The 72,089-nt window shown below is 37.2% G+C and overlaps 3 protein-coding genes and 2 pseudogenes across 4 annotated transcripts; 3 read left to right on the forward strand and 2 right to left on the reverse strand.

The window, feature by feature from the left end:
- The first annotated feature begins 2,634 nt into the window (after window positions 1-2,634).
- Window positions 2,635-3,348, forward strand: LOC143565354 (secreted RxLR effector protein 161 pseudogene; annotated as a pseudogene).
- Window positions 3,349-15,803: 12,455 nt separating this feature from the next.
- Window positions 15,804-22,675, reverse strand: LOC143565345 (uncharacterized). The gene is made up of 11 exons (XM_077052336.1): window positions 22,145-22,675; window positions 21,461-21,687; window positions 21,007-21,074; window positions 20,491-20,565; window positions 19,890-20,224; window positions 19,464-19,532; window positions 19,293-19,381; window positions 17,576-19,174; window positions 16,683-16,760; window positions 16,485-16,596; window positions 15,804-15,912 (listed from the first exon to the last, which is right to left on the reverse strand). The coding sequence occupies exons 1-11, from the start codon at window positions 22,475-22,477 to the stop codon at window positions 15,817-15,819; spliced, it is 3,081 nt and encodes a 1,026-aa protein (XP_076908451.1). The 5' UTR covers window positions 22,478-22,675; the 3' UTR covers window positions 15,804-15,816.
- Window positions 22,676-26,831: 4,156 nt separating this feature from the next.
- On the forward strand, window positions 26,832-38,963 carry LOC143565347 (ubiquitin carboxyl-terminal hydrolase 7-like; annotated as a pseudogene). Its single transcript, XR_013141053.1, has 18 exons — window positions 26,832-26,942; window positions 27,987-28,132; window positions 28,211-28,246; window positions 28,329-28,436; window positions 28,516-28,616; window positions 28,836-28,965; window positions 29,813-29,872; window positions 29,958-30,025; window positions 30,183-30,233; window positions 30,525-30,633; window positions 31,136-31,224; window positions 31,317-31,386; window positions 32,318-32,398; window positions 32,967-33,065; window positions 33,161-33,209; window positions 33,433-33,552; window positions 33,624-33,698; window positions 38,772-38,963. The product of XR_013141053.1 is annotated as a ubiquitin carboxyl-terminal hydrolase 7-like (transcript).
- Window positions 38,964-40,149: 1,186 nt separating this feature from the next.
- LOC143565346 (ubiquitin carboxyl-terminal hydrolase 6-like) lies at window positions 40,150-46,503 on the forward strand. Its single transcript, XM_077052337.1, has 18 exons — window positions 40,150-40,372; window positions 41,086-41,231; window positions 41,356-41,391; window positions 41,482-41,589; window positions 41,682-41,782; window positions 42,011-42,140; window positions 42,249-42,308; window positions 42,397-42,464; window positions 42,722-42,772; window positions 43,340-43,448; window positions 43,603-43,691; window positions 43,793-43,862; window positions 44,833-44,913; window positions 45,171-45,269; window positions 45,365-45,413; window positions 45,557-45,676; window positions 45,752-45,826; window positions 46,336-46,503. Exons 1-18 carry the CDS (start codon window positions 40,363-40,365, stop codon window positions 46,389-46,391), a joined length of 1,458 nt encoding a protein of 485 aa, XP_076908452.1. The 5' UTR covers window positions 40,150-40,362; the 3' UTR covers window positions 46,392-46,503.
- Window positions 46,504-60,774: 14,271 nt separating this feature from the next.
- On the reverse strand, window positions 60,775-68,112 carry LOC143565355 (uncharacterized). The gene is made up of 7 exons (XM_077052345.1): window positions 67,887-68,112; window positions 66,138-66,194; window positions 65,916-66,044; window positions 65,699-65,827; window positions 63,275-63,406; window positions 61,789-62,279; window positions 60,775-61,500 (listed from the first exon to the last, which is right to left on the reverse strand). Exons 1-7 carry the CDS (start codon window positions 68,110-68,112, stop codon window positions 60,886-60,888), a joined length of 1,779 nt encoding a protein of 592 aa, XP_076908460.1. The 3' UTR covers window positions 60,775-60,885.
- Window positions 68,113-72,089: the final 3,977 nt, after the last annotated feature.

A 72,089-nucleotide genomic window follows, 5' to 3' on the forward strand; every position in this document is an offset into this window, starting at 1 on the left:
AAATCGAAAATCAACTATTCATGTATCACCATGACTTTTCGGATTTTCAATCCCAACAAACGAATATGTAAGTAAAATCAATAAAAATCGAAATTCACAAAAATCGAAATATCGCGGAATAAAACATAAAATCATATACTGCGCAAGTGCGAGCATATTCATAAATAACGAGTAATTAACAATAAACGCGCAAACATGAGATTTCTCTCATGCGCGAGAGGGGACTCTTAGGTATTCTAGGCCGTTACGTCTAACCACCTATCCTAAAGTCAACGAGCTCTGATACCAATCTGTAACACCCCGACCAAAGGCGGATTATACATCGGGGCGCCACATATTGTTTCATTACTCGTGACACTATTGGGTGTCAATATTTAATAAATACATTCATTCGCGCACGCGCAAAGCAAACACAAATATAAATCAACATAAATCAATATATTATAAATCATAATATCCGAACAGCAATAACTTGTCTTGATACATTTTAATCTAGGTCAAAAATAAAGAAAACTTCCTACGTGTCCACAAGCTCCAAAACAGCTACTGCAAACCTGAACATGTGTTAAAATAAACGTCAAACACTTGCGTGTTGGTGAGAAATCAAGTTTAATGCAATACATAGATAACAATAAATCTGCGCGCAACACGTGTATGTCTGGTGTTTAACAAGGGTGCAATCAGATTGTGATCAAGCCTAGATAGATCATAGCTCATAGTTCATAGTTCAATCCGTGCTCCCAATTGAGCACAAAAACGAGAAAACATCTGTGCAAGTGTAAACAAAGAAAACCGTAAACGATAGGTCTCCCGTGTTCATCTAATGGATCCATGAAAACTGCGGAATAGGCCGAACAAAGCGGTTAATGATACACACATACAAATAAACAGCCAAGTAAACGTCCTCAACACATGGGATACTGCGCGACTAAAGCTCATAAACAAGTTTAAGACTCTAAGTTTGTATGAACACATGAACATCCCAAAACATTAAAAGCAAAAAGGGATTAGGTACGAGATTACTCACTTGATAAACGATGCGGTGTAAGATAAAGCAAGAACCAACTTTAAACAAGCACAAGTTAACCTATAATTAAAGATTATTGTTTTAATGATTGGGTTAAGTCTTGATTATAAGTTAGCATAATTAATAAGTAAGTTATTATATATAATATATTACCGGAAAACAGGGCAGAACAGGGAGGAAGACGGAGGCAGAGAGGGAGGCGGCAGAGAGAGCAAGGGGCAAGAGAACAGGAGAGATTAAGTGTTTTGTGTGTGTAGTGTTATGAAAATATTATTATTATTTATAGAGAAACCCTAGGAGACATAATCCCTAGAAAAGGGGAAAAAAGATCTCAAAAAGCAAAAGATTCCAAAAGCAAAAGATATGGAAAGATATGGCAGCTGCAGGGGGCAAGATAAAGCTGTCAGGGAACAGTAAAAAGGCATGGGCAGGTCAGATAAAGGTACATGTCAGGCATGGAAAAAGCAGATCTCAAAAGATTATGTCAGTCACTTTATCTGCCAACCAATGGGGTTGGCGCGCATGCTGCGCCGAAAGTAACTTTTCAGACATAAAGCAGATTAGGTCAACGGCTCAAAAGATAAGACAACACAAAAGCAACGGCTAGATTAAACAGAAGAAAACTCAAAAGGGGTTTAGCGCGAGAAGGCTCGAGCGCGAAGGCAAAAGTGCGCGAGCGCGAAGGCAGACAGAACCAACCTTAACGCGTCGCGGGAAGAATCACATTTCTTAGCGCGCCGCGGGAGGAACTAAAAATCCTAGCGCGCCGCGGGAAGAACTATAATTCTTCGCGCGTCGAGGGATGAACTACGATTCTTAGCGCGCTGCGAGAAGAACTACCAATCCTTAGCGCGTCGCGGGAAGAACTACCGTTCTTAGCGCGCTGCGAGAAGAATTACAATTCTTAGCGCGCTGCGAGAAGAGTTCGTCTCGCGAATCGCTGTACAGGTGGTCTTCACGCAGGATTCCTTGTAAGGGAGTCTGGCGCGTGGAGCTGCGCAGACAACCTTAGGCGGGAAGGAACAAAGGACAAGCAAATAGTTAGAAGAAAAAGAGGGAAACAAGGCTTAAGGGCGGGACGGCGACAAAAGGGAAAAGAAGGCGGAAAGAGAGAAGGAGAGGGACGGGACGGCGGAAAGAAAGAGAGAGAAAGAGGCGGGAAGGAAAAGTATGTTATTATTATTAAAAGTAAAATATAAGTATAAATATTAAATAATAAAAGAAAGAGATCGGGTCAGAGAAACGGGTACCTGGGTCGGGTCGGATCGGGGCAGATGTCACACCACTTAGACGTGAAGACGGCGTTTCTACATGGTGACTTAAAAGAAACCGTTTATGTTTACCAACCGGAGGGGTTCGAGAAACCGAAATAAACGCATAAGGTGTACAGGTTATCGAAAGCCGTATACGGTCTAAAACAAGCCCCAAGTGATTGGAATGTTAAACTCGATGGAATACTGAGGATGATGAATTTCCATCGGTGTATGAAAGAACAAGCTATTTATCGGAAAATAACCGGTAATTTTATTTTAATTGTCGCGGTTTATGTTGACGATATATTTGTAACATGTTTTTGCTTGAATATGATAAACGGGTTCAAGAAGAATATGGCATCAAAGTTCGATATGTTCGATTTAGGAAAACTTTCCTATTACCTCGGAATCGAAGTCTCGCAATGCAAAGATGGGATCAAAATTAAACAAGAGTCGCATGCTCGGAAAATTTTAAAAGAAGCTGGTATGGAAAACTGTAACCCAGCTTATGTACCCATGGATCCCAATTTGAAGCTGTCAAAAGCCGAAGACGAGATAGATGTTGAAGCCACCGGATACCGAAAAATAGTCGGATGCCTTCGGTATTTGCTACAAACCCGACTCGACCTCACTTATTCTGTCGGGGATGTTAGTCGATACATACAGCAACCGAAAGAGTCACACGAAAATGCTATAAAACATATACTTCGATACGTGAAAACGACACCGAGTTATGGTATCAAGTATAACCGAGGAGAAAGAACCATGTTAATCGGGTTCAGTGACAGTAGTCACAATATTGATGAAGATGATGGAAGGAGCACTACGGGCCATATATTTTACTATGGATCTTCACCGATCTCTTGGTGTTCTCAAAAGCAAGGGACCGTAGCTTTATCCTCGTGTGAAGCAGAGTACATTGCAGCTAGTTCGGTTGCGTCTCAAGCGGTTTGGCTTAGGGAGTTGCTAAGTGAGTTAACCGGGAAACCACCTCAGAAAGTGGTGTTATATATAAGTAACACATCTGCTATTTCTCTCGTGAAAAATCCAGTGGTTCATAGTCGGTAAACACATTAAATCCCGTTACCACTACATTCGGGAATGTGTTGAAGGAGAGGAGGTGGAAGTCGAACACATAAGTGGCAAAATACAATGGGCCGATATTTTAACCAAAGCTCTCACGCGAAAAAAGTTCAAGGAGATGCGGGACCTGCTGAAATTGGAAGACCTACCCTATACGACTAAGAAATTGGGGGGGGTGAATGTTGGCAATTTCTAATCAAAGCCTTGATGTGCAAGGCAAGTAACTTGGCGAGCAAGGCACAAGTTACATATGGATCATAATACTTCTTAATACATGTGGGTTTAGGTTGTTAGGTTTATTTTAATTAATTTACCTATTGTTTAGGAATCCTAGTTAGACTCAAACGTGTCTAGGTTTGGTCTATATAAACCGTGTAAGGTTTCATTATTGTAATTAAGTTTTGAGTGAGTTTCTTAATACAATAATCGTTTTGGGTGTTTGCCAATAATTCGTGTTTCCAATTCAGCTCTTGAGTGATTTCTTGGATTGATTTGTGAAAAATAAGGATTCACGTACCTATTATACGTTAAGATCTTAGATCTTTTGCCAATATATATATTAATAATACCAACACTATATAGCCATCTTTCAAAACCTTAGTGCTCAGTAGACTTTCAGAAGAAATTGTTTATATTTTATCTACAACCAAACTAAAAGACTTTATTTCATATTCAAAAAGAAAGAAAAATACATATAAATAAGATGTCAAGATACTACAGAAGCCCAAGAAATCAACCTTACTAAAACCGGCAAAAATCTAAACTTCAACATCAACCTCTATATCCACCCCATGGAGGATAACCATAAGGCGGCATCCCATCGCGGTACGGATAAAACTGCGGCGGTGGTGGTGGTGGAGGATAAAACGCATGTGGCGGCGGTCCCATGATCACCGGAGGACCCATAAACCTTTGTTGTTGGTGAAAAATAGGTGGTGGAAACAAAGGTGGACGTTGCAACTTGTCTACTGGAGTTCCCATGATGAGTGGTTTCTCATAATGAGACTTACAGAATATATCACGACATACGTTTTTATTAACTCCAGGCTTCACGTAAGCTTCGGCTGTATGATGGTCATGTTCATGACTCCGATGCTTGCAACAACATGACTTACACGACTTATGTTTCTTCTTTTTCTTAGCTTTTTCCGTAAATTATATTGGTTTTGATAATAATGAGAATGAAAGTGGTTGAAACATATAATACAAACCGGTTCAGATTCAGATTTAGATTTAGATTTAGACTTAGGTTTCGCTTCGGCTTCGGATTCAGAGTCGGATGACATGATACCGAGTGCTTGTAGATCTTCTTTCTCTTGTGTTTGATTTGAATAAAAACAAAGAGGGTGTGGAAACAAAGAGAATGTAAATAGTATTTATAATAAAAATGTTAAGCGTGGGAGGGAATATTTGCGGATCTTTTATTTTTATTTCAGATTGTGTAATAAAATTGAAAGATTTGACATAGAGTAATAAAAATCTCATGCATATCCTTTATCATATTAATATATATTTTCTTTGAGTTTATTTGGAATATATTCTATTGAAGAAACACCAACCGGACCCCGGGCAGATTACTGGTAACCTGGGGGTTGGAGAGATGTTTCCCACGAGGGGTTAGACCCTTGGAAGATGGTTCTTCTGATAACCTGCAAAACAGACACCATGAGCTCGTCACTGAGAAGGGGGGGTTCCTCCTTGTGACCACCCTCCGGCGTGAGAATCAGACTAGATTGCTCTTTAAATATAAAAGTATATTAAGAGATTGCTAGAGCAGATATCAGGTATAATATGATGATAATGTAGTAAGATATGATGTGTTCAGATGATCATACCATTTGGGGTATTTATAGCCGAAGGTAGGTTTCCAAGGAGGTATGGCCGGCTGCAACAGTGTTCCTGTTCATCAACAGTAGTCTACACACGTGCCCTGCTGGTAGTTGGTGGGTAGGCAGCGGCTGATAGCGACCAGGCCTGCTGTATACTATTCCCTTTCCACCAACTGCCGGCTACGCACGTGGTATGACAGTAGTTGGTGAGTAGGCAGCGGCTTAATAGTGATACAGTACAGGAGCATGCTGCTCGCCATACTGTATCAGTGAGCTGTCGTATCCCTGATCAGATCTTTCGCCCATACCTCGTCAGGTACAGTAAAAGGTCCTTCAGTATAGACTGGCTTATTTGGGCGGGAGTATTCCCCCTCCCGCCTCTGTGCGGGATTGCTCCCGGCTTTGCTCATTCCTTCAGGTGACACTGAATGATCGAGAGCTAAGTACCTAGTGCGTGTAGCCATGCTGCGCGGGTGGCCTTCCCTCATGGCTTGTATCCGAGGCTGCGGGAACAGGCGGAGTCCTTCACCATGGGAGGCATTTCCTGCGGGACCAGCTTGCATACTGCGCGTAAGGACGTCACGTCTCTGAGCATGGTTGGTCCTGCGGATCCAGTTGGTCTCTGCGCAGACGTCCCTGTTTAAGGTGAGTCTTGCGGGTCCAACTGGGCTCTGCTGGGACCTACCTCTTCAAGTCCCCCCAGTCCAATGTTCTTCTCATGCGTGTTTAATAAAGTGAGGTGAACTTTTGGACTTAAGCAAAGGGTTTTGAAAAGGGTTTTGTAAGGTTTTCCATGGGAAGTCCTTGTCACTTGCAGAAATGCCCGAGTTTCCTGCTTGGTCTTTGGGTATGATGCGGGTAGGTCTGTAACCTCCTCGCAAGTCAGGAGCATTGAGTCCCAGTTGTGTGGATTCTCCATGAGGTTTTGGTAGTTTTGAACATAGTGATCAATTATGTTAAAACCACCAATTCCATCCTGGAACTTCAAACAACGTAGTTCTCAACGTTCCCGCTATGCGGGGATGTTATTTCCGTTTCCGCAAGCATTGCCCAGAAGATCCTTCCTGGTTTCAATTCCCAGCGGAGCGCTAGGTATGTGAAGGGTTTTGCCTTAACACTGTACCAGCGCTCGTCTTACGGTTACTTTACTTCCAAGGTATTCCTAGCGTCAATTCCCTGCAGGTGCTAGGTATGTGAAGGGTTTTGCCTTTACACTGTACCCGCATCTGTCTTATAGTTACTTGGTTGCCGAGGAATATTTGGCTTCAATTCCCTGCGGGTGCTAGGTATGTGGAGTTTTGCCTTTACACTGTACCCGCATCCGTCTAACGGTTACTTGTTCGCCAAGGTTTACTTGGCTTCAATTCCCTGCGGGTGCTAGGTATGTGAAGGATTTTGCCTTTACACTGTACCCGCATCCGTCTAACGGTTACTTGTTCGCCAAGGTTTACTTGGCTTCAATTCCCTGCGGGTGCTAGGTATGTGAAGGGTTTTGCCTTTACACTGTACCCGCATCCGTCTAACGGTTACTTGTTTGCCAAGGGGTAAGGGGTATTTTCCCGCTTACTTTTTAATATTTTCGAATTTTGAATTTTGAAATTCGAAGAGTTGGTGGAAAGATAAGAACAGTCCAAACCTCTGAAACGTCGTGCGACGGTTTCTTCTGACTGTGTCAGGACGTGCAGGAAGTTATGGTGACGTGACAGAACATGGTCATTCCAGACGCTTTTCCTGGCGCGTGGGCACGATTTTTCGGGCGCGTGGCCGCGAAATTACTGGCACGCGTCCTGTCAACAGCTGTTGCCAGCCTGCTTTTTGCCACGTGTCATAGTTTCATTGCACCTTCGATTTCTCTCTCCTCCGCATTAAATTCACCGCATTAATTGCGATTAGTATATAAAGGGGGAGAGGCCCCTTTATAATCCACACTTTCACCTCTCTTCTTCTTCTTAGTGATTTCCGGCAAATACTCCCCTTTTTCAGGCAAGCATTTTCCCGAAATCACTCTTCTTTCTGCAAAAATGTCTTCTCATGATGCTGAAGCTGTAGCCGACGATAGGAGTACTGCTGGCGAGTGCCAGTGTGCTCTACCTCTCGATCAGTACTAGTACATAGTCAGGAAGTTCATGCTCGAGTCTCTCGAGCCTGAGTTTCCTGAATCCCACCAGACTGTGTACGATGCCCCCAGTGGCAAGATCGGGGTATATGCTGCATTCTTTGTTTATGGGAACCTTAGGTTTCCATTGACAAAGTTTATGTATCGTGTCCTGGAGAGGCACGATGTGCACCTGACCGAGGTGCATCCGATGGCGATTGCCAAGGTCCGGCACTTCGAGTGGGTGTGCCGGATTCTGGGTATTGAGCCCTACGTGGACCGCCTGATGACCTTCTATACTTGGAGGTGCGTCCAAGGGTGGTACACCCTGACAACCCGTATAAAGGGTTTAAAGATCTGCGTGACCGAGCGCAGTCTCCGATCGTGGAAGCGGGAGTTCTTCTACATCTCTGCCCGCGCCATCCCCATTGCTATGAAGTTCAAGAAGGGTCAAGCGCTTCCGAGCCTTCACGCTTCCAGCTACCAGGAGGCGGGATGGTTCGCGAAGATATCCCGGGTCCAATCTCCGGTTTACCGGTTTGCGGAGTCCGGGATGGTGCTGCTGGGGATGAGCCGGGTATGGAAGGATGCGTCCCGGTTTCCCATCCTTCTTGAATATGGTTTGAACTCTATTCCTTATGGTATGTCATGTCTTTCTTGCTGATATTAGTTAATTTTCTAACTGTTTCTTTTTCTTTCAGAGGGGAATAATTTGGAGTCGCTCCTGTTCCCGCGGGAAGCTGACAGTCCTGTGCGGGTGGGCACTCGTGCTCTGGATGACAATGAGTTGCCCATCCTGGCGCAAACGGCGGATAGGTTTGTGGAGGTCTATCCGCCGGGCCAAGAGATCCTGAGCCACCGGCGGCCAGGTAAGGAGATATTCTATCCTGAACCCCTCAATGCTGTACCCGTTGCTGAAAATCCTTACATCCTGTCTTCTGAGGAATCCGCAGATGGTCCTCCTCTTGTGCGGAAGAAGAAGACTGCTGCCGGCGTGAAGGGGAAGGAGAAGGCCACAGCTGATCCAGTGGTTCTATCTGACACGGAGTCAGATAGTGAAGAGGTGGCGGGGAAGCCCGGTGGTGAGAAGACCACTGCTCCGGAGGCTACGACCGTTACCTCCGGAGAACCAACGAAGACGGTGACCGGTACCAAGAGGCCGGCTCCATCGGGTTCCTCCCCGCCCGTCCGTACGTTCAGGGTCAAGAAAACCCGTAAGTATAATCATAATGCCTTTGTAGATTTGTCACTTCATAATTTTCTTTTAACACTTTCTTCTTTGTGCAGGCGTGGATGTTGATGCAATCCTGGGTGAAACGCAGGGGAGTACCTCCTCGCCAATGACGGTAGGCTCGGTCAGCCTTCCTGAGGCGTCGACCCAGTCGCCTGCGCCTGCATCCGCTGGTCCAGTTGCCCGTTCCGTCGAGCCAACTGTTCCGGCCGAGATGACGTCACCGCCGGCCGTGAGTGCGATTTTTACAGCATCCTTCACGGAACCGGCGGTTACTGCTGCTTTTAAGGAGGCGGCGACCGCGGCGGAGACCACGACGGCGACCACGGCGGCTGCCACCATGCCCGCGCCACCGGCACCGATGGCCGGACCATCAGGTACGCGCAGGGCTTTACGCCGATCTTTGCCACCTTCCCGTCTGCCTGACCTGTTGGATGGATTTCCTTTAGGTTCAGGTGATGGGTTTGGCGGCTATCGGCCTGTCATTGACCCTACAGGTGCGTAGGGTTCCTTTCTTTTTCCCTTTTTGTTTTTCATCATCTTTTCCTTACTGCTTTTGTTTCTTTTGCAGTGTCGGATTCCAATGAAGTGTATGTTCCTCGATGGAACATACGCCGAGGAACAACCCTTCGCACACCCGTGGAGTGCGTGGACTGGGCTCGCCACGCTGCTCCTCCGGGCGCGTTGGGGGAAGCCATGGTTAGCTACCAGGAGGGTAGGCTAACTAATGAGCTTCGGGTTCTCCAGGCCCGAATGCAGCCGCGCGTCGAGCTGCTTTGTCGTGAAAACGACAAGTTGAAAGCAGCTCACGCCAAGGACATATCTGAGGCGCGTGCTCTTCGGGAGGAGAACCAACAGCTGGCGGCAGCTGCCGCCGACAAGGAGAAGGCCTTCAAGGCCCTCGAGGTTGAAGTTCAGGCGCGACTCGAGGCCCGCTCCAAGGCTGCCCAAGCTGTGAATGAACAGCTTCGGCTGGCCAGGGAGACTGCGCGAAACGCAACCGAGAGGGCTGCCAAGGCTGAAGCCGTTGCTGAGCCTTTGCGTGTGGAGAATGAGGAGCTCAAGGCCAAATTAGAGGCTCTCCAACGCGCTCATGATGCCTTGGCAATGGAAGATGCCAAGAAACTCCAGGAAATCCTGGACCAAAGGGGGGTGCTTGACCAGACCCAGCGGAAGCTTAAGGGCGTCGAAGAGGCTGCCGCTAAGGAAGTTTTACTTGCCAACCTTAACAAGAGCGAAGCCGAACGCGCCCATACCGAAGCTCAAGCTGCCCTCCGATGGCTTCTTCGAGAAGCGTTGCCTCAGGTATGTTTAGATTTATCTTCACGCATTTCTTTTGTAAGAAAAGGTTCTAATACTTGTATTTTCTTTGTAGGTTGTGCGTCGGGTCTTTTCAGAGACCTCTTACGATGATGCTATGACCGCAGCCCTCAACGCTTCTCATGATGATGGGGAAAAGGCCGGCTTCATGCTTGGTCTAGGGTTTGTTGAGAAAGGCGTCCCGCCTTCCAACTTCCCTTTGTTCAATGTGGATACTGAAGCCATTTATGACCAAGCGTTGAACCAATACGCCGCCTTCCCGCATCCAGTGGTGGAGAAGGTGGACGAAGTAGCTGCTGCTGATGATGGGTTAGCTGTCCTCAAAGCGTTCCTCGAACCACCCCGTTCTTCTGACGGAGCGGGTCCAAGTGGAAGCGGCCCTGAGGCTTGATCCTGAAGATCCCTTCCCATTGCTAAGACTTGTATAGTTTTTTATTTTCTTTTAGGCGGGTAGTTACCCAGCCATTCTTGTAATATATTCTTGAAATATTAATCTTTTTGCGTATAAGATTGTTATTTCCTTCTTTGGGTTCCTTGCTTTATAAACTTATGACTTGCATACTTAGTTTAAATTAGCAATTTTCCAAGTGTTTAGAATAAGAACCTTTGAACGTGGTTGATAGTGGGTTAAAGTTTCGCTTCCTCCTTCGTGATTGTGCGGGCAGAACCGTCACTTGCACTTGGTAGGATGGCTAAACTTTAACTTTTATCTAACCTGCGTGTAGGTTTTTCTTACTTTTTGAGGATAAGTTAACCTTTGAACGTGGTTGATAATAGGTGTGAAGTTTTGCTTCCTCTTTCGTGATTGTGCGGGTAGAACCGTCACTTGCACTTAGTAGGATGGCAAAACTTTACCCTTATCTGACCTGCGTGTAGGTTTTTCTTGCCTTTTGAGGATAAGTTAACCTTTGAACGTGGTTGATAATAGGTGTGAAGTTTTGCTTCCTCTTTCGTGATTGTGCGGGTAGAACCGTCACTTGCACTTAGTAGGATGGCAAAACTTTACCCTTATCTGACCTGCGTGTAGGTTTTCCTTATCCTTTTTAAGAATTTTGTTTTGAACCGTTCGACGCGCGGTTGTCGATAGGTTAGTGTCCATTTTCCTTTCATGATTCATGCGGATAGACCGGCACTTTCATTTAATGGAATAATTGAACTCTTCTCCTTCAACTGACCTGCGTGAAGGTTTGCCACGTTATTGGGTTCGTGCGGGTAGGACCGCCTTCCCATGCAATGACTTCACGTAATTATGCGGTGAAAACCGGCATATTAGTGTCCAGAAAAGTATTAAATGTAAAATCATCAGCTTCGATATTCTTAAGAGAATCATTTCCATTAGAAGTGGCTCTTGGCCTTTTCTTTACAAATTGGAATTGATTTACATGCAAACTGTGTAAATGAGCTCCCTTCCTTGTTGGGATGGGAGTGCCATCGAGCCGATACGCACCTGGTTCGGGATCTCGTTCTTTACGCAGCATGTAGTCTCGATTTTGAAGCTGGAATTGATTCGTGTTTTCCCCAGCTGGGGTTCTATACGCACCCGCCTGCTCAGCCTTTATTACGCCACGAGGTGCGCGAGCGTCCCATCTCTGACAAATGCTTCGACCATATCTTTTACATCTATGCATTCTTCAGTGTTGTGGCCCTTTGTCTTGTGAAAGTCACAGTATTTGCTCCGATCTGCATCGTGACGATGTCGGATTATTGGCGGTTTTGGCCATGGGAGCCCTTCAGTGGCGAATATCTCAGTGACGCTTTTGGTGAGTGGCGTCCATCTGGAGTTCCGGTGCGACTGTACATTATCCCTTCCGCCCAACCGATTTTGCAAGCCGGATGAGGTGTCAAAGTTTACCCTTGACTGCCAGATGCCTAGCTTTCGTTTTTTATTTAATCGGGCGGTGAGGACGTTGTCTTCTCTCGTCCTCTGGGTGTAGAGGTTTGTGCTCTGTGGGAGATCTCTACCCAGTTGTTTCTCTGTTTCCGCATAGCGTTTTGCTGCTGTCATGATGCCATCCCATGTGGATGGCATGCCATCTTTACCCGTTAGGGTGCGGATGAGCTCTGGGTCATGTGCGCCCTGGATGAAGGCAGCGCGAACAAGATCTTCACTGATATTGCCCAAACTTAGCTTCTTTGAGTTGAAGCGAGTGATGAAGTTTGGCAGAGATTCGTCTTCCTCTCGTATGCATTTGAGGATTGTCCATTGCTCCTCGGTATACTTCCGTTGCTGGCTGAAGTGTTGGCTAAACTTTTGTTGGAAGTCTGCCCAGTCGTAGATGTGGTTGACCGGTAGACGATCGAACCATGCTCTAGCAGCCCCAACCAGCGTCATTTGGAACATGTAACACCACGTGGGTTCCGTCCAATTGCTGACGGTTGCCCCTGCTATGAACCTGTTCAAATGATCGTCTGGATCAGATATACCGTCATATGTGCCTATGTTGGGCATTTGTTTGGCACTCTTTGGGGCGATTGCTTCAGCAATGTCCCTTGCAAATTTGGACGTTCCTGCATTTGCAACGTTTGGTCTGAACGTTTTAGAGAAGTCTCGTGGACTTCCACCTGTGCTTTTTGGTTTGAAGGCTTGTCCAAAATGCCTTTTCGGTTGGGATTCCGTTTCCTTATGCTTCCCTTTTGCCCTATGGCGAGGGTTCGCGTCGGAGTCGGATTCCTCCGAGTCATCCTCCCAGTATTCGAATTCGTCGGCCTGTTGCACGGAACGCAAGCGTTCGTCCAACTCAGCCTGGAATTCCTTTTGTCGTGACTCCGCCCATGCCTTAACTTCATCGAGAGTTTGGCGGGGGAGTCTTCGTTTCTCAACCTGGGTATCAGTGGATCCCAGTAGGCGATCATTTACTGCACTTGCCCCAGCTTTGGTAAGTGGGGTAGTGTTCGTAAAATTTACTTCGCTTGCCCCGGCTTCGGTAGCCGGGGTAGTGTTCGTAAAAACTGTGTTGCCGGTATTCCCCCTATTAGCAGGGGTTATGGTTACCGGAATTTCTCTAACCATCTTTGTAGAAGTTTGAAAAAACTGGAGAAAAATAAAGTTCTAGCTTTATGCACGGATGGCGCCAATGAAGAAACACCAACCGGACCCCGGGCAGATTACTGGTAACCTGGGGGTTGGAGAGATGTTTCCCACGAGGGGTTAGACCCTTGGAAGATGGTTCTTCTGATAACCTGCAAAACAGACACCGTGAGCTCGTCACTGAGAAGGGGGGGGTTCCTCCTTGTGACCACCCTCCGGCGTGAGAATCAGACTAGATTGCTCTTTAAATATAAAAGTATATTAAGAGATTGCTAGAGCAGATATCAGGTATAATATGATGATAATGTAGTAAGATATGATGTGTTCAGATGATCATACCATTTGGGGTATTTATAGCCGAAGGTAGGTTTCCAAGGAGGTATGGCCGGCTGCAACAGTGTTCCTGTTCATCAACAGTAGTCTACGCACGTGCCCTGCTGGTAGTTGGTGGGTAGGCAGCGGCTGATAGCGACCAGGCCTGCTGTATACTATTCCCTTTCCACCAACTGCCGGCTACGCACGTGGTATGACAGTAGTTGGTGAGTAGGCAGCGGCTTAATAGTGATACAGTACAGGAGCATGCTGCTCGCCATACTGTATCAGTGAGCTGTCGTATCCCTGATCAGATCTTTCGCCCATACCTCGTCAGGTACAGTAAAAGGTCCTTCAGTATAGACTGGCTTATTTGGGCGGGAGTATTCCCCCTCCCGCCTCTGTGCGGGATTGCTCCCGGCTTTGCTCATTCCTTCAGGTGACACTGAATGATCGAGAGCTAAGTACCTAGTGCGTGTAGCCATGCTGCGCGGGTGGCCTTCCCTCATGGCTTGTATCCGAGGCTGCGGGAACAGGCGGAGTCCTTCACCATGGGAGGCATTTCCTGCGGGACCAGCTTGCATACTGCGCGTAAGGACGTCACGTCTCTGAGCATGGTTGGTCCTGCGGATCCAGTTGGTCTCTGCGCAGACGTCCCTGTTTAAGGTGAGTCTTGCGGGTCCAACTGGGCTCTGCTGGGACCTACCTCTTCATCTATAAATATGTTATAAAATCTTATTTCCGGTTGTCCCATAGAATTAGACTAAAATTTTGTATAAGGCGGTCATAAAATGCCAACTAAAAATAGGGAAAAAGGTGATAGACACTTAAATTGTTTTGAGCTATTTGTAGAAAAGGTGCCGCTAAACATTCCTACATTTGCTCTAGTTTTACTAAACATACCCCCTTCGGCCATCCCTTCAAGTATTTAAGAAATACAATTCAAACCTCCTATTTTCTTTTTTATAATTTGTATCCCATATTATTTGTTGATCTTGATTATTTAACAAAATAAACCCTCAACCCTAAACCTAAACCCCTAAACCCGAAACTCTAAACCCGAAACCCTAAACCACAAATCCAAAATCTCAAAATGACAATATATATCTTAAAATAGAAAATTCAATTTGAATAAGAACAAATAAAGTAATTTAAAATAACAGTATACGAATATATGGCGTTATCCATTCATGTGCAAATTATCGTAACACTAACAATAGGAATAAATTTATAATTTAAAAGGGATTTGGATTATTTGATATAAAAATTCTTAAAATCATAAACCCGAATAAGAAAATAATTCGAAAGCCTTAATTTTGTGCTAATTTGTTAACTATATGATTTCAATGGGTAATATGAAAGTTGGTTTTTCCAAAAGAGGGGGGGTATGACAAGCAACCGTGTGATACGTTTAGTCTGACCCTTGTAGAAAAAGGTTTATATTTTTTTTTAAATCGATGCCAATACAATAATTATTATGCGACTATAGTTACATGACATCTATTTACAGTCTCTTGACAACCTAATTGCACCTTCGTCAACTCTTATGATTTACCAGCCCATGTTAATTTGTTAAATAATTAAATGGTCAGTTATTGAGTTATATAATTTTAAATTGTCCATGTGCTAATGTTAGATATCATTAAAACGAATAAATATATAGCTTATGTTTGGGTACAATCGATTTCAACTTCTATAGACTTGTTGATAACAACTGAGAGATCCTCTAGAATCCCATTGTTTCTCTTGTTGGAACACTGACCAAAGTATGGATCGTCTTTGCATGAACGCTCTCAAAAGACCTGAAAGATAATGGAAACTTGAAGCTCACGGCACTAATCTCCAAAGAAGATCTTGTGTTCTTGCTTACAGATTTACAAAGCTAAATTTTCTAAGCTCAAACTCTATAATTTTCTTAAATATGGACGTGCCGTTGTTTATAGGCAAGCATAAACAATGGACTGTTCGGGCACGAGCTATGATAATTCGTTTTAAGAAGACATTAAAAGAAATATAAACTATTATTTAAATTTAAAATCTGGATTACTTACTATGTTAATACCGTTAATTAGGTTATTCTCAAATTACTTAATTTTGATTAACGATTTATCAGTGAGCATTTTCATTCTCAAAATGGAAATAAAAACAGCCGAACAACATGTTAATCATACATTACGATTAAGAACTTGCCACATCGAAACATGCATGAATAGTTTTAACTTTGTACAAAGCTAATCCGAGTTCCAGTTTTGGATCAGAAAACAATCAAACTAGATGCTAGAATTCAAATCCTTATACTCCAAAGTCTAAACTACAAATACCCAAACCAAAACCATTTCTGACAAAAATAAAGCATAAAAAATATTTGTAAAAAGAAGAAAACAAAAAGTGCATGTACAGTGTTTATATGCTATAACTAATCAAAAACTTCTTCATTATGCCTATGAAACCTCAAACCAGAGGTCAACTAACTTCATCAGTCTAACACCTCCAACAGCTTACTAACTCCATTGACCAATGCTGCAGGAAGATTCTACAACACTGAAAAAAATATGATGAAAAAGAAAACACCAGATTTGTGTTTGGTATTCGTTTTTCACTTTGTGTTTTCCGTTTCATATACGCGCCGCCCTCATCCTTATGTTTGTTTATCAGCAAAGTCTCTAATCATCTCCTTCAAATGCTGCAGTTCATGATGGAGCACAACAAATATCTTCTTCAGCCTTTTATGTTTCTGCAACATTAAATAATTCAACAATCATGTTACAGCATTGATAAATCATATAAACTTGAATCATATTTCATTATAAGTTTACAGAAACAAAGTATCAGATTCCCAACTTTGTGACAAATTTATAACTAAAATCAGGGTAAATTTCAATTTTAGCCTCTAAAATTTGGCCCAAATTGCCAGATGCATCATTTTTTAAATATTTTGCCTGACGCTGTGGTTTGTAATTTGTTGCAACTTAAATCCGGCTGACTAGCTCTGTCCATTTTTTTTGTTGAGGACCATTTTAGTTTTTTTAACTGGTGAGCAAGTTATTAATGTGTGGTACAATCCCTTAATGCATACATTAAATACAAAATACTAAATATTTACTTTATGCATTAATGTGTGGTGTACCCCTCAACAGAAAAAAACTGAGTTACTCAGCTAGATTCAAGTTGCAACAAAATGCAAACCACAGAATGTCTCTGGTAATATTTTTAAAAAACGGCGTGTCTGGCAATCTGGGCCAAACCACAAGAACTAAAATTAAAATTCACTGTTTAAACTATCAAAGAAACAGATATTGTGTGTACCGTTCCACACTGGCGATAGGATTCCATTAACTGGTCCAATATTTTGTTATATCTATCAGTATCTCTTCCTTTAGCAAGGTCAAGGTCCCTTCCAAAGTTTTGAAACTCGTGTCTAAATATTAAGATGAAATTTTATTAGACAATGATAATCAAGCTGGGCTATAAAAGAATATAAAATATAGATGAAAGCTTTGAAACCTGTATGATTCTAAAATCTTATTTAAAGTATGGTAGCAATCATACTTCTCACGATATTCCTGCACATACTCATTGTACCTAAACATGGCAATGTGAACAGGTTAGAACGATCAAAAAAGTCTTTGATTCAGGTCAACGGGCCAAATTGGGTTGGGTTGACCCTAGACCCTTTGATCAAAAGCATTCTTTAACAATTAGTGTGTCAAATAATGATAACTTATATAACTTAATCAATAACCTTGTTTTCTTTTCAAAGTGATTTAGAAGGTTTAAAGCATAAAAAGTACATTTTGGTAGATTTTCGATGGATTTCGACCCATTAGTGATTAGACCAGTATGCTTTCAAGCTTTTTTTAAATTTGTCCTGACCAAGGCCTGCAAATGAACTGAACGTCCGATGAACCGTTCAGCGGGAGGTTCATTTATTTAATAGATAAACGAACATAAACAATTTTGTTTTGTTCATTTAGTTAAACGAACGAATATGAACCCATGCCTTGTTCATTTGCATTCGTATACGTTCTCATTTATGTTTGTTTGTTTACACATTCATTGATAGTTCTAGGCCCTTTACAACTTGCTATTTTTATTAAATTAAAATATCATCAATTACAATTTAGTCCATCTTTATTAAGTTTGTAGGTCCAACATATTGATGTCCTCCCGTTTATGTTTAACGTACATAAACGGGCACAAACACAATCATTTTCTTAGCGAACGAACACGAACGAGAAGCTCCATTCCTTTAATTGTTCATGTATGATCGTTTGTTCGATTAAAATTAAACTACCAAACACAGACATGCCCCGTTCGTATTCATTCGGTTCATTTACAGGTCTAGCCCTGATAGAAATAATACATAGTTCAAATCTGAATTAGTATATTTTACTTACTGTGTAAGATCCCGTATCGGTCCCTTCATCTCGGGCTCCTCTTTCTCATACTTCATATATGAACTAATACTATCATCAGATAAAGACTCCAGTTCCCTCCTATTTTGTCCATTTTTATCCATACTATTTACCATCCTAAAATCCTTCTTTTTTTCTCCTAAATCTTTAGACTTACGCCTTTTTTTATCTTTTGTAGAAACAGGAACTACTTGTTTCTCATGCTTATGTGGCTCATCCACATTCACTTTCCTTTGACTGTCTGTGTTGACTTTATTATGTTGTGACCCAGCTTTCACATGATCTACTCTTGATAGTGACTGTTTGCCATAACCATTTGACCTTGTGAAATCATCAACATTTTCCTCAGGATTAACCTTTTTAGGCAGATTTAACGGATCATCAAGATTCCAGTAATCTGAACTTGATATGTTGTTCTCCGACTGTTTAAACGAGTTATTGTTTCGTTCAAAACGCTTTTCTTCATGTGGATTCTCACGAAACTCACCCATTTCTAAATCTGAGGGCTCTCTTCGGAGTGTGGGCCGGCTTCCATTTATTAAAGTTGACTTTTTTAATAGGTCAGCAGGGGAATCTTTGACCTGTGAAGTTGGCTGTAGCTCAGGCCCCTTGACTTTTTCGGTTAAAGCACCGTGTTTCTTCTTATGAGAACCAGAATGTTTGCCTCCAGAATTCTTTGGAGGTCTTCTATCTCCAGCTCGTGTTTCTTTGCTAAACTTATTATCTTTTGGCATTGGAAACACATTGTTCTCTTGTGGGCCCCTTTCAAAGAACCTATTATCCATGTCAGCAAGAGGTTTTGCCTGTGCATTTAGATCAATAGATTCATGGTTGTTGAAACTTTCATAGTCAAAATCAGACACATTGCCTACAGTTTGGCCCATTATTCTGGGCCCACCAGGAGATCCAGATATGTTGGGCCGAGACCACTTCCCTGATTTTAACCTTTTTGCATTTTCGTTCTCATCAAAATGGTCCTGATCGGATCCTCGTTTGGATGTATGTTTCGATACGACTTTTTTAGCTTGATCATGAACTTCACTCTCTTGATGGTAAAGATTTTTGGTCTCATCTGCATAGTTATTATTGTTATTAGTTATATGCAAACCAGCTTCATCGTTTTCTCCAAACAAATCTTTTTCAAGATCAACTAAATCAGAGCCATGACCATCATCTTTTTCATCAGCCATGTTATGTGTATATCCTAAATCAGGATCCAACGGTTGTGATTTCTGTGTTGGCTCTTTATCATCATCACTCATGATATCTACATCTTCATCAGAACCTTGTTTACTGTTTGCGGAGGCATCACTATCACTGTCACTGCTACTTCCAACAGGACTTCTGCTGTCACTTTCACTGTCACTGCTGTCACTTTCACTGTCACTACTGTCACTAACCGCAGGATCTTCATTATTGTGAGAAACCTTTTTATCACTTAATGCATCTGGTGAAAGATTATCTATATCAATATTTTCTGATGTGTTTAAATCTTCATAAGGTTGCGAAATTTGGTGAGATGGTTCTTCAAATTCCTTCATGACATCAGCTTCTATGAGGTGGTTATTGTTCTCTGGAGAACTGAAAAGGAAAAATCATGCGATACTCATATGATGTCAATTTATGGCATAAATATTCAAGTAACAACAATTATATTAACCGCACAATAAAAGACAAAAGGCTAGCCTACGTGACTAACCTTCCACTTTCAGATAGAGATTTCTTGAAACTTTCTAAGTCGACATCTGGTTTCAAAACATATCTTCCAGGAGCTTGGAAAACAGCAATCTGAACGAGATAAAACAATGTTATTCAGCAGACTCTAAAGAACAAAGTATACGATGATTATCACTGGTTTATTGCCACTTACTTTTTTCAAGATTGGCTCAATTTGCTTCACTGATTTGGGAATGGTTTCTCCAACAGCTTTCTCCAGAGCCTAAAATGAGTATAAATGTGAAATTCATGGATGAGACAGGATTAGCTACTATGTTTACATAATATATTATAATATTGGTATGAAAAAACTATTTGCTGGAAAATAAACAGCATTAATAAGACAATTATAATCGTTAAAGAGGTGGTCGTATAAATTCAGAGAAGTATATATGATTGTATTTACAATTGCCCTCAAAAAGTTATAAATAACTAATGAATTAGCTATGTAATAATAATCTAAATCCTTGAATAAGAATGATTTAAGAGGTTGTGTGATTTTAAATAACAACCCAAATCAACCCATTTGTAAATATATGGGCCCAAAATGCCACACATCTAGAATCATTCTTACACTTACCTTGAGATTCATTCCATGTGGTTTCTCCGTAAGAAGATAAATCAACAAACTTTGCAGGTCAGTAGGTTTGTTTCCCAATACTTCATTGCTCCCAGGTTTATTCAGTACAACACCAGATGCATTAGCATTCCCTTTACTAGATTGAGTCAAAGTAACTTCGTCTCTGTTTGTATGTACTTTATTAAGGTTGCTGTTTCTAAGTGGTGACAATGGAACACCAGATTGCTCAGGTGTAGATAATAATGGTGAAACTGAAGCCCTAGCTTTAGAAGGAGTTGATGAAGAAAATCCAGCTTTTCCCACAGATTTAGGAGGGATTGCTGCTGTAAAAGATGCTAGCGAAAAAAGGAAAATAAACAAAATAGCTCCAAACAAAAATGTATATAAAAAATAACAGAAAAAAATAATATACTATTTGGCTTGTTTGACTTTTAGGTTCTTAATTTCTTATAATAGTAACCAAAATAATAACTCGGTTTTTGGTCCAAACTGATCCAAAACCCAGAAATTCAAGCCATATGGTCCGACCCAAATTGTTTAAATGGACAATTTGGTTATAATACTACACTATCATCACTATTGGCATAAAAAAATCCCTTACCTGAAGAAGGTTCAGCTTTCTTTTTGAAAGGGAGCTCTTTCTTTTGCTTGTATGACCCTCTCCAGTTATTATTAACTGCAACCAAAGGATAAACAAGAAAACTTGATATGAAGCTTAAATATTCAAAAAATTAAAATACTAAATATGGCAGCCTTTTTTTACAAAGCATGAATAAGATATTTCAGAAAGAATGCACATTGAGCAAGGAACAAGAAAAAAAATAATGCACATTGGATTAGAACTCTAGTGACTTAGTGAGTAGTGTTGAGTGAAACTAAAAAATGATTCCACTTACTGATAACTGTCAAAGATGGTTTAAAAAATAGTTTAGAAAACAAGTTGAACCAGGATTCCTAATTTCTTGAACAGTGCATTCTGTTTTCAAAGTCTATGCATCAATGTATAATGCGCAAACTAAAAGAATAGAAAGATATGCATAAGGTGCAAAGCATCTGTGTTAAAAGCAAGGGAAATAAGTGGCAATTAAGAGTAGTTATGATTAAATAAATATGATACCTTCAGCAGCAGCTAAAGCCTTCATTTGAGTCTTCATAGATGGATTTTTGTGATCTAAAACAATGGTTCTGCAAAAAAGAAATAAAAAGAGTTACCCTTTCTGAGTCATGATCACCAAAACTTCAGAAAATGAAAATGCTTTTTGATACTTGATATGACAGTAATGAAGAGTTCTTTTGCAATGAAGGGTTAAGAGTTTATGGAACATCAAGAAAGACATCACAACATATGAATAAGAAACAATATAAGGAGACTCATGAGCCAAGCTTTTTAAAAGTGTTGCTTAGCATATCACGTGCAGAAGAAATAGAGGATGGAATGTATCACGAATGTAAATAACCTAGCAAGTAATCACATCTACACAATTAAGCGCAAACTGCAAGTCTGCAACATGAATGCATGTAAAAAACATGGGTAGAAATATAAAATTTTTCATGTCAAACATATAACATACTTTCGTGATTTGTGTTCGAGTTCCGCTTCCGCTGTTAGCTTCTTAACATGGTTTTTAAATGTCTCGTCTAATTCACGTTGAACGTTCAACTTCCGCCAAGCACATCCAGATTCAACAAGCAATCCATCTCCATTATCACCAGTTCGCCGCTCTTCATATACGTCACATAGATCACCAGTGTCCCGAGACCATTTGAATCCAAATTCCTTGCCTCCTACATCAATAACCTGAAACAACAACAAAAAAAGCTTAAATAACAGAACTTGCCTCATCAAAACAAAGAAACCGCAATAGCTCAACCTTGCAATGTGATCTAATAAACCAAAATATATTATATCACCAACTGTTTCCATAAAGCAATTGCAAAATTGTTGTAATTATGCACAAGTCTAGTGACAGATTCCCTTATATTAAGTAACAAACCTCCAAACAAGATGTAATTATGCTAGAGCACTCTCAAACTCCAATAATAAACGAAATTAGTACTTTAACCTAACAAGCGAAATTCGATTAAGCAACTTAAATGCCTTGATCCTGAATCTAATATTAACCTCTAAGCAGTATAAATAATAGCAACATATTAAACAACCGAATTCCACTAATCTAGGTCAATCACACACCTAACTAAACTTCAAAACCACATAAAACGAATAATAAACACAGCAATTACAAAATTAAACCTACATTTCCAGCATGATTATTAGCACTCGAATCGAACTTAATCCTGGCAACACCTCCCTGCGCTTCGAACCGCTTGATTTCTTCAACGAGAACAGGCGTCAGCTTAACAGTCATACCGAAGTTGAGAGGATTATTACGAACTAAGCTAAACGTTTCGTCAGCCGTAGCAGGTGCACTGTTAGGGTTACGTTGACCGGCAACGGCGGATTGACGGCCACCGGCGGACGGGCGTTGAACGGAAGAAGGTTGGAAGGTGGAGTGGATGTTCCGATTGGGATGACCACCGCCGCCACCACCGCCTCGGCCACGGCCGAGCTTGCCGGAACCGCCGTACATTATTACCGGACGTGAGGTTTTAACGGCGAAGTAACCAATCGAATTGTAAACCTGGATACCGTCACAAGGAAAAGATGCCAAAGAATTTGGGAATTCTTCGATTTAATTTTGTCTTTATTATTATTATTATTGTTATTAATTAATATTAATTATTAATAATAATATATTGTTGTTTACTTCTACTCGTAGAAACGTGAAGAACAAAATATCAATATGGGATGACTCATCATCCTTGAGACATTGACAGCTTTGTATCATTTACCATATTTAATATTTACTAGGCTTTGAACACGCGCACGGGTATGTTTGCGGTTATACTTGGTGCGTGAGCGTGTTTGCGGTTATATTTGGCGCGCGGGCATGTTTGCGGTTATATTTGGCGCGTGGACATGCTTGCGGTTATAGACGTGCAAGCGTGTTTCGCGCGTTTATGTTTGGTTTTTACATTGTTTATTTACATAACCGATAGTATATACCGGAAGTCAGATTGTTTCCTGTTATATAAAATTCTCGACAAATAATTAATTCACGGCCTTGAACCATCACAATTGTGCCAACTGTCGATCACCGCCTTTGATGTTGTTGCCAAGAAGCAAAGTCCCACGTCTATGATGCAATCGTTGTTGTTATCCACAATCGTCTATGATGCAATTGTTGTTATCCCTTTGTGGATATATATTTCTTTCCTTATATACACACATGAATAAAGAAATAAATAAGCCAGAAAAGTTCTATTGGAGATGAGAGAATATGCATATAATGCATAAAGATCCCACATTTTCAATGGATGCTTCATTATATTGTACCCAACGCTTAATAATATATACAATTGATAAATAGTGCAATTTTGTGAGACAGACTAAATTTCACAATTAATAGGTTTTAATGTATATTTGATAAATACTGAAATTTTGCGAGAAACAAATATTGGTTGCTTTTAGGTATGTTAATTGTTGTAAAATCATTTAGATAGGTCATCTCAAACGGATAGTTTAATATGTTTTAGGTCGGGTTAGATGGTTAGGTTCACGGTTTACGTAAATATCGTATGGTTTAAATTGGCCCATGTCTACAATTTATTATTTGTGTTTGAAACGTCGATGGTAAAATGTAACTTGAAGATTTGGTATCGAAGTGAAACCGAATACCATAGTCGATGTTATTTTCTCGATCATCTTCATCCTCCTACATAAAATATTTTATCACTTTTTTAAAATGTAAGTCTATAATCGAATATAAATATTTCATAGAAGACAATCTCGAATACAATAATTTCTTACACGTAAGTGCATAAAAAACAATGGTGTTTAGAAAATGACACACAACTAGTTTTTAGAGTTCTTCCCTACATTTTTCATACATTAGGATACTTGTTTTTGAGTTTAGGGTTTAATTTGTTGGTCACGTTCTTGAGTATTGGGTTATATATAGTTAGTTACATTTGTATTTGTTATATAATAGCATATGTATGACCAAGTTGATGTATTATACATATTTACCATGTTAACAACCTTCAAGATTGATATATTCATGTACGGGAGGAATTCATAACCCTTATACTGTATTTGTTATGACCAAATTATTTTACATTTTGCAGTGATATTAACTTCATGTAACATTCAAAAAAAAGGATGGAATTGGTGTTTTGTTTGTCATTAGTTAAAGAGTGTGTTATAAATTGGATGTGACTCAATGGTAAAGCACTCACTTCACTAGCGAGAGGTAGGGGGTTCAAACCTCAGTATCACCAATTTATATGGGAGATATGAGGGATGACCCTGGCTTGCCAGGGTTTGAGTCCTGATCTCACCCGGTTTTACTGGCTCCTCGTTGTCGTGCCATTAGACGGGTGTAGGGGTCGGGTTTTATCCGGTGAATCCCTCAATAAGGTGGACCGCTAGGGGCTTCGTCCGTCCGGAATAGTGACCGGCTCGGGCTACCTTTGGTCAATGGGAGTCGCGTACGGAGTACCCGACATTACTTAGTTGGTCGTTCAAAAAAAAAGTTAAAGAGTGTGTTAGTCGTCTTTCTTACCCAATGTAGTTTGACTTTTTTTTTTAATATAAGTTAGTGTTAGAGATAAGTTGTTACAAAAATCACATATTTCAAACTTTTAACTTATAAAATTTATATTTCAACGCATAAAAAATGTAAAACCACACATATTATTTATGTAAATAAACAAAATTTTAGATTTCAATCATTAGAGTGTTGAGAAAGTCAACTCAACACTACATTTTGAAAAAAGAAAGTCAAAGATTGGCCGGAACAAAATGAACACCTTTATAGCATCATTCCTCATAAAAAAATGCACGCTAATTATCATTTAACTTTATTAGCATACTACTTTACTATACTATAATTTGATTAATTTTAATAATCGTATTTATTTATTTGGTTGATTTGGTCTTTCAAAGAAAAGTTTTGGTTTCAATTTGAACCAAATTAAGATTGTTTGTTTACATCTGAATGAAACCATTCAGATGTAAACATCTGATTCATTCAGACTTCAGACTGTTTGGTTTCAAACATAAAAACATCTGAATGGTTAAAATTAGGTCTGAATCATTCAGACTTGTTGTTATTGAATGAGACAGAGGTTCATTCGGACATGACTCATTCAGGTCCGAATGAACCAAACAACCATTGTAACATATTGCTTTTACATATGTTTGGATAACGAAATTGGAGTGTAGGGTTATAAAAGTTTTTTCTTTTTGGTAAGTTATTTCATTTGAGTTGAAAATTAATTAGTTTTAAAATCTAAGCATCCATCCATCCATCATACATATAATACATAGTCTTGAATCTAATGAAACACACATGCGAAATGTGAACCAAGGGATACAAGTGAAATACGGAGCACATAAGTGTAATAGCGAGAAAACGGGAATATGAGAAAAAGAGTTAAACACATTAATTATCTTTTTTCAATAAGTATTTAAGAGTATTCAATGCGCTCCTTACATTATAGTGAAGGTTGGGAATATAAGAAAAAAAAGTTTAAACGCAACAACTAATATTTTTTCAAATAGTAGTTGAGAGTATTTGATGCCATCCTCGGATTAAAGCAAAGGTTTATAACTTTATATAATGAGAGAGATTATCACATTTAATGCATTACAATGATCGTGTTAGGACATGTCAGTTGTTATCTTACATACAATTGCTTGTCGCACGAAACTAAAATATTTCTTACCCTTCTTGTAAAAATCATCTATACTCTATATTGAAAAATAAAACTTTCTGTTAATGTGTCATTTCCATGCTAATTTTTATAAATTATGTAATTATTAATTCAATCATTTAAACATGGAAATTCATTAATACCAATTATTTGTAATATGCAAATATGTATTTTCTTTCTTATTGCTAATACTTTACAGTTGTTCATAACTTTTATAATCATAAAAAGTTAATTCAATATTTTCTAAACTAATTAATTCAATTATTTAAATATGATAATTCACTAATACTATTTATTTGTCAATCTTTAAATATTATATCTTTTAATTCCTTACTATTAATAATGCATGGTTAGTTATAATTTTAAAAATTATAAATGAATTAATTCATTAATTCCTAAACTAACTATTTTTTTATTTATATTAAATGATATATTATTTAAAATTATGCATTTAATTTTGTTAAATTTAATATCATACACACCCAATAACTTTTGCATTACACATATATTTTTTAAATTTAATTTTCACGTATTTTGTTTATTAGATACAATATATTTAAAAGCCTTTAATATCTATATGTTTATTCAATACTCATGTTTAAAATTTAATAATATGTTTTCTAGTTTACTATACTTCCGTACCTTAGTTATTCAATTCAATCTTTATATTTAACGACAAAATCATAGATTGAAGAATTATTGGATACGAAAAAGGTAAAAATGGCTCTACCCCTTCAAATATATAGTCTCCCAGTGTACTGTGGTATCTTTAGGTTTATAATTTTAAATAATAAACTTTTTTATATGTTAAGTTTATCTTTGTTTTTAAAAGACATGTGTAGTCTTAAAGGAATACACAAACAAATAATATCAATTAATTATATAACTTTTTATTTTTAATTGTTGTAAATGTACAATAACTTTGTATTGACGGTGTATGATAAATATATTGTTAAATTGTATTTTAATTATTTATTTATTTTGAATTAGTTACCCGTGTAATACACAGTCTCAGGCAATTACTTTTTTTAAAACGACGACTTTCTTGTGCGTTTAGGCCACCGCACTCTTCAATCTAGAGAGTTCCGTTCTAGACTATTTTGTCTTAATTGTACTCGTTAAAGGCCCAATCCACAAATACAGCGGTGCAGTCCGCAACGCATACATATTTTGAGTTAGCCTTTCCTCCAAGCAACACACAACACAACAACTCACGCATTCTCCCGTTCCCGCTCGATCGCCTCAACAATCAGAAGGTTACCGTAATTATGCCTACAGGTAGATTCATTCACCGTTTCTTGCTTTAAATAAATTTCAGAAGATTGTGTATACCGTCGTTTATTTCTGATTTGATATGCTATGCTAGTGACTTGAAATTTTTGAATTTGGATGTGTTTCATTAGCTTATTGTATTTGCTGTTGCGTTTCCATTTCATTTCACGTATCTAGGGTTTAACTGTTTGAATAATTGTATCTCTCTTGTATTAGCTGTTTCCCGTGGTGTAGTGAGATCGAATGATACATTTCTGTTATTCACTTATTTATACATTTCTAAAAGATGAGTGTGCTGTTTGAATCAGTTCAAAAGATACAAAGCTATTGCAATAGAAAACAATAAGCATAGTTGAATAGACAGTTGTGTTTCTGTATATAATCAAAATTGCACACCTGCTCGGTATTAAGCTAGGTTATGAGTTTTTTTTTTGGGGTATATTTAGTCTAAAAAGATGTTTCTTAACGTGGCACTACATGGAAAAGAAAAAAATTGTTCTCAAAATGTATTTTCTTTCAACTATGTAATACCAATAACTGACAACTTTGCATCACTGTAAGGTCAAGTAAAGGTGCTGATAATGTTTTTGGTTATAGTGCATGTATTTTAGTAAAAGGCTTTAAATAGTATTGTCTGATTGGAAAGGATTGTGTTTCTATGCTGCATTGGTTTTTAACTGACGTATTGTCGCCTTTGCTAGTTTTGATGGGATCGGACATGGTATATGGAAATGGTATGCATGAGAAACATGAGCTTACAGATATGGCTAATATTAGTTTACAAATAGGATTAATTGAGGTTAGGAACTTAGGGTAGTCCTTGTTCACTTAACCAAGGGAGTTTCTTTCTCTCGATGTTATATGACTGTGGGATAATATTTACTTGTTGTTTTAGTATATGTTGGTCACACTTCCAGTGGAATGTATTTTCTAGACAGATATACATTTACAATATGATACTTTCATAGGGCACAAGTTCACCGTATTTGTTTAAGTTTATTTTTAGAAGGTATGTTTTGACTCTTTGTCGCTCATACGTACTTATCACAGTGAGTGTAAAATGGCAAAAGGAGCTATACCCGGGAGTTGAGATAGATACAACCCAGCCCCCATATGTTTTTAAATGTCAGCTGTATGACCTCACAGGGGTGCCGCCTGAAAGGCAAAAGATTATGGTGAAAGGTGGAATACTAAAGGTAATCAATCCCATGTTTCTACATGCCAATGTCTTATCTAGAGTCTCATAATCTCACTATTTTTTTTCTGTTAACTAGGATGATGCTGATTGGTCCAAGTTGGGTATAAAAGAGGTGAATGGTCTTTTTCTTACATTTGACAGTTTATAGTCTTGTACTCTCGAAGTTGTGGTAAATTCTCTGTTATTATTTGTAGGGTCAAAAATTAATGATGGTCGGAACTGCTGACGAGATTGTAAAGGCGCCAGAGCAAGGCCCTGTTTTCATGGAAGACCTTCCAGAAGAAGAACAATTAGTTGCTGTGGTAAGGTTCTTGACATTTCTGTTTCACATTCATAATGTCTAGAAGTAAATTACCTACCCTTTTGCTAAATCTTTTGTAGGGCCATTCTGCTGGATTATCTAATCTTGGAAATACCTGCTACATGAATTCCACCATGCAATGCCTGCATTCAGTTCCAGAGCTGAAATCTACATTGATCGAGTTATTTTTCTACTATTTCCTACTATAGTGTTCAGCTTCCAGATGCTATTTTTAATGGCTTTGCTTTTTATGCTGTAGTATTCTTATGTTTTTTTGATGGAATCCTTTAATTAGTTTACTGTTTTTTTTTTGTTCATTTTTGTCTGAATTATCTATTCTTATCTGAAGAAAGTAATAAATGCTAACTAACACCAACTTTGTTCATTTCTTACTGCTTAGGTATCCGCCGCAGTCTGGCTAAAGCAATGATTTGGACCAGTCTTCTCATCTATTGACTGTTGCAACATGAGACTTATTTAGTGAGCTTGATAAGAATGTCAAGCCAGTTGCACCAATGCAGTTTTGGATGGTACATTTTCCCCTTACTTGCATTGTAAATATGGATTTGGAGTGAACAGTTGTTTTATGAAGATAGTAATAAACACACGTTGATAATACTACTATTGTTAAAAGTCAGAAAAAACCACTCATTTGTTCAGCACACTCCAATTCCAAGGCTGGTGATTTAGATACCACCAAAGGTGATGCACACACCACTGACATTTGCTTTTTTGACAACCTTGCCCTTATATCACCCAATCCACTTTTTCTTTCGTTTCTTACTGAGTGTAAAACTGGACAACACCAAGTTTTGGTGGTATACAATTAGCCTTCCCAAATCTGAGTTGTGTTAAATCATTTAAGTTTCACTGTTTATTGTAATAGATTGTTAGCCAAACAATCAGCTATACACAAGAACTAGACAGATTTGAGGAAGACATCCCCCGACTCTTTCTCTTGATTAATATATTGAATATTGAAGGAGTACATTATACTGAACTATCCTGCTCTATTTATATTAGAAAACACAATTAATAACATATTATAAAATAATATCAAAAACATTTCAGACTCCATCCACTTGCCTGACAATATCTTACTAAAATCTTATCTTATTTAGTCAATAAGTTGACAACTTGTTGGACTTGTAGTTGACAACTTGTTAGTTTTTTAGATTCTGGAGTCAACCAACATAGATATTGTGGTATTGCTAAATATGATCTTACTAGATCATGCTGTTTCATTAGGCTTAAGCTGATGAATCATGAACATAGACTTTTCATCTCACTCTCTTATTATTGTGTTTACTGCACTTTTTTTTTCTTGTAAAATTCTGGAAAAGATACATTTATGTGACACATCATTTATGATCGTAGGTATTACGTAAAAAGTACCCTCAATTTGGGCAGCTTCACAATGGATCCTTTATGCAACAGGTTCTTTGACTTCATTCATCTTTTTTCTTTCAAATTCTTTTATGTAAAGTTTTTTTATTAATCAATACCTTTCTGTAACTGTCAGGATGCTGAAGAATGCTGGACACAGATTTTGTACACTCTTTCACAGGCCCTTAAATCACAAAGTACCAGGTATTTGATATCTCTTTGGTTGCTGATAAATATTGGTCATGATATTCCTTTTTGTTACAAATATTGAGTCACTCCTAAATCCTAAAATGCAAATTTTTTATATGAAGTGCATTGTATTTTATCTAATTATTAACTTTTATTCTCATCTAATATGCAGTTCAAATGTGGATACAGTGAAAGAACTTTTCGGTGTCGACCTTGTCAGCAGGTACTTGTTGGTTCTACTTTACATTAGTCATGGTTACAACCAAATGTGAAACTGATATTTAAGTTCTTGTTGAAAGAATATGATTCCAAATCTCCATAGCGTTGCATTTTTCTCACTGTTCATCCTAATCTCTAATTCTAGTTAAAATAAATATTAAATTATAATCGTTTAGAAGGGAATACAAGAAATTTTTCAAGACTTACCAGCCTTATATTCCAAGTGAACTAATTATCTTAATTTCTTATTGTATGGTTATGGCTGAAAACATTTATGGTTTATGTTGCGGTGTAGGTTGCATTGTGCAGAAAGTGGTGAAGAAAGTACAGAGGCAGAAACAGTTTATTCTCTTAAATGTCACATATCACAGGAGGTGAATCATTTGCATGAGGGGCTTAAGCATGTAAGTTTTATTATAAAGTGATTGCATATTTCTCTTACGCCTTGTTCTTGAGTTTTTTAACCAAGGAAAGAAAAGGAAAGGAGAAGGAAGGATAAGAAAGGGAAGGGAATGGAAGATTTTTTTTTTAATTAGGTGTGTTCTTGAGTTGAAGGAAATTAGAGGAAAGGTAAGGATAACTATGTTATCCTTAGTAATCATCCCATTTTTGGGAGGATAACTTATTGGAAAAATACATTAATTTAATTCCTTCTAACTCCTCCTACTCTTTTCCTTTCCATCCTAAAAAAAACTCAAGAACACCCATTTTTTAACTATCCATAGTTTTTCTTTCCTTTCCCTCCTTTAACAAAACTCAAGAACAGGCCGTTACTTTTTGTTGCAAACAGTATAGCAAGCCATTAGTTAATGTTGCTGTCTTATTATTTGCATTCTTCTACCATTGTTGGTCTATTGCATTACTAGTTGATTTCTTGCAATGTATTGACCGACTTATTTCTTGCAGGGGCTGAAATCAGAGCTAGAGAAGTTTTCTCCTTCTTTGGGAGGCAGTGCAATTTACTTGAAGGATTCACGCATCAATGGATTGCCAAAGTAACTGTTATTTGGTTTTATTTCTGGTTCAAAATACAACATGTTGATTACACAAGACACATGTTGACCTTTCGCTGTTTTTGTACATGCAGGTATTTGACTATCCAGTTTGTACGATTTTTTTGGAAAAGGGAATCTAATCAGAAAGCAAAGATTTTGAGGGTAACAGCAAACTAATCTCTCTCTAAACATGCATTTATATCACCAGTAATATATATATGCACAATTTTGTGTGAAAAGAGCATTTTTTACACCAAATTTGGTTTCACTCTAAGTTTGCACCGTATTTGAACTCTATTTAGTTTATCTACACCGTAATTTTTCCTATCAAATTATTTTTTTTTATAAATAGATATAGGCGCACACTATATTAAATAGTATTTTTTTTGTATTTGTATAAATAATTCATATTATACCCCTGTAATTCAACTAGTTTTTATATAAACTTAGATACATACCATTTTATATTATTTTGTATAAAATTAGTTTATATGTTCTACACGAAATGAAACTAGTTGTTTATATTGAATTGTTAAATTATTTATGTATCTTTAGCTGTATACACTATACACACATAATTACAAGAGCATTTATAGTGATATAGGCTTTTGCTCTCAGAGCTGATGTGCATGGCATGTGAAAAAGATGTTATTGTTTAGTTCTAATCTCGTTGCCATACGTTTTTTTCTAAAACATCAAAAAGCATGTTTTCTGTAGTTACCAAAGAGACCCTGGACTTTAATTTTCTCAAAATGACCAAATATCCTCTAGACATTAGATTTTTTGTTATTACCATCAACTGGCATAGCTAAAAAGGATTAAAAACTAATTATATGCATGGGAAAGTAATTAAATTTCATTTTCATCATCTGGCTTGCTCAAAGATTTCAATGAGATTGTTTTAATAATATGCTGTGTATATATTCATTTTTATTTATAATACTGATCAGTTATATAAATTATTATTCAATATACCAAATTGATGGTCTAAAAAGACAAAACACCCTCTTGGCTCTTAATTTGACCATCCTTGTATGTGATTAATCTAGATTAAGTTTATTTACTTTCTGCATGGTTGATTTTTTTTTTTCAGAAAGTGGATTATCCGTTGGAGTTGGATATTTTTGATCTTTGTTCAGATAATCTTCGTAAAAAGCTTGAAACTCCTCGTCAGGTTTGTAGCTTCTATACTATGTACTTGGATTAAAATGCAATTTTTACAAAACGGGGATTAATGAAGTTATTTTTAGGGCAAACTGCATAATTAGAAATGAACATTACACTGTTCCCCTGATAATTGCAAATCATTTTTTAGTTAGGGTAAACATGTAGGTAAAAAATAAAAGTCTAGTTACAGTTTTATCAGCAATAGTAGCAACCAACCTCATTTTAACTGGTTTTGTCCATAAATTACTGATGTAGCATTGGTTGATAATTAGTAAAATAAACTTATATACAACAATGATCTTATTTAAAATTAATATTTAAAAACTAATTAGCAATTGTTGCATTAGATGTCTCTTGTCATATACCCAAAATGGTATATAAGACACCGTGTCAGTAAAATTTGAAAATTCAGCAAAAGATTGAGTGGCTACCTGTTGAAGAGGTCGTTCGATTTTACAATTGGTATAATGTGAAACTTGGTAGCTAAAAGCGGTAATTAACTGTATGTTGCTTCTATTTTGCACCTATTATAAACTTGGCTGATAAAATTGGGTCTGAACTTTTGATGTATATAGATGCTAAGAGATGAGGATGGTAGAAAAGCTGGTTTGAAACTTAAACAAAAGGCTTCTGCTTCAGTGGACACTGATGTAAACATGTCTGATGCAGTAGAGGTATGTACTATGTAGAGTTTGTTACAGTTTATGTAAATCTCACACGAATATGCTTTCACTTAGACTACACAATTAATGTTATATAGTTCACCCAGGGACCATCAAATGGAAGCGGAGAATCATCCAAAGCTACTGTTGGAGAAGGCTAGCATCCTTTTACAAATTTTTATTCTTATAAACCATTTTAGACACATTCAAAAGTAGATGAGTTGACATTGTCACTTTGAATTTTCAATGCATAAAAACCCCACTTGTTTTGGTGATTATACCTTTAAGATTGATTTGTATTTGTATCTGATTATTATTATTAATATTCTCATTATATTATTATTAATATTCTCATTATTATTATTGTTATATGTTTTAGGTGATAAGAATGTCCAGTTGACTGGAGTGTATGATTTGGTGGCTGTGCTGACTCACAAAGGCAGAAGTGCTGATTCAGGTCATTATGTTGCTTGGGTCAAGCAAGAAAATGGATGAGTTCGTTCTTATTCTCATTCAACTTGCTCAGTTTATTAAAATAAGAAGCTAACAAGTGATATGAATCCTATATAGGTAAATGGATTCAATTCGATGATGATAATCCAATCCCACAAAGGGAAGAAGATATAACTAAACTCTCCGGAGGAGGTATGTATATATAGAGTATATAAACTGTTTTACTTTTCCACTAAAGTCACTTAAAAACTACAAAGATCACTCAGGCTTCAATATTGTTTTGTTATTGTGAAACCGCTTACCAGCGAAGTGACCTAATGTTATTTTATGTTGAATTTGAAAAAATAATCATTAGGTTTTTTAACAAAATGTTACAACAATTGAACATTTTATTATTGTAATTGGTCCAATTGACAAGTTTGATGAATATGATATAACTGGCAATTTCAGTTCATTTGCTTGTGGACTGATTATTCTAATTGGTCCACACAACCTCCTCGTATTTGAAAGTGATTATGGTTGTAAAGTATCGATGATTATTATTGATAAAGAATGACCCTATATATAGGGAAGAATACAACCAAGAAATAAGGAAAGGATATACACAATGAATACAATGATTATCTCTAAATAACTAACTATAATCTATTCCTAATTTACATAATAATTGGCTGGCTAAGACACCCCCTCAGTTTGAGCGGGCGGAGGACAGACGCTCAAGCTGGACCGAAATGATTGGAATAGTTCACGAGATAATCCTTTGGTAAATATATCCGCATACTGCATAGAGGATGGGACGTGAAGAACTTTAATGTGCCCAAGACGAACCTTCTCTCTGACGAAGTGTATGTCAATCTCTATGTGTTTTGTCCTTTGATGTTGAACCGGATTATTGGACAAATAGACCGCTGAAACATTGTCACAAAAAACTACTAATGAGCGCGTTAAAGGAGTGTGAAGTTCGAGCAGTAGATTCCTAATCCAAGTCGTTTCTGCAACCGCATTTGCAACTCCCCTATACTCGGCTTCCGCACTGGATCGTGAGACAGTAGGCTGACGTTTAGCAGACCAAGATATAAGATTGTCACCAAGAAAGACACAATAACCCGATGTCGAGCGTCTCGAATCTGAGCAACCTCCCCAATCAGCATCAGAATAGGCAATCAAGTCATGTGAATCAGATCTCATGATCCGTATACCATAGTTAATTGTTCCTTGCAAATAACGGATGATACGCTTCATAAAGGCAAAGTGAGGATCTCGAGGCTCATGCATGAAGAGACACACCTGTTGAACTGCATGTGACAAATCTGGACGAGTAAAAGTTAAATATTGCAGTGCACCCGCCAGACTCCGATATAATGTCGGATCCGAAAATAGAGCTCCATCTGTAGCACTTAATTTAGATGAAAGATCAACCGGTGTTGAACAAGGTTTGCACGAAGACATGGAAGCGCGGGTGATTATGTCTTTGGCATATTGGGTCTGTGACAAGAAAATACCATTCTTTTGCTGAGTAACCTTTATTCCCAAGAAATGATGTAGACGACCCAAATCAGTCATGGCAAATTCCCTTGAGAGCGTGCCAATAATGTTGTTTAAGAGACGGTCATTAGAAGTTGTGAGGACTATATCATCAACATATAATAATAAATATGCAATATTAGACGGGTCCTGTTGATAAACAAATAAAGACTGATCACAGGTGCTGCTACGAAACCCCTTGGAGGTAATAAAATTAGCAAAACGGGTGTACCAAGCCCTCGGTGCCTGTTTAAGACCATACAGTGATTTCTTCAACCGACAAACGTGGTAGGAAAACGTTTATCATAAAAACTGTCTCATGTAGTTCCCTGTGTAAAAAAGCATTCTTTACATCAAGTTGATGAATAGGCCAAGTCCTTGACACAGCAAGAGACAAAACCGTGTGAATAGTGGCTGGTTTGACCACGAGACTAAATGTCTCATCACAATCGACACCAACTGTTTGTGAATTTCCATTAACCACCAACCTGGCCTTATAACGTTCCAATGATCCGTCCGATTTAAATTTATGCCGAAATAACCACATGCAACGAATCACGGGGCGATCATGTGGGCGTGGAACAAGCTCCCATGTTTCATTATCCTGTAATGCCGTATACTCGGTTTGCATTGCATGCAACCAATTTGGATCGGTTAGGGCTTTGGCATAGGAAGTAGGGACTGGGGAAAGGGAGATGGTGTTGTGTATAGATAAAGGGTTGGACTGGGATTTGGAACGAGTTGTCATGGGATGTTGGTTAGTAATCGGACCGGTTGGCTGGATAGGATGGGGCTGGGCTTGGGCCGAAGCTGGTATGGTGGTAGAGGGGTTGGTCAAAGGTGGTGCAAGACGAGGAGGGCGCGAGTATGTGAACGGGTGTGGGGCCGTGATCGGGTTGGGTGTGGGCAGGTTAATGTTGGGTGTGGGCTGGTTAATGGGCCAATGGAATGTGAATCCAGGTGGGGTGGTGTCGTCCAAAAAATTGTATGAGGTAGGATGATAAGTGTAAACGGGAACACGTGCTCATCAAAGGTCACATGTCGGGAGATGTGTACCTTGCCTGTGGTAGGGTCGAAGCAACGGTATCCCCGAAAGTCCGGTGGATACCCGAGAAAAATACATCGGATGGACCGATGGTGAAGTTTATGAGGCTGAGTAGCTGATGTGTTAGGGTAACACGCACAGCCGAACACACGTAAGTGTTCGTAATCCGGGTGACGAAGATAAAGAGCAAATGTAGGTGTGTAAAAATTTAGGCGTTTGGTTGGTAATATATTGTGAAGATAAGTGGCGGTGTGTAGGGCTTCAACCCAAAACGAAGGAGGTAGATTCGCATGAATTAAGAGAGCCCGTATAATGTCGTTCAGGCGGCGAATCATACGTTCTGCCCTTCCATTTTGAGAGGATGTTTGAGGGCAAGAAAAACGGAAAAGCAAGCCGTTTTGTTGGGCAAAAGTTTTAAACGCTAAATTGTCAAACTCACCCCCTAAGTCGCATTGAAAAGTTTTTATTTTGCGGTTAAATTGGGTGAAGATTAATTGATGGAATGTGGCAAAAGTGGGAAAGGTTTCGGATTTATATTTTAGGGGGTAAACCCACACGAAGTGTGAGAAATTGTCAATTAGCACCATATAATACTTGTATCCTGTTTTACTCGTGATTGGTGAAGTCCATAAATCGCAATGAATAATATCAAAAGGAGCAAAAGTAAATGTATTAGACGAATAAAAAGGCAATCTTTTACTATTTGAAAGTTGACAAGAATTGCAAAGATTGTGACTTTTGTCCTTATTACATTGAAAATTAAAACTACGATTTAAAATATCTAGAACTTGCGCCCCGGGATGTCCTAGACGATCATGCCAAGGTAAGTGGTGGAAAGCAATAAAGGTGGCTTGAGGCGGCAGTTGAGGCGGCGTGAAAGTATAAAGATTCCCGGTACTGTTGTGGCGTGTCTTCTTAGTTTTGAGGTCCTTCAAAGAAAAACCAAACGGGTCACCAAACGGGTCAAATTCGACAGACACTTGATTATCACGAGTAAAACGTCTAACAGATATAAGATTTTTAATTATTTGAGGGCTATAAAGGATGTTTGGGAGTATATAAGTTCGGTTTGGTAAGAGTGAAAGCCGGTACCTGATCCTTTAATTGGTAAAAACATACCATTACCTACCAAAATATTACGACATACAGGAGTAGAATTAGGGATAACGATTTTACCTTGGTCTTTAGTGACGTGAGACTCGGCCCCTGTATCCATAACATCTGAGTTCCAAGCCATATTAGGAGAATTAACCTGCATATTAGCCATTGCAGCACTCAAATCAGTTGGGCAGAGTGGGTTATACATGGGCTGGTTGAATCCGGGTGGTGCAAACTGAGCATGAGAGTAATCGGTGGCCGGAGGGAAGCCGGTGAACTGAACCTGAGGAGCCGAGGGTGGGTCGGGTTGCTTGTTGCCAGACCATTGTTGCTGGGTCGGGTAAGGACATGGTGGAGGTGTCCACCAAGCCCAATTAGGAAAAGAAGACGGTTGTCCCTGATAGGCGGTCCATGGGGGCTGTTGCTGAGATCTGCCCCTGCCTCTGCCCCGGCGATTGGAAGCCCCGCCTCTGCCTCTGCTGCCACGACGATTATTGGTGGAGTAGGAAGCTTCAGATTGCTGGTTGTTGGATGAAGAGCCGGCTGAAGGCGGCGCTGCAGTAGCAGCCAAAACTGTATTCTGTGAGCCCTTCTGAGCTTCAATCCGGATGACTTCGTCATTAAGCATAGTGATAGCCTGGTCCCAATCAACACCCTGCTGATTAATTAGAGAAGCAGTGGTGTTATATTCAGGTGGAAGCCCACGAACAAGCTGAAGAACAAGTCGTGATTCAGAGACGGGCTGATCAACATCGGCCAATTGGCTGGCTAAATCGGACAGCCGTTGACAGTAGTCGTCAACCGAGGAACATGTTGTCAGTGTGAGATTACAAAACTTCGTCTCAAGCGCCGCAGCGCGAGCCTTTTTGTTGCTTAAGAAGATCTTCTCGAGCTTTGTCCAAGCCGCTCTAGCCACAGTTGTATCTATAAGATGTTTCATAAGATCATCCGAAACGGTGCTGTAGATCCAATGAAGAACCAATGCATCGAGTTCTTTCCATTGGGCGTATTTGGGAGATGTGGCGGCTGGAGGGGCTGATTCATCGATATGGTTTGACACCTTATACGCAATAGTATGTAGGCGAAACAGTTTTACCCATGCCAAATAAGTAACCTTCGTTCCGTCCAAAGTCCGGATCTTGGATTGAATGTTTGACACGGAGTAGGCAGGATGAAGAGGATCGGGTTTGTTCGATGATTCAGCCACGGTTTCTTTCGTCATGGTGACGGGGTCGGACGTATCCGGTGAGTATTAGGGTGGGATCGAGAGAAAAAAAAACAAGAAGCAAAGAGAAGGTTATCAGATTATGGCTCTGGTACCATGAAAGTGATTATGGTTGTAAAGTATTGATGATTGTTATTGATAAACAATGACCCTATATATAGGGAAGAATACAACCAAGAAATAAGAAAAGGATATACACAATGAATACAATGATTATCTCTAAATAACTAACTATAATCTATTCCTAATTTACATAATAATTGGCTGGCTAAGAGTATTGACAAACGAGGCAACCTGTTGGACCTGAACTTTTGCCACATATATACCATTTGGTACAAGTTTAATAATTTGATTGGTTGGTTTGTTATTACAGGTGATTGGCATATGGCTTACATTTGCATGTACAAGGCTCGCACAATTCCCATGTAATGTGATTTGTTTTCTGTTATAATTCTGTAACTTCATTATTTCAACTGTCATTTAGTAGTTTACAGCAACTTAGAATTGTGTATGATTGTGTGCATTCAATCCTCTTGCTTTTAAAAGTGTTCTTATTTTGATTCGACCCGGGTTTGACATTTTTTCAATTCTTCGAAATGTTAACAATAGCACTTTAGGTTTTAAATAACAACAATCAATATTTGTTTGAATCGCGCAGAAGAAGCCATGAGTCAATTTAAATGATTGTAAAGATAGTGAAAGGCTATGATCCCAAATATTACTCCCACCAAATTTGGAACACCGTGTTTGGATACGATCGATCAATCATACACCCGCCTATAAGACACCAAAAAGGCCAAACATGTTAATACCCACAAATATCATGGAGCAGTAGTTACACGCACAACATGGTGGGTACATTGTTCATTCTAGGGCCATGTCTTGGACTTTTATTCATGTGCAAGGACATGGCCCCTGATATTACCCGCATCGAACTTGGAACGATTTATCATACACTAGCCCATAAGGCGTTGTTAAACCATGTAGGACTGATTAATACCCACTAATGTTGTGGGCCGGTAGTTACACGCATGACATTGCGGGTACTCCACACATTACACGGCCACCTCCTGAACGTTTAGTCGTTTACCACCATGCGTTGGAGAAGAGCATATATACCTCGGGTATCATGATTATAAATACATCGGCTCACGGTCACGCTTGTTGTGCATCAATTGGTAAAAAGACCAATAGATGTCCGCTAGCGAATATATAAATTAAAAACAAAAACATAATGCAACTCCTTTAAAAAGATCAAAAACTATGCATGTGAGGGTGCAACATGCTATGAAAAAGAAAATAAAAGAACCCTCAATTTTGTTGGTGGAATTTCTTTATAAACTATGAAAGACCTCACTCTTAGGTAACAGTATGCTCTTTTATATACCGTAACTGAAATATCAATCCACTCAAGTAAGGTACACAATCAAATTGGTTAACCGGTTCCAACCCGAAATCATAATTGGTTAGTAACCGGTCCACCCCTAACCGGTTTATACCTGGTTCTAACCGCTGGTGAGAAACCGTATATTATTGATCTCCGAAACGGCGAAACCGTATATTATTGATCTCCGAAACCGGTTAACCGAACCGATTATTTGTTTTTTAATTATATTTTGTAAAACCGGTTTTTTTCGGTTATTTACCAGCAAATCGGTTCAGTTATACCCAAAACCGGTTATAACAGGTAGGGGATTCTGGTGTCAAAATCGGTTATTTGACCGTTGACCACTAACCGGTTTTCAACTAACTAACCGGTTTGTGAATCACTACACTCAAGTTCACGGGCCGGGTCAAATTATATGGATCCATTTATAAATGAGAAAACAGGCCCAATCCAGAAATAGAAAGAAATTGGTCAGTAGACTCGGTTATCGTTGCCCTTTCCTCCAAGCAACAACACACACAGGAACTGACGCCTTCTTCTTCCGTTCTCGCTACCGATCAATAATCCAACCGTAATCATGCCGACAGGTAGATTTATTCACCATCTCTTCTGCTTCAATTTACACAATCTGCTTTTGTTCATTTCAGATCTGACTTGCAATTATTCAAGTTCTATCTGATATTATTTGCTCTTGTTCCATTTCACATATCTAGGGCTTGTATCTCTTATGTATTACCCATTACTTGGTTTCTCTGCTGTAATTTGATTGATTGATTGACTGATTTCATTTTAATAAATTGAGTAGATTGTTGTTAATTAATATGTATGCATTTGATAAAATACGAGTGTGCTTGTTTGGATTCAGTTCAAAAGATATCAAACTGTTACAGCAAGAAACAATAGGCATAGTTCAATAGAAATAAGCTACACCGATATTCATTTCCAATAATAAACACTGTCCAAATTTTGTAGGCAGATATTCATTTCTGATAGAAAGAGACTGTTCAAACTTATTTATGCTTATATGATTGTATGTTAGCTCGTTTACATGACTTGCCTTTTGGATGTTACTGTTTGTATTCGTCACTTGCTTTATTATATATCTGGCTAGTTTAGTTTTCCTTTCTTAAAATTCTTGCTGGTAGCTATGAGGGCCTTTTTATATATGAAATGAAAATTACTCTGCAGCTCATAGGATACTACCATAGGGCACAGCGTCACCATATTTGTTACTTTGATTATGTTTGTTTTTGTAAGGTATGTTTTGACTCTCTGTCACTCATATATACTTTTATCACAGTGAGTGTAAAGTGGCAAAAGGAGTTATACCCGGGTGTTGAGATAGATACAACCCAGCCCCCATATGTTTTCAAATGTCAGCTGTATGACCTCACAGGGGTGCCGCCTGAAAGGCAAAAGATTATGGTGAAAGGTGGAATATTAAAGGTAATAGTGTAATACCATGTTTTTGCGAACCTAGTTTTCTCTAGGTTCTTTGCCTATGCAATGTAAAGCGTTTTATCATTTAAGGTCTCATAATCTCTTTTGTCTAATTTTTTTTGCTAACTAGGATGACTCTGATTGGTCCAAGTTTGGGATAAAAGAGGTGAATGGTTTTTTCCTTACATTTGACCGTTGGTTGTCTTGTACTCTTGAAATTGGTGGTAAATGCTCTTTTTTTTTAATATATTTGTAGGGTCAAAAGTTAATGATGGTGGGAACTGCTGACGAGATTGTAAAGGCTCCAGAGCAAGGCCCTGTTTTCATGGAAGACCTTCCAGAAGAAGAACAAGTAGTTGCTGTGGTAAGGTTCTTGACGTTTTTGTTTTACTTGCAAAATTCATAGTCATAATGTTTGGAAGTAAATTACCTACCTGTTTGCTAAATTTTTTGTAGGGCCATTCTGCTGGATTATTTAATCTTGGAAATACCTGCTACATGAATTCCACCATGCAATGTCTTCATTCAGTTCCAGAGCTAAAATCTGCATTAATCAAGTGAGTAATTTTTCTGTGCAAGGACTACGATGACGGTCTACGATGGTGTTTAGCTTCTAGATTCTGTTTTACTATGGCTTTGCTTTTGTGCTGCAGTTTTTTTTATGTTATTAAGATGGAATTTTTTAATCAGTTGACTAATTTTTTTTTCTATTTTTTTTCTTTCTCAATGCAATTCATCTATTCTTTTGTTACCGATACCAAATTTGTTTATTTTATATTGCTTAGGTATCCGCCGGAATCTGGTAGAAGCAATGATTTGGATCAGTCTTCTCATCTCTTGACTGTCGCAACTCGAGACTTATTTACTGAGCTTGATAAGAATGTCAAGCCAGTTGCACCAATGCAGTTTTGGATGGTACATTTCATCTCATTGTGTTTTCATTTTGTGTACTGCACTTTTTTTTTCTCTTAGGATTCTGAAAACAAGTTTGTTATTTCTGTGGCACATCATTTATGATCATAGGTATTGCGTAAAAAGTATCCTCAATTTGGGCAGCTGCACAATGGATCCTTTATGCAACAGGTTTCTTTGACGTCATTCAGTTATGGCTGTTTCTTTCAAGTTGTTTTATGTTTTGAGTTTTGATAATATACCTTTTGATAACTGTCAGGATGCTGAAGAATGCTGGACACAGATTTTGTACACTATATCTCAGGCACTTAGATCGCCAAGTACCAGGTGTCTTGATGTTCCTTTGGCTGTTGATAACTTGATATTGGACATGATTGCCTTTTTAGTTCTAGAGATACTACTCAAGACTTGACCGTGTACAAATATAATATTGATATACTTAATGTGTTAGAAAATTCCATAAGTATGATATTGTGCATCTGCCAACGTAGTAGATTGATGAGTCAGTCAGAAAGTGCTTTTTTTAATATGAATTGCTATATGTTATATCTAATTAATAAGTTATATCCTCATTTAATATGCAGTTCAAGTGTGGATACGGTGAAAGAAATTTTTGGTATCGACCTTGTCAGCAGGTACTTGTTGGTTCTACTTTTAATGAACACATTAGTCATCTTTAAAATCCAATTGTAGAACTGATAGTTCAGTTCCTTTTAAAAAATTTGTTCCCAACTCTTTATAGCTGTGAATTTTTTCTTCACTGTGCACCCTAATCTCTAATTCTGGATGAGATGCATAACACGTTAATATAGATTGTTAATTTCGTATATACTCTCCAAAAAGGTCAACATTTTGTTTTTTTCTTTTCTGATTTTGTTGTATCATACTATTCACTTTTACAAAACACGAAAGTAACATATTTACCCATTCTATATTTAGTTTTTTAAAATTATATACTATAACAGCCTGTTTCATTGAATAAACAAATAGAAAGACATACTTTCTGTGAATACAAAATATGAGTTTAGAAAGGATTTAACGATTTTATGAATTTTGAAAGCTGTATATAAAATTTTAAAATTTTAGAAAGTTTTTCTATAATAAATTGCCAATTTTATATTTCAAGTGAGCTTATTAGTAATAGTTTTTTTGTCGTATGGTTTTCCCATTTTGATTTTATATGACGGGATGTTGCTCTGTAGGGTGCATTGTGCAGAGAGTGGCGAAGAAAGTACAGAGACAGAAACTGTTTATTCTCTCAAATGCCACATATCACAGGAGGTGAATCATTTACATGAGGGGCTTAAGCATGTAAGTACTATTATAAAGTAATTGCTTTGTTGCATCATCTTTGCCTTTATCTCTTATTTCTGTCACAAACTGAAAGCAAGTCATTAGTAAATGCTGCTTTCGTGAAATCATTTGCATTCTTTTAGTAATGTTGGTTTAATATTATTTCTTGCAGGGACTGAAATCAGAGTTAGAGAAGGCTTCTCCTTCTTTGGGACGCAGTGCAATTTACTTGAAGGATTCACGCATCAATGGATTGCCAAAGTAACTGCTTTATGGTTTTAGCTTCGGTTTAGAATTCAACGTGTTGATTGCACAAGACACATGTTGACTGACCTACCTTAACTGTTTTTTTTTACGTGCAGGTACTTGACTATCCAGTTTGTACGATTTTTCTGGAAGAGGGAATCTAATCAGAAAGCAAAGATTTTGAGGGTAATATCCTTGTACACAAACAGACATAAATACAATAGTAACATTTTCCATAGTTACGAACAAAGAATTTTCTTTTTCTTTAAGCAAATTCATTTCAAATTAATAGTTAAAGGCATAATTTTAAAGTGATGTAGGCTTTTGGATTAGGGGTGATGTGTTTGGCATGTGAAAAGAGGTGTTTACTAGTTAGTTCTAGTCTCTCTACCATAAGTTTCTTTCTAAAGTATAAAAACATGTTTTCTGTAATTACCAAAGAGACCCTGAACTTTAATCTTTTTAAAATAACCAGAAATCCTGTAAACATTTTCTTTCCGTTATTCAAATTATCTACGGAGTTTTTGTTCTCTTACCATCACTTGGTATAACAAAAATGGAATAAACACTACTAATTGTAAACTTATTAATAATAGTTATAAACACATAGTAAAGCAATTAAGTTTCATATTTATTACTGGGCTTATTTAAACATCTCAATGAGATTGATTCTATAATATATTGTGTGCATGTATTTATTTATTTTTTTAATAATGAAGAAGTGTTAGGATCAGATACAAACACCTTTACAGTGAGAAGTGTAAGAAGCATTAGAGTAATTATACGCTACAATGAACTAGTGTAATTATACATACTCTAGTTCAAAACTATAGCGTAATAATAATTACTCTAGTGTTAGCATAATCACTCTAATGTTTCTTACACCTCACGTTTAAAGCTCTTTGTAGCAGATCCCACTCCTATTGGACATTTATGTAAATGATTCAATATACGAAGACAGTATAAATTAGTAAATTGAATAGTGGCACTTGTGGCTGGAGATTGTCTTTTACACTATATTTGGTGTTTTGATTTATAAACTGGAGTATTGAGATGGCCTAAGAAGACAAAAACACTTGGCTCTTAATTTGACTATTCTTGAATGTGATTTTATTGAATCAAGTTTGTTGACTATCTGCATGTTCGGTTTTTTCAGAAAGTGGATTATCCATTGGAGTTGGATATATTTGATCTTTGTTCAGATGATCTTCGCAAAAAGCTCGAAACTCCTCGTCAGGTTTGTAACTTCTACATTGTGTACCTGGATTAAAATGCATCTTGTTACAAATGTGGTTTAATGGAGTTGGCTGATGAAATTGGTAAAAATGTGAAATTTGTTTCTATTTCTTCCACTTTGCCCTTAAGTAATTTTATCATGGTGTTTTGTATCTTTAATTACGCTGTTTCTTTCAACTATTATACAGTTATTAGTTTACCATTATTATTTTTAGATGCTGTTCATTTTGGGTTTGAAGTAACTTTTGATGAATTTAGATGTTAAGAGATGAGGATGGTCGAAAGGCTGGTTTGAAACTTAAACAAAAGACTTCTGCTTCAGTAGACACTGATGTGAACATGTCTGATGCAGCAGAGGTATGTACTATGTAGATTTTAGTACAATTTATGTAAATCTCACACGAATATGCTTTTACTTAGACTACACAATTAATGTTATATAATTTACCCAGGGACCATCAAATGGAAGCGGAGAATCATCCAAAGCTACTGTTGGAGAAGGTTAGCATCCTTTTACAAATTTTTATTCTTATAAACCATTTCAGACACATTCAAAAGCAAATGAGTTGACGTTGTAAAAAACTAGTTGTTTTGGTGATTATACCTTTAAGGTTCATTTCTATTTGGTTATTATTATGTTTCAGGGGTTGGTTCTGATAAGAATGTCCAGTTGACTGGAGTATATGATTTGGTGGCTGTGCTCACTCACAAAGGCAGAAGTGCAGATTCAGGTCACTATGTTGCATGGGTCAAGCAAGAAAATGGTCAGTCCACCAAACTGGCGTTACTCTTATTCAACTTTATTACAATAAGAACCTATTAATTGATTTTTAATGTAGGGAAATGGATTCAATTCGATGATGATAATCCAATCCCACAAAGGGAAGAAGATATTCCAAAACTTTCTGGAGGAGGTATGCATATCATAAAATCGTAACCAAGTTTCACTAAAGCCACAAGAACCTTTTTTCAACTACAAAATCACTCACGTTTCAATATTTATTTGTTATTTAAATTGGACGGTTTTGAAACTTGGTATCCGTTTAGTACTTTTTTACTGTTACATGTTATTTTAGGTTCAACTTGAAAATAAGAAATCATCAAATAGTAACAATGTTTTTAAAAGTTTGGGATTGAGTTTGAAAACAACTTATTGACTTATTGGCTTTTTCAAAAATAATACGTTAAAAAAATGTTTAGCAACCACAAAAGTCTTTTTTATTTTAGCTTTTTTATAAGGTTAAAAAGTTGTTTTGTAAAAGCCACAAATCATGGTTTTTTTAAAATGGCTTTTTGAAAAAGCCAATAAGTCAATAAGTTGTTTTCAAACTCAATCCCAAACATTCGAACGAGTTGTAACTCTGGTAACTATATACCGTATCGTACAAGTCTAATACTTTGATTGATTGTTTTGTTGCTACAGGCGATTGGCATATGGCTTACATTTGCATGTACAAGGCGCGCACCTTTCCCATGTAATGTGATTTGTTTTCTGTTATAATTGTGTATCTTAATTGTTTCAACTGTCATTTAGTTTACACCAACTTAGAACATAGAGCGAGGAATTAATCCCCCATTTCAATTTCACAAATGTGTTTGATTATGTGCTTTCAATTTTTTTTAGCAAAACAATTTTAATACACACACACACCTTGGTGTATACTTTGGATATATGATCTGGTAGACAAGTTGAGATATGGTAGCTGAATCTTGCAAAAGTAAAGAAAGATGTGGCCCCTTTCAAGCCGTTCTGTTCAAGTTTTTTATATGGCATTTTCAAATATATTTTAAGTATTTGTTATAGAGGTGCACAAAAAGGTTGGGTCCGAACCCGACCTGGTCTACCCGATCCGCAGGTAGGACCATGTATAGGATTTCTTCCCGGACCCGGAACCGGTAAAACCGGAAATACCCGGTCAAAACCCGACGCTATCCGAAACCCCGGAAAAACTCGGTTAAATACCTGACTATACCCGGAACCGGTTCCTACCCGGGCCCGGTTTGACTTTTGTTGACCATGCCCGGAACCGGTTCCTACCTGGTTCCGGGTTTAAAAAATACCCGATTTGTGCACGTCTAAGTTGTTGTGTGTTAAAATAACCAAGGAAAAGATTTGAGGGTCCATCCGATGGATTACAAATATCCTCTTTGGTCCTCAAACATTTTATGCTATTTCATTTGTTACATTTTTTAACCAACCTCATGACCCACCCGTCCCCATCTTCTTCATCTACGTGTATTAAACTTGTAACCTTCCTGTTCTGTTGACCATCGCACACTCTGGAAGCGGCCATCGCTCTCGCTCCGCCGTACATATTCCACCGCCAATTATGACAGAGGAAATAAGATATGACACATTTTCATTCCAATCATTATCTTCAAATCTCATTTCTGCAGATACCTTAATTTCGATGCGTAATTTGTTTTCTATTATCGAAGAATGTTCATCCTTCAGTCCTGTTGAGTTGTAATTCAAACGCTTTCTTTGCATAAATCAAAGCATAGAGTTTTGATGAAATTCTTCGGCTTAGTCAATCATGGTGGTCTCAACGATTGCATTGTGCAAGTCTGTTGATACTTGATACTGTTGGCTTTTGAACAGTTGAGGTTTGAATATGTTGGTTTCTCATTTAGGGACTGTATAAATGTTCAATTCCACTTGTTGAGATGGTGGGTGGTTACAACATTTATAGATTCATTTGTTTTTATATAAATTGATTTTATTTGTTTATTATAACAGTAGGTGGGTTCCACAATTAATGCCGTTTTTATTAAAAAAAATATTCTTAAAGGAGGGTCTTTTAACCATTTTATACACTCAACTGGAAACAACGGTCATTCACGCTAAGAAGCATCAGATAACAAATTATTTGGATCGTACTTGTAATGTTTAGAAAAGTGAGAGCAAACATACAAATACAAGATGGGCATACCTCAGTAGCATAATGAACTCCATTGAAAAATGAAAGTAGAATTAGATAACGAACATTCGTTGAATTCGTTGGATACTAACACTAGCTCTTTGGGTTGTAATATAACAAACAAATCCCCATAGAAGTTATAGTTCTATACGATTAAAAGTTAAAACAACGGAAATTTTTTTGTCTATCAGTTTGCGAGGATCAATTCTTGCCAACGTGGTCCAGACGAGAAGCCATCGAATGATTCATGATTGCAAAAGTTTTCAAAGATACGGTCCCAAATATTATCCATACCAGATCTGACCCCCCCCAATTAATACCCACATTGTGAGTCTACATTCACATGCCATGACACGGCGGTCTCTCCGCAAATTGCAGGACCACGTCAACGACATTTACTCCCTTGCCCCACGGAATAGTATGAAACACGCCCAAAATCACAAAAGAAAATGTAAAAACATTAATTATGCCTTTATCCCATACGAAGAAGTCTACTCTCAGGGCTCTCACCATGGTAAAGCTAACGATATTTATAGAAGTTTTTTCTAGTGTGACACCAAACTCGAAATTGCGCACCAAACTCGAAATTGCGCTCGCTATTTCATCGTTATCGCTACGTAACATATAGGTAGTGTAACATCCTACTTTTGATCATAATAATAAAATAAAGTTCGTTTAATTTTATTGTGGGTCGTGATCGGTTTAGATGACTAGAATATGAGTTGGGCTAGTGTTGGGTTAAATGGATGTGGGTTATGGACTTGGGGTATAAGGGAAAGAAGGAAAGACCATGGGCTTAAGCACATGATCCATAATTATATAAGCTTTAATTACCCATTTAATCATTCATTTACACATATCCCTTACACCACTCAAAACACACACTTAAGCTTTCTCTATAGTTCTTCCTTTTCTCTAACCGAAACCAAGAAGGAAACCGAGCACCGACCCGAGGTAATGATAGTATGATGTTGTTTTAGCCTAAACCCGTTAGATATGGTCACGAAACGACGAGCCGACACCGTTAAACCATTTAAGTCACGAGATCCGGATGAAATCGGGTATAAACCGAACCTAAGATGGGCTTAGGGATCACCCTAGCTCAGATATTGATCCAACGGGGCGAAAAATGGTGAAAAATGAGTTAAAACTCGTTTTTCCGGCGAAATCCCGACTTTCCGGCAATGGCGGCGCCGGAAAAGTGGTACGAGGTTAAGGAATGTCAGAGAATGTTCTGACATTCCCTGACCTAACCCTAGTTCGCTAAGGAGTAACTAACGAGTTAGAAGTAATTCGCTAGCTGATTCGTCTATGGGAATATAACGAACTAGCTTTAGTTCGTTAAGGGAAAAGATAGCGAATTACCCTTGATTCGCTATAATTAAAAGATAACGAATTGGAAGGTCCAAATCGTTACATAGACTGGTTCGCTATGGACTGATTCGTTAAGGGCCCAGTTCGTTAGAGTGTTCAATTCGTTACAAGAACCAGTTCGTCATGACAAGTCAATTCGTTAAGGATAAATAACGAACTAGAAGTTTAACAGAATTGGTGAATGGTCCCTGGACTTAAAGAACAATGATTTAATTACAAAGAAGCCCTTGAACTTTTAAGTAGCAAGTTAATTAACGATTCAAAATGTTAATGGAAAATGTGATACGACAGTTAATAGAAATAAAATTTTTCCAAGCTGACATGGCAGCTCGACCCCAGCCAGGGGCTCTGCCCCTTGGACCCTGCTAGGGGCTACCGCCCTTAGACCCCGCTGCCAGGGGCGCTGCCCCCGGACCCCCGTTCGTTGTGGGTTATAAAAAGATAGAAATACGATATGAGATAGAATAGTTAATTGATACATGTAAATATTATACAGTTAGCCGTGCACAGCTCAAGAAAGGAATTACCATTAACGGTGAACGTAACCGACTTCAGGTGAGTTTCTAGCCCCATACCTTGATTATGTTTTCGGGGCTGTGTGCATACTCGATGTGATTAGTTAATACACTCATCCTAAGTGATAAGTGTATGCCATATATGTATTATGTGAAATGTATGAATGATTTCTTGTCGGTACATGAACGATCTTCGGAATTGCATGTACTGCCCGGAAATGGATGATGTTATATGTATGTTGTAAGATGAAGAATGAATGATGTATGTATATGCGAAACTTACGATTATGTATATAGAAAGTATGTTAAAGAGGTATGGAAGAAAGGGTACCGGACCCTAATAATATCCGAGGATGAAGGGTACCGGACCCTAATAATATCCGAGGATGAAGGGTGACCGGACCCTAATAATATCTGAGGAATGTATGGCGAATGCTCTTTATAACGTAAGGTTAGTTATGTATGTGTATGAACGATTGATGGACAGGTTGAGTATGTAACGCGTACCTTCGGGCACGTATATGTGTATGTAAAGTAAGTTATGTGATTAACTAGAACTCACTCAGCGTAGCTGACTTTTAGTATGCACGCAGGCAAATAGGTTAAGGCAGTTCGCATGATTGAAGACACATGGCATGGAATCGAAGATACTGGCATCTCAAGAAAATGTCGTGATGTTTTAAAAAGGACTATGTTTTATGTTTAAATAAATTTGAATGTTTGTTAAGACAAGATTCGACAGTTTTGTAATATGTTATGGTTGAAGTTATATTCCGCGTAAAGTTTTAATTAACTCTGATATTTAGAACTGCGTTTATGAGTAAATCCAACATCAAAATAGGGCTACCGGTAACGGGGCCTTACAGGTAGATTGTCGCTATTATTCACTATTTTCAATTGACAACTATGGTCAACACCCCATCATATTTACACAAGTAGAAAGATATAATGTAGACAGAAATACAAATTTTGTCCTTTAAAATAAGACGAATTACGGTTCGTGTCCTTTTCTAAGTTTCCTTGCAGACGGTGTACTTTAAACTTTTTTTTCCTACAAGTTATGTCCTTTACGCTAACTGGGTTAGAAAAACTCTGTTAAATCCCATCACGTGAGAAGCATGTGAGGGTAGTTTTGTCTTTTTGCCTACCCTGCAACAACTTCTTCTTCTTCTTCTTCTTCTTCTTCTTCTATTAACACACACACATTTCATCACCATACCTCCCACTCTTCTTCTCCATCTTCTTAACCATCTACTCCTCCGCCCACTTCCTCCTCTTCCGCCACTGGACCACCACCCTCCGCCAATTGCCGCCAGCTGCCTCATCTCACTTCTCTCTCTATGTTCTACCACACCATCACCATAACCACTCCTCAAACACCATCACCACCAGCCACCATAGCTCCGCCACCAGCCACCGCTCCATCACCTTAATCGACGTCTCCTCCTCCTTGTAACACCCCGACCAAAGGCGGATTATACATCGGGGCGCCACATATTGTTTCATTACTCGTGACACTATTGGGTGTCAATATTTAATAAATACATTCATTCGCGCACGCGCAAAGTAAACACAAGATAACATAAATCAATATATTATAAGGCAAAATATTAGAACAACAAATAACTTGTCTTGATACATTTTAATCTAGGTCCAAAATAAAGAAAACTTCCTATGTGTCCACAAGCTCCAAAACAGCTACTGCAAACCTGAACATGTGTTAAAATAAACGTCAAACACTTGCGTGTTGGTGAGAAATCAAGTTTAATACAGTACATAGATAACAATAAATCTGCGCGCAACATGTGTATGTCTGGTTTTCAACAAGGGTGTAATCTGATCGGGACCAACTCTAAGATTCATAGACTGCCAGTGCTCACAATTGAGCTCACAAACAAGACAAACTGTGCATGTGTAAACAAAAGAGAAAATCATAAACGATAGTTCTCCCGTGTTCATCTAATGGTACCATGAGAACTGCGGAATAGACCGACAAGACGGTTAATGATCCACACATACAAATAAACAGCCAAGTCTACGTCCTCAACACATGGGATACTGCGCGACTAAAGTTCATAAACAAGTTTAAGACTCTAAGTTTGTATGAACACATGAACATCCCAAAACATTAAAAGCAAAAAGGGATTAGGTACGAGATTACTCACTTGATAAACGATGCGGTGTAAGATAAAGCAAGAACCAACTTTAAACAAGCACAAGTTAACCTATAAATAAGATTATTGTTTTAATGAATTGATTTAAGTCTTGATTATAAGTTAGCATAATTAATAAGTAAATTATTATATATAATATATATATATATTACCGGAAAAGCAGGGCAGAACAGGGAGGAAGACGGAGGCAGGAGAGGAGGCGGCAGGAGGACAATCGGCAGAGAGCAAGGGAAGAGAGATAATAAGTGTTTGTGTGTGTAGTGTTAAGAAAAAAAAATAAGATTATTATTTATAGGGAAACCCTAGGAGACATGAATCCAGAAAAAGGGGAAAAGATTCCAAGACAAACAGAACAAGACAAAACAAAAGATAACAAAAGATATCAAAAGCAAGTAAAAGATATCAAAAGATATGGCAGCAGGGAAAAAGAGAAAAAGGCTGACAGGGAACAGTAAAAAGGCATGGGCAGTTCAGAAAAAGGTACTGGTCAAGCATGGAAAGAGCAGATCTCAAAAGATAATGTCAGTCACTTTTTCTGCCAACCAATGGGGTTGGTGCGCATGCTGCGCCGAAAGTAACTTTTCAGACATAAAGCAGATTAGGTCAACGGCACAAAAGATAAGACAACACAAGCAACGGCTAGATTAAACAGAAGAAAACTCAAAGGGTTTAGCGCGAGAACGCTGACACAGAAGGTCAAGAGAGCGCGAGCGCGAAGGCAGACAGAACTAACCTTAACGCGTCGCGGAAAGAACTACATTTCTAAGCGCGCCGCGGGAAGAATCACATTTCTTAGCGCGCCGCGGGAGGAACTAAAATTCCTAGCGCGCCGCGGGAAGAACTATAATTCTTCGCGCGTCGAGGGATGAACTACGATTCTTAGCGCGCTGCGAGAAGAACTACAAATCCTTAGCGCGTCGCGGGAAGAACTACCGTTCTTAGCGCGCTGCGAGAAGAATTACAATTCTTAGCGCGCTGCGAGAAGAGTTCGTCTCGCGTATCGCTGAAACAGGTGGTCTTCACGCAGGATTCCTTGTAAGGGGTCTGGCGCGTGGAGCTGCGCAGACAACCTTAGGCGGGAAGGAACAAAGGACAAGCAAAGAGTTAGAAGAAAAAAGAGGGAAACAAGGCTTAAGGGCGGGACGGCGACAAGAGGGAAAAGAAGGCGGAAAGAGAGAAGGAGAGGGACGGGACGGCGGAAAGAAAGAGAGAGAAAGAGGCGGGAAGGAAAATATATTATTACTATTAAAAGAAAAATATAAGTATAAATAAATACTAAATCATAAAAGAAAGAGATCGGGTCAGAGAAACGGGTACCTGGGTCGGGTCGGATCGGGGCAGATGTCACACTCCTCCCAGTGCTAGTTACCACCATATCCATCTCAACCGAACCAGCATATCTTTCATCCCGCGGTTGAATATTAACACTAGCATGAACAACCGAATTCGCATCTCTATTCCTCATATTGATCCTAAGGTTTCTAATCGCATCCGCCACTGGACTAATACTATTATCCAAACACAGCGGTTCCACACTCTCCACTCTGCGCGCCTTCGGCCTAGGCGGAATTATCACTCCGAAATCAGACTCCAACCCTTCCAAACTCCTCCCATTCCCATTCCCGTAAACGGGTATAACATTAGCATCGGTCACTTCCCCGTTGCAAACCGGACACTCTTTCGAAATCGAATCAACATACGGAACATTATAAAAACACCCCCAACAAAACAAGTGACCACAACATGTCAAAATCGGATCTTTAGCCATACCCAAACATATATTACAATCAAAGATCCCACCTTTATGATCACCATCACTCTTATCATCATCAGCATCCATTTCCAACGCTTTCGCCAACCGGGTTTTATCCCTTTTGCAATTCCTTAAGCTCTCACCATCAACACCCACAGTTGGATCATCTACTGACATCATATTTAACGCCGTTGATTGGGGTTGTCTTAAACTCGCGCAAATTGCAAATCTAATTCGATCTTCAATTGGGCGACGTGGGTTTTGATGTTCATCGGAAAAAGACTCAAACCCAAGTGGCGATTGTGAAGGCGGTGACGGTGGCGGTTGGTTTAAATCAAGATTCATGAGTGACTCACCGATATGGGTTAATTCTTGATTGGATGGGGTGAATTGAAACTGCATTGGATGGAATTGTAAACCCTAGTTAAGATTATCCCCAAATGTAACGAGTGTTGTTTGTTTAAAGACATAATTACAAATTTGCAATGGTGGCGGTGGTGGAGTGGTGGCTGGTGGCGGAGCTATGGTGGCGGTGGTGATGGTGTTTGAGGAGTGGTTATGGTGATGGTGTGGTAGAACATAGAGAGAGAAGTGAGATGAGGCAGCTGGTGGCGATTGGGCGGAGGGTGGTGGTCCAGTGGCGGAAGAGGAGGAAGTGGGCGGAGGAGTAGATGGTTAAGAAGATGGAGAAGAAGAGTGGGAGGTATGGTGATGAAATGTGTGTGTGTTAATAGATACGGAAACAGAAGAAGAAGAAGTTGTTGCAGGGTAGGCAAAAAGACAAAACTACCCTCACATGCTTCTCACGTGATGGGATTTAACAGAGTTTTTCTAACCCAGTTAGCGTAAAGGACATAACTTGTAGGAAAAAAAGTTTAAAGTACACCGCCTGCAAGGAAACTTAGAAAAGGACACGAACCGTAATTCGTCTTATTTTAAAGGACAAAATTTGTAATTCTGTCTATAATGTAAGAAAACAATAAGAATATCACAAAACAACTTATTAGCTTATCAAAAACTTATTAACTTTTATAAGTTAAAAAGGTGTTTAGGTAATGTGTCTTTTTTAACATTTTAAAGAAAGAACAAAAAGGTTTTTGATAAGTTAGGAAAGGATGACTTACAAAAGTCAAAAAAGGTGTAAATAAAGAATCCCAAACATGGCCAATGTAAGAAAAGAACAAGAATATCTACAAAATGAGATGTATATAATTACCACTAATAATTAATATCTGGACAACTTTAGATAACAACATAAATAAACCCATCATAATTAACAAGTAAAAATATATATATCAAAAATATCCCCATGATCCCCAATTACCTTTTTTTTAATAAATAAAAAAAAAAAAAATCTAACGAAAGCTGGAACCAGATGTGAAAATAGAAAGATCAGCCCATCCATTTCCTCTGGCACCGCTCGATTCACCATCCGTCACCACCGATGATATCTTCAATCCATCTTTTTCAGATCCACTTGTTCTACTCTGATTATTATTATTGAAATCTAAAACCGGAGATGACTCAGCAGGACGTTTATTGGAGGTTGAAGGAGATCGTTTAGTCGATTTACGAACTCCGCCGCCGACGGGAATCTTACGAAGCGTGCCGCCTTTGGTCCAGTAGCGCCCGCAGTTCTTACAGTAATGGCGCGGCTGGGAGAGGTTGTAGTTGTTGTAGTAGCAGAACTTGGTGTTGTCGGAGTCGCATCTAGGGCAGTTCAGATGCTCGTGTTCTGGGAATTGGAGGCTAGGGTTTGAGTTTGTTTGGGGTGGATATGTTGACGGGATTTGATGCATTTTGGGATGGAATTGGAATTGGAATTGGAATTGGAATTGGGTTTATTTATATTTATTTAAGATGAATGAATGGATTGAGGGGAATTGGAATTGGTGTTAAATGAGATCTCGATAAGTCTCCGTCATGGTGTGTTGGGCTGGAATTGGAATGGAATGGAATGGAAGTCAAAATTATAAAATGGTCCACATTTCATTTTGTATAACCGAAACAACTTTCACTAAATGCCATGTTTATTTTTATAAATTTGAATAAAAACGTGTTACTTGTGGTCATGGGTTGAATGAAATACTTGTATTATTATACCAGTATTGATAAAAATGTCTTATATGAGTTTGGATTATATACAAATTAAATTAACGTATTAATGGTTAGAATTAAGTAGTATAATTATACATATAACATAGTGTAATTATAGTGTAGTGTAATTATATAATTACACTATTTGATTCTCACAGTTAACACGTTAATTTAAATTTGTTTGTTAACTTTCACCCATATGTTATATAATATCCATCGCTAATTTTTATGTGTTATTCTGATACCCCGATAGACACGTAACACTAATTCACGAACATTTTCCGAAAAATGACAATAATAATAGAATTGTGAGTCTATAATGATTGAATTTAAACTTTAATATATTGGAAAAACTTTAATATATTGGAAAAACTTAATAGATATCGTCACCATATTGGAAAAACTTTAATATATTGGAAAAACTTAATAGCCAACTATAGCCATGCTACCCACCAGATTATTGATATCGTCACCATTCATCTCGACCACCGTTGTCACCTCATCACTGCCCTTACTCTAACACCTCGCTTACCGTTTCTTAGACAATCATTTCTATCCTGGCACCTCGATCATTCCTACCCTAGTGGTGGTTAGGGCCATGGCGATAGGTGATGGCTAAATGACAGTGACGATGAGTGTGTGTTTGTCGGGTTGGCCATTGTGATATATTACAGTTTCGTTATAATTGATATATCACTAAAATTCATTTACAAATTAAAAATGATATCATAGGTTCCAAATCCTTTCATGAATTTCACTTCCTATTGAGAATGAAAAAAATATAATTCTTCGCATTTTAGGGTTTTTCTTATTTTAACCCCCCCCCCCTTTTTACAAATTTAAACTTTTGTAAAAAAAATTGCGAGCCAAATGCATTATAGCCTCATCTTTTGGAGATATTTTGTGAAAATGCACATTTAAACCTAGAAATATGAAAAAAAAATTGAAATCCTAACCGAAACCGAAACTCGAATAATCTGATCCGAATTCTTATTCGAATTTGGATAGGGATTTTCAAAAAATTCTGATAATTCAGATTATTCGGATGCCCGAATAAATAACATGTAATTTTATTATTTTGAAGTCTGGTTTTATTTATATCCGTTTTAATTTTTAGAATTATGATGACTTATGGATTTATTTCAATTTTTGTTTGAAGTTTGACTTTTCTTTGTGTATGTTTTATTTTAATTTTGTGATGTTATATTTTTATTTAATCAGACGTTGATTGAATGTTTGTTATACGATTTATTTCGTGTTATTCGGATTATCCGAATTCGATCCGAATCCATCCAAATCTATCCGAAATTAATTCGGATAGGATAAGAACACCCCTAATTCGGATCGGATCGGATTGGATTCGGATTAGGTCCTAATTTCAAACACGAATAATCCTTTATCCGCTTCGATGAACATCCCTAGTTAGCCTATTCAAGGAATTTGAAGTCTATTTTAAAATAAATAATTTAATATCGGAGGTTTAAAATTAAACATTTAGTTGTGACATAAGGGATAACTATGTAAGAAAGTACTTTTGTTACAATAAATTTTACATAGTTATCGAGATAAAACTATTTAACTATTAAAAAGTGAGATTTTGTTAACATTACAAAAGTACAAATCTTATTTATGTAACTTAAATAGTAAATAATTAGATACAAATCATGCACAAAATCCCAATCTGTCGAATCTTTGAATATTCGCTAAAAGGACAATTAAAAAAACAGAAAAAAGATAACCAACCTCCACAAAGGACTAACTATTCGTCTATTCGTATATATCTTGTGTAATCGGCCGGCTAAAATGATATGCTATATAATATAAAAGATTTGCTTTGATTTTCTTTACATTATTAATATTTTATTATGAAAAGTGACATGACTCGGAATTTAAAGGATTAAACAACAAATAATGGCGTATAGTTGATTGATTCCCCGAAGCAAATTTTTTTTAATTAACTCGCTTACCACAAACTTAAAGAAAAAAGAACACGTATTCAATAAGCATATTTATTTTTAATAAAAATTATTTATATTAAGATAGACATACTTTTGTTATATGCATGATGAATTCTAGACTTTTCAATCTTGTAGTTTCATCCATGTTTAATCTGTTATATTTGAATACTAAGTTTTTAAAACGTTTTGAATAGATTGTCTTAGGTTTAATGACACGAAATTTTTAAGTATATTTAATAGCTTTATAACTCGTAAATTCATTAAAAAGTCAACTAAAGTAAATATATAATATAACAAGTAAAATGTTCTTTTAGCGTTTAGGAAAAGTACAAAAACAAAAAGAAGTGGCATCGACATGGCCTTCATACCAAGATGCCCTTCTAAACTTCATATTTTTGTCGGCATCCTTCATTTTCAATACATTACTCAGTAATCTACTATTAGTTATTTTATAAAAGATTTTCTTTTTCATATACAGTATAAAATATACATATATTTTTAATTGTATCATGAAAGATAACTTATATTTTTTATGACTTGAAATAATCAAGAAAATAATTTTCTTTTGTCATGTTTAACTAATTCCAATTTCCATAGTAAGGCGTATATTTCTTGAACTCTCTTAGTGCCATCGACACATTTAGGATCATAAATGTTTAGCAAATTACTGATTTACTATCATTAACTAAATTTGATATTATATAATAACAATCATACCTAGTAAAACATCACCCATAAGCCATAACAAAGTTACCAGTCTACAACAAATGTAATGTAAGCAAACTTTATATTTATGTAAAATAATAGAAAGATAACTGTCTTAGAAAAACTCCGAATTCAAATCATTTTCAAGCATAAAGATAATATGCAAATTATTATGATATTCTGAATTTTAGTTTTGCCAATAAAATGCATTTTGCATGTATTAAGTCATTATCGAAATCTTATTTATTATATTATATTATAAATTAAATGTTGTGAACACTGAACACCACATCATATTGATTACATTTGACTTTTTTGAACGTATATTGATGACCAATTCAAAGAGTCAACTTCTTAAAATTCAATGCATAGAAATTATATTATGGCCGAATTTTGGTATTGAGTAGCAAAAATATTTTACATTCATGGTACCCTTAGCTACCTGTAGTAGATTGATGTTGCAAAACTAAAAAAAACTACAAGGGTGTGTATATTTTATGCAAATTTTTAATACTTTTCAACAGGGGAGGCTCAGAGGGTGTGCGAGCCATACCATCAGCTGGGGCACATAAATTTCGGGGGCACAAACTTTTTTTATACATATTAAATATATATGTTTTTTGGTGTTAAAAATAAGATTATTTGCAATGGTTTATGAGATAATTACATGCTCAGAATGGTTTCTGCTTATAATAAATCGGTCGATAAAAGTTTTATACATGTACGCTAGCGAATAAAAAAAATTTCGTTAAGGCCTATGGACCTTTTTTATTTTGGCTCGGCCGATGTATTTAAATTCTCAGAGATGGCCCGCTTTCTAATGTTTCTTAACATTTATCAAATTTAACACATGCTGGTTTTAACTTTACTTGAGAACATAAATTTTACAATTTGGGTTTACGACACGACATGAGTTTTATCCAAATCCAAACGCCTACTACGAAATATCTTGATCTCATAAAAAATAAAAATTATAGACCATAGAGTTTTAACTTTTAAGTTAATATCAGGGCCGGCTCTGAAAAATCGTAAAAAATTTTGGGCCAAAGGCAAAAAAATTTTTGGGCCTTATGTAAAAGAAACATTTTGTTGGGTTTAAACAATTTAATTATAAATGAGCTTACTTGATTATGATTTAAGTTGTGTAAAAAAAAATCGTATAAACATAGGCTTAAAATTGTCTCAAATAAGGCTAGAACCCACAACATTTTGGTTAGATTTCATACCATTTTACCATTAGACCAAGCTAGTGGTTTTGTAATTGTGTTGAAACATTGATTATACACATGTTTTTGATAAAAATACATATAAGTTTTTGAAAAAAAAAAATTTCGGGCCTAATGAGGTGTCGGGCATGTGGCCATCGACTACCCTGTCATGCCTCAAAGACGGCCCTGGTTAATATAATTGATTTTGGTGTTTTCATAGAAACTTTTGTAATAATATAGTATCAAAATCATTTTTGATAAAACATTTTTTAATTAAGACAACGTAAACAAAAACTGATTAAAAGTTTGTATAAAAGATTAAAAACTCATAATATACAATGGAATTATAGGTCCGATTGTTATCATCCTCGCTCCATGAGTCGAGTTTGAGTTACACATCAACGTTCTTTGACTCCGTAATCCACAATCTGTATATGAACAAACGAACAAAGATTGAACAATGAACCAACACGCAAATACTTGATTGGATAAACAACGATTCATCCAACCGGTCGTCTCCTAGCTCCAGACCGTTAAATATTGTGTCAAACTTCTCGAACTAATTAAGTGATCTACACCCCATGACCCCATATTAAACATAAATCATAACTCATAGTTAATTGTTTGGACTTGACCCAACAAAAGCATAATAAACAAATGAAAATGGCCCAATTCGGGTGGTGTGTTAGAAATTACCAGGCTACATGAATGAACTATAATAAAGTAAATAATGCAATCGAACTATATCGGACACAATCTCGTCCTGGATCAGTTGGGTATGTGTTCATCTCCCATGCCTGGAACGGTCAACTTCTAGGCATTGGGTCGAGTTATAGTTACATCCATGTGAAAGTTTTAAGTTCGAGTTCATACTTTCTGGTACATGTAGATAGAGAGGTTGCTCTCCTTAAGACCTACTGCATGCTCTAAAAGACTATTTTTATAATTTTATAGCTATCTATCTATACTACCAATACTTATATGAAATCTTTTTAAAGCGAAGCGTTCTAATAAGTTTCACCGTAGCTCCTTCCCAACCGATAATGCATATTTAACTTTTATATCGCGGCATACAAACAACAATTATTAATGATTTACTTAATTAATAAGAAATAGAAATGTACAATGACACAAAAAAAATGCTTATAAATATACAATTACCTTTAAAAACTACATAATCATGCTCAATTTAATAATTTTTCCACACACTGAAATGAAAGTTATAGTGAATGTGAGAAACAAACGATGATTCCGAATTTAGGACTTGGCTAGTAAAGAATAGGCTTTTTTGGCTTGAAGAGGTTTTTGGAACCATATGTTGAGCTGTAAACATCTGCTAGAAGACCATACTGAAGTCTGGCATATAAGATAACGGGCATCGAGGCAAATGCAGTGATAAGAGTTGGTACCCAAATCAACTCGTTGTGATAAAGAGCAAAAAAACTAACACTAAAAGCGACCATCATGGCAGTGATAGAGAGGAAAAGTGCTGCCAGACCTCTCATAAGTTTTTTAGGTAATGATTCCAAGAAATCTTCCTCGGCGTAACGAGATGTGAGAATGTATAAGAACATGAGGATTGAAATTGTGGCAAATGACAAAGAAATGGCATCTGATATAACAAAGACTATAAATGCTCTATGATTTCGTAAAATAGGAATACCACTAGTATTATTGTATCCACCTGGTAGAGTAAAAGCGGCTGCAAATACTACGGTAGCAATTAACGCAGCAACTACCATACAATGGCTAGCTGTGTTCTTCATCCACTTCTCACTTGCAATCATGAGACCTTTGTGTTCGTTGGTGAACAATTCGTGTGGCAGTAGACCATTGTTGTTCTTCTTTTCTTGACAAGAAGGAGGGAGCATACTTTCCACTTCCTACACAAAAGAGGTTAGATTTTGGGTTAAAAATTTAAGAAAGCAAAAACACAGCTGCACAACTGCCCTCTGCTATTTAGAAGGGGGGTTGCGGTGCAGCTTGTTATCCGTTTGTCTGTCATTTTATTGTAATTGTTTTGAGTTTAATAAGAAACTAGATAGTTGATTAAAAAAATAATCATATTTGTATTAAAAAGGGGAAAAAGAACAATGATCATACACAAAAACACAAACACAAACACAAACACTTAACTTTCTGGATTAATATTGGAGAGAAAAGTGTAATACCTTGTACCATAACAGTTCCCTTTGCATTTGTAGAGCCACTCCTGAAGTTTCTTGGAGTCGCTTCTTCTTTGCACTCTTGGCAGCTAAATGCAACATGTTATTCCCATTGACATCCCTTATCGGAGTTAAGAAATCCTTCATCGAGCCTATCTCGTACATAAGATTGTAAACACCCTCTTGACGGTGTGAGACGGCAACATGAAATATACTTTGGCCACTATCATTTAACTTCCAAATAAGATCTGGATATTGGCGAATGAGCTCAACCAGAAATCTAGTGTTTCCCATTTCAGCAGCAATAAATAGCACTCGGGAAGAGTATGTATTCTTTTTGACATGTTTTGATGTTGTTGCCTTGTCATTTTGCAGTTCTTTGTCTGGTGGCCCTCTTAAAATATCATCAATTTCTTTCTTGGGCTTCCTCACTATAGCATTCCAAATGTCTCTTAATAACTGAATAGCAAGCCTTTCTCTTTCAACAACATGAAAAACTGCAAATACCGAATGCAACAACCAAATAAGAAACCAACATATACGAACTATTGCTTTTTGAATAAATTAACCATTAGACAGACACAAGATCTTATATAGGGAAAAAAAATCCTAAAATGTCCTAACATCTGGAATGACACATGAGTAACTCTAATACCATTTGTAACATTTCCCCTTGTACCATCAATAATGTATGATTTGCCCATAAGGAACTCAAGAACTTGTTTTTGGCTACCCAAGTGGAGGTTCTAAAGAAGTTACCCAACATGATATTACTAACATGCTTAAATTTGGAGTTTTTCTCTCATCCATGAACACTAAATCCAAAACGTGTTGATACATTTGAGACGAGGAATTTTTTAAAAACCAAGAACTTCTTCTGTCCACCCTCAATGCGGAATTATCATAAGTTTTATAATTAGCATGATACATTAAAGATTGGTATATTTTATGAAAGCCTTTATAACTAATATAGTAGGATATAAATAATATAATATATCATAGTATATTTCAATCGAGTACATTATAATAGAGTATTATACACAATCATATCATAGTATATCACGCCATATTTTATATTTTATCTTATAGTATCTCGTATTACATCATCTCATATCATCACCATATCATACGGGCATCATGTCAGACTATCATATCATGTCATACATTAGACTCATCAATTACACAAACAATGTCAATATTTCAAAGGAATAAACGATAATCAGAACACACAATATTTAAGAGATCTCACTTTTACTATACCATGGAAATATAACTCAAAAACATTAACACAAAAACTTTTATATCAAAACCTTAAACTCGGTTAAAACATATGTATAGTGTTAACCTAACTTGGTCAACAAGAAAACTAATAAAACCCTAGAACCCATAATCCAAGCCCACGCCTACTTCAAGGTAAGTACAACAAAGTTTTAGAAGGGTGTGGCACATTTAGTCATTTAGGCATGCACCCCTCCATGAAAGAGAAACTTACTTTTATTGATGACTCTTCGGATAAAATGAAGTTTTATCTCCCCAAACGCGTTAGTCTTTTTAGCCAAAGCTCTAAGCACATCACCGTTTATAGCAAGTTCTGGCCGATTTGTCACTATTCTCACTGCAATATCTACAAAGTATTGAAAGATCTATCACATAGCGAAAAGGTGTTAAATAAATCGCAGTTAAATTCACTGAGAAAAACTGTGACCAAAAGATCCCGAAAGAAATAACAAATCTTAATTATGTATTAAGATGTTCATAAATCATGTTGGCAATTAAAGTCACAAAACTGTTTTTGTATTAAAGGGATTAAACCACCACACTGTTACACGACATTTTAGCCACCTATTTATACTAAAACATAAATATAAAAACTGCATAATCTAAAACAACTTGCATAACTAGTTGCAAGTTACAACCTTATCTTCCTAGATATGCTAACCTCCATTATTTTAACTTATCCTAATATAACAACTTGACACACAAGTTTTCACAAAACATCCTTTTACTTAATCCAGAAGTCTAACCCAACTTCTGCTTGACTGACCTAATGACTCGCCACCCGTATGTTAACAAACCTGTGAACATAACGATTAAGTCTAACAATCACCCCCCCTAATCGTTTAATGTTCACGCTGCCCATCACGACAATGTCGAATCATCGTCTTCCCGAGCCAACTCGACTTTATCCCGGACTCCGACCTTTACTCTGGTCACGTCCAAAGTCTTCACTCGACTCTTCTTGATTTGACCTTCGCTACCCCGGTACACTAATTTCTTCCTGAGTTGTAAGCCACACACTATCAACCACCAACCTGAAGACAAGCCATCCGCTTTTCTATCTTTCATGCTGCTAAACGAACACAACTCCGCTGATTCGTTTTTTCTGCATTATCTAGTTGGAATATTTCTGCCAAAAGAACCATCCACCTGCTGTTCTTGTCCTCGGCGAGGAAGAAACCCGAACGAAGACACCTTTCTATATTTTTACTTGGTGGTCCCAATCCTTCTGATCAACCACGTTCCAACAGCCTCTTTCCCACTGATTTGACAGATCCACTGGACCTTTCACTGATCCCACCTGCTCCGCTTTATCCGCAGAAACCACCGGTCAAAAATCTGCTCCACGCAGATTGTTGGTTTCTCTTGACGATAACCTGACTCAGATTCTGATCACTCTCTGAACAGAAACTACAACCTGAATCACTCAGGCCTTCTCCTTAGGTAGTTGTTCCACACAACCAGTCCGACTCAGTCGTTTCACACGACTAACTGTCTCACGCACACCTTCTGGAAGCTATTCACAACCCTCCGATTTTTCCAGCAGCTTTCACAGATCGATTTCAGCAGCCTCAATCGACCACAGCAAGGTTTTCTGATAACAGTCTTCTTCACAAACCATCTATCATATATCGCTTCTTCAACCGCCCCTGAACTAGTCACAGATTCTAGGTTGCAAACGATCAATCACATATCACTTTTTCAACAACCCCTGAACCAGTCACAGGTTCTGGGTTGGGTGGTAGTCGCCCTCCTTTTTTTTCTCTTCTCGAACAGCCCTTCAATCTTGCAGCTCTGATACCAATTGTTGGCAATCAAAGTCATAAAACTGTTTTTATATTAAAGGGATTAAACCACCGCACTGTTACACGACACTTTAGCCACCTATTTATACTAAAACATAAACATAAAAACTGCACAATCTAAAACAACTTGCATAACAAGTTGCAAGTTACAACCTTATCTTCCTAGATATGCTAACCTCCATTATTTTAACTTATCCTAATATAACAAATTGACACACAAGTTGTTTACACAAAACATCCTTTTTCTTAATCCAGAAGTTTAACCCAACTTCTGTTTGACTGACCTAAACAATGACTCGTCACCCATATGTTAACAAACCTGTGAACATAACGATTAAGTCTAATTAACAGTCATAACAACATGACAAGCGGTTGTAGGAACTTGTTTGTTTATTATTTCTTAGTACTACTTGCTTCAGAGAACTTGTTTGTTTTCTAAAGTACAAAAACTGAAGCAAGTAGCTAGTACTAAGAATCTCAAGATAAACTCGTTTGCTTAATTTTCCTACTAGTGTTTGCATATCCTTAACAATGGTTTCCCACTTATAAACTACGCAAAAGTTTTTTCTCCGTTCTTATGCGAGATAACTTGCCACCAACTCCACATTTTTCCCATCCAATTTTTGCAGTTTTCACATTATTAAACACCTAAATTCTAGTATCGATATGTCATTTATATTAGCCATTTTGGACGTGGGTTGTTTTTTTTCAAAGCCCTCTCATAGTAGAAGAAAAACCCATTAAATAATACTTGCATTAAAATATGTAAGATATAAATATTTTTAATCAAAGTTGGTGATAAAAAAATGTAACATGCGCACACACACACTTACCGAAGAATTCTGCTTCTACACATCTCATGAGAACCCAACCACTATTCCTTTCGGTCCAAAACGCACCATTCATGTTATTTGAATTTTGATAGAGATAATCCACCATATCATACTTTCCACATAAAGAAGCTAATAGAGTGGCAGCATTTTTAGACTACCAGGAATATTTAGCAGGCCGGGCAACGTCTTACCAAAATTCTAGCAATACTCACGGTACCTCCTGCGGCTGCTAAACAAAGTGCAGTATTGCCGCTTTCATTCGTAAGCTTTAGCTCTTCTGGTTCCATCAAAAGGACAAGCTTACTAACAAAATCCTCCATCAAATTGGTGCTTTTAGCGGATGCCGCTATATGAAGTGCCGTTTCATGATTTCCAGTGATACTACACTGCTTCACCTATGGATGCTGCCTTATGATGTTTTCAGCAGCTGCCCAGTTACCTTTGATTGATGCTTCATACAGAGGTACACAAATGCTGAGGTATTCTTCTCTGCCTCCTTTAAAGATTTAAAAGCAAACTTGTTAAGTACTTTTATTATCATGTGTAATTAAGAAAGAACCGAACCAGTTTGGAACCGATAGAAACCATAGGTTTCAGACCGGTTCGTAATCAACTTCATTGAAACTGATTCTAAACCAGTTTAGCTAATCCGAAACCGATCAAACATCTGATAATTAACCACCCAAGAAACCGGTTTCAACATGTTTTGATTGTTTATTTATCAAACCGAACCGGTTTCAACCCTAACTGGTTTAGGGTTTGAAACCGGTTAGTGTGCACCTATGCTCACAGGCCTCAGTTATACCTTGAGCACCACACATCAACACTCTTATTAGACCATGTGTACTTATGGGACATGATTAGTTAACCAAAACTCCAAAAGTGTTGTCACGTCACTGCTAACTGCCACCTAAGCATGGGGCATTCACTAACTTTTCATTCAAAAAACGCGCAATTGTTTTACCGAAAAATCATTTATTAATAAATATTTTTTTATATATAGAAAGGCGAGTGGATATTTAATATTGTGATTGGTTAGAGAAAACCTTGGCCCCACCCAAGTTGCCCATTTGAGTGTTACCGTGTCGGCGAGCTAGAGGGAGGGGCGTACCCTTTTCGTTTGTGTATTGGCTTTGGATGTTAAAATAAATAAGATATTTTTAGTAAAAATGAGCGGAATAATAATACGTTTAACAACGCGCTATATATAATGCTCCCGAATTATAACACACGGTCTAAACAGGTTTTTTCTGTATTGTAGGTAGGGGTGTACAGGACCGAACCGGACCGGACGAGAGCATGTCTGTGTCCATCCGTTAAGCTTTTGACGAATAAACGGACGGTTCACGAACACTCTTCTGAACGAAAATTCATGTCCATGTCTGTCCATTAAGAAATTAAGTTTGTCCGTGTCCGTCAGTTAATATTGTAAACAAACGTTAACGGACAATAATGGACAAACGGACACTAATGGACAAACGAGCATGTGAATATTAATGGACAACGAACACTAATGAATAAATATAAACGGTTACATATTAATACCAAACAAAAATCTAAACAGTTTCACCTACAAATTTGAAATTACGTCATATAACATCTAAATATACTTAACACTTAATATATTAAAATAAAGTGGATCACTATAATATAACAGACATCAGACATGTGTAGTAATACAAAAGTATGATTAATAACACTAATAATTCCACAATTAAATTACAATACTGGATAGATCTAAACACTAACGATACCAGACGGATATTACCAGACGTAATCGGACGAACGTTACCGGACGTTCAAGAATACTATCGAACGGACTTGGCCATTGTCTGCTTTTGTCCGTTAAGCTTACCGTACGAAATTGTTTTGTCCATATCCGTTAAACGAATTTCTTGCCAAACGGACGACCGGACGTCCGGTTCACTTACTGCCCTAATTGTAGGTAAGTGAATGTCCAAAAAATTAACTTCACGTATGCTAATTAAGTGCTTATTTAATTCTTTATGATCTATTTAATATAACAAATTCATAAGAAGAAATAGTCTTTCAAAAAATATGCTACAAGTCTTTGCTTTATATTAAAAATATTATTACTTATTGTTTTGTAAGAAGTAAGAACCACTGGCTTTTTTCTTTACTAGTTTTTGTATTTGTTAAGCTCTAAAGATAAAGATTGTGGTTTTACCATCGAGATATCTTCGATCTGGTAGGTTTAAATTTGAATTTGATGATGTAGCTGTAGCTGTAGCAGCTGGTTCAGAATTAGGCACATTTAATGGCGGCGTCTCAGTCCTTATATCTTCCAAGTCAACCTCCGATGGCTGATGGTTGAGGGGATGATCAGTAGTATCCATACTCGTCTCCGTCTCCGTGTCCATTTCAAATTTCAACTCAACCAGCTGCTGCTGCATATTCAGCTCATACCATCAAACATGCATTAATAATTAGCTAGTGTGTGCAACTGAAACCATATATTGAAAATTAATTAATTTTATACCGGTACCGTTTGTTGCTGAATCTATATCAGATTATCAGTATTGTGCAAAGCAGGATGGGAATGGATCTATCTATTACTACTATATATATATATATATATATATATATGCAGACTAATTATTGGTGAATTAGTCAATGTCAACGTTTATAAAAATTGCAATTATTAGTAATATTTTTTAATTATCATACATATAAGAAAAAGGAGATGGCTTACCGAAACTACAAGTGCAAGAGAATAAACAAAATAAAGGTACGATATATGCATCATTCTTTTGATCTTTTCAGCCAGCTGTGTCTATACTACCAATTCAACTTGTTTACAAATTGCAAGTTAATATTAATGTTCAATTCATTTCACTCTTTTCCCTTCCTTGCTTCCCTCATCTAAAAAAAAGTTAAACATATAGGCTAACTAGTTTGAGGCCCGCGTATTACACGAGTAGTTCTTGAAAATATATATTTAATAACAAGAAACAATAAACCCGTTAAACACCATTACTACAGTCGTTGTACAATAGTCTTTAAAACAATTTTAATAATAAAAGATAATTATAAATATCAAATGTTTGAAAAAAATAGGAAGTAATTATTAAATTAACAAATTTTGAAGCATAAATTTTAAGAATAGTAACTATTATTTTACTATTATTAATTTGTTTATAAGGGTGAGGTTTAATGAATGAGTGACAAGTGACAAAACTTGTAGTCTTTTATTAGAGAGTATAGATAGATAGATATTTAAAGTACATAAAAATAAATATAGATTTATTAAGCTGAATCAAACCTTTTTAAATGGTTCAAATCAAATTAAATAAAATACTTAGAATTGAAATATAAGAACTTGGTCCATCGGGAAACAGGCTGGTAAACATAACATAAAATTAGCCAACTTATCTTTAAACCCTAAAAGTGGATTTGTTTTGGCTCCATGCTCCTCACTGTCTTCTTCTTCGTCCGTGGTTACTTTTTAAAAAATCCATCAACAATTGATACAAGTCATAATGTGTGAAATACATGCTCGCTCAACCACTCTTGTTTCACGCGTCAACGCTCCCTCAAACTTGCATGGTTGATGATAATTGATGTTATAATGGTCATTGATAACTGCATCATATCAGTAACTAAGTGTCTGAAATTCTAAATGTTAATCTAGTAATCAGCTATAATTAGACTTTAAGTTCCATGGCCGGATCTTGGGGTGTGCAAAGCGGGCGACCGGCCAGGGCACGTTTTTTTTGGGGCACAAAATTTTTAAAAATTCCCGATGTTATATATGTAGAATACCCGAATGTAGGCCCACTAAAATTTGAAAATGCCAAGTACTTTTAATTAATCAACAGAAGTTAAATAAATAGATGAAACGAATAGGTGCGATAATAGCAAAATTGACTTCGAAGACTAGCAGCCACGGCGACTTCGAACACCAGAAGTCACGGTAGCAGTTTTCAAAGTTATAGTTATTGAAATCCTATTTTCGACCCAAAATGCCTCAAGAAAGACTTAGCGTGTTGGCGATGAAAGTTATCAAGAACGAAACATTAGAGAACATAAACTGCGAAAAATTAATTCACCAATTTGCTATAAAAATTGTTATGAGAGTTTCACAAATCCTCAATTAGCTATTAATCTATTAAGTGTGTCATAAACTCATTATAATATCATGATTTTCTAATTTTTAGGTTAATCGCTATAATTTTAATCGACGTGTAAAAAAAGTGTTTACATTATTTAGTATGTTAAGGTTTAAGGGTCATATTTTTTTCAGCTCGGCCGAGGCATGTGAATTTCCAGAGCCGGCCCTGTTAAGTTCTAACAATTTTTAGTTGTGAAGCTCGGATCATTATGTTCGTAAATAAATTTATAATCATGTCGCCCACCTTGAACCTCCCAGGACCGACCATGAACATATTTGTGCAGTTGTTTGTAAAATAAAAAAAGAAATAACTATGGCTCTCAATAGTACTCTGAAATTTCCAATGTATAATTAGAAATTTACATATCTATACCTTAAAAATAAATAATTGGTTATTGTTGTGAAACAAGCCTAATAGTCAAGTAATATGACAAAGAGATGTAGGGATAAAGATGAGGATTTTATTCATTCGGTATATAATACATAAGATACAATGGGATATTTATAGGATATGAAAACTTGGAGAAGAAGCTAATCTATATTAAGAGTTGATAACCATAATATCAATATATTTATAACACTCCCCCTTGGTTATCAACTTAATACGCTTGGAAATGCTGCCTCATTAAAAACCTTGCTAGGAAAACCCAATGGGACAAAACCATAGTTAAGGGAAAAAGAGTGCAGCGCGTATTCTCTCCCCCTGATTTATATTTCCGTTAAAATGGTTAATATCGATCTTCTGTGAAAGTTACACAAAACTTTTGTAGTCAATCATTTGCGTCTTCGTCCCTTGACATTTGAATCTTTAAGTTGAATATTGTTGTATGATCTTCACTTGAAAACTTCTATTGCTTCATCTGGTAAACACTATGATCCTGTTGTGTTTCTCTGCATCAACAAGACTAACAAAACTTGTTTTGATGGGTTAGTAAAATATAAACACATATCCTTTATACCTGAAATATATGTTTTAACCCATTTTGGTGTCTCCTAGCAGGACACATGCCGATAAATGTAAATAAAGAAAATAATAATCATATATAGCTAACAGTACGACATAATTCACATATGCATTTAATTATGGTATTTCCGAACCAATAATATTTTATATTCAGATAGGAAATGATATAGAGTCATTGTTAGGCATCCTTTAACGTGCTAAAAGGATTAAATTTATCCATTGTAAAATGTCTCAACATTTTCTGATGCACTTTGATGGATTTATAACCATATAATTACACATATACTCCAACTATAAGTAGAGCAATAATCACATCAAAGGTTCAAAAAGAATTTTATCTTTAAACGCTTATAAGTTTCTCTTGGTGATATGTACATCATCACTTTAAATTGTGATTATAATGAACTTTTAAGAATGAAATTTTGATAAAAGTATGGCTAATTATATCCAACTTATCTCCCTCTTTATCAAAATATTTCTTGATTTGTGCCAAGCTCAATCCGAATAATTTAGTTTATACGTAATAAGCATAAATCAATGCATCTACCAATCTTTCATGGACTTCTATTCAACTTGAAAAATTTTGCATACGCATTCACTTTTTCATGACTTTTGTTGTATGAACTTGCTCATTAACAAATCATTTTGTATCACATATCAAAAATCCATATTGTATAATTTATTTGTGTATTGAGATATTGTACTCATCATGTACATTATCTTCTATGTGTATGCTTATTGATGCACAAGAATTCCATCATTGAGATGAATCAATTAACCTTTCAAGTATTTAACTAGCTTAGGAAACTCTTCAGGAGTTCCATTTATGATCAACATATTCAATAATCGTAACGTATTCAAATATGACTCTATACACAACAATCATTGTGTTCTCGAGAACTTACTTTACATGATTTGATAATTCACATCCTTCAAAGACTTTCTTGTAAACTTTCAATCAACTGAATCACAATATATATTAGATGCGTATCAATTCTCTCTTTGTATTATCAGACTATTTAGGTATTGGAAAATCATTGATTCCACAATTGGAGAATGCGTCTCCTCATTATCAATCATGGGTCTTTACAAAATCCTTGTGTCACCAATTTTATCTTATATCACTTGATTGAATTTTCATAACTCACATATAAGACCCGTTTATATCTAACATATTTTACAACTTTAGTTGTACGGACTGTTGGTCCAAAAACTTTTTATTATTTAGAGAATTCAACTCTGCCGTGTTTGCATTTTTCCACTTTGGCCAATAATTTTTCATAGGCAGATTTATA

The sequence above is a fragment of the Bidens hawaiensis genome, unplaced genomic scaffold, assembly GCF_021521415.1.
Source record: "Bidens hawaiensis isolate Kalapana, Puna unplaced genomic scaffold, B.hawaiensis_p1.1 tig00022321_1, whole genome shotgun sequence".
In the NCBI taxonomy this organism is placed as follows: domain Eukaryota; kingdom Viridiplantae; phylum Streptophyta; class Magnoliopsida; order Asterales; family Asteraceae; genus Bidens; species Bidens hawaiensis.

Bases quoted from the DNA above. Each gene is read 5' to 3' on its own strand.
- LOC143565346 (XM_077052337.1), top strand. The intron at 45,270-45,364 runs GTATGTACTATG...TAATTTACCCAG, and splicing joins ACATGTCTGATGCAGCAGAG to GGACCATCAAATGGAAGCGG. The intron at 45,827-46,335 runs GTATGCATATCA...TTGTTGCTACAG, and splicing joins TCCAAAACTTTCTGGAGGAG to GCGATTGGCATATGGCTTAC.
- LOC143565345 (XM_077052336.1), bottom strand. From the start codon at position 22,477: ATGTACGGCGGTTCCGGCAAGCTCGGCCGTGGCCGAGGCGGTGGTGGC. The intron at 21,688-22,144 runs GTAGGTTTAATT...TTGTTGTTTCAG, and splicing joins CTAATAATCATGCTGGAAAT to GTTATTGATGTAGGAGGCAA. The intron at 19,175-19,292 runs GTTAGTCACGTA...TTTCCTTTTCAG, and splicing joins TCTCTATCTGAAAGTGGAAG to TTCTCCAGAGAACAATAACC.
- LOC143565355 (XM_077052345.1), bottom strand. From the start codon at position 68,112: ATGCAGCAGCAGCTGGTTGAGTTGAAATTTGAAATGGACACGGAGACG. The intron at 62,280-63,274 runs GTAAGTTTCTCT...CGGTATTTGCAG, and splicing joins CCGAAGAGTCATCAATAAAA to TTTTTCATGTTGTTGAAAGA. The intron at 61,501-61,788 runs GTATTACACTTT...TCTTTTGTGTAG, and splicing joins GGGAACTGTTATGGTACAAG to GAAGTGGAAAGTATGCTCCC.